The 64,516-nt window shown below is 26.0% G+C and overlaps 3 protein-coding genes across 4 annotated transcripts in view; all 3 read right to left on the bottom strand.

Moving 5' to 3' along the window:
- Positions 1-4,861, bottom strand: part of LOC117170098 (CREB-binding protein-like) — a 14,188-nt gene extending 9,327 nt beyond the window's left edge. Inside the window, exons 1-2 of one of the 2 annotated variants that reach the window (XM_033356625.1) lie at positions 4,776-4,861; positions 3,797-3,914 (exon numbers count right to left, since the gene is read on the bottom strand). In XM_033356625.1, the coding sequence (XP_033212516.1) occupies positions 3,797-3,877 (81 nt within the window). In that variant the 5' untranslated portion in view covers positions 3,878-3,914; positions 4,776-4,861. Of the gene's footprint in view, positions 1-3,796; positions 3,915-4,325; positions 4,623-4,775 lie in introns of those variants that run through there. The other variant, XM_033356624.1, reaches the window with a different exon arrangement.
- Positions 4,862-9,803: 4,942 nt separating this feature from the next.
- On the bottom strand, positions 9,804-40,982 carry LOC117169160 (GATA zinc finger domain-containing protein 10-like). Its single transcript, XM_033355374.1, has 8 exons — positions 40,844-40,982; positions 35,969-36,311; positions 32,393-32,779; positions 27,187-27,486; positions 22,638-23,006; positions 18,007-18,315; positions 15,311-15,509; positions 9,804-10,884 (listed from the first exon to the last, which is right to left on the bottom strand). Exons 2-8 carry the CDS (start codon positions 36,281-36,283, stop codon positions 10,520-10,522), a joined length of 2,244 nt encoding a protein of 747 aa, XP_033211265.1. The 5' UTR covers positions 36,284-36,311; positions 40,844-40,982; the 3' UTR covers positions 9,804-10,519.
- A 14,405-nt stretch (positions 40,983-55,387) lies between these two features.
- On the bottom strand, positions 55,388-63,636 carry LOC117170162. Its single transcript, XM_033356725.1, has 3 exons — positions 63,392-63,636; positions 62,690-62,820; positions 55,388-57,448 (listed from the first exon to the last, which is right to left on the bottom strand). Exons 2-3 carry the CDS (start codon positions 62,768-62,770, stop codon positions 56,498-56,500), a joined length of 1,032 nt encoding a protein of 343 aa, XP_033212616.1. The 5' UTR covers positions 62,771-62,820; positions 63,392-63,636; the 3' UTR covers positions 55,388-56,497.
- Positions 63,637-64,516: the final 880 nt, after the last annotated feature.

Raw genomic sequence — 64,516 nt, forward strand, 5'->3', positions numbered from 1 at the left:
TTTTTTTGTTTGAAAATACATTATTATATTTGAGAATATTTGAAATACTGCGAAAATGTTGCATGAAAAGTTTTACTTTTTGATTGTTCATTATTTTTTATGCTGTCAAAATTTATTTGTTGATTTATCAACAAAATGCAGGCGGTTTATTAAATTTTACACATTTCTAATGCCTTCGCTGATGAGAATATAAAAAAAAACATATATAAAAATTGTTTGCTCTACCTTCGGTGAAAAATTGTCATTTATTTATTTTGGCGTAGCTTGTGCCGTGTGCCTAAAAATGGAATTTTCGTATTTTCAATGTTTTTTTATAAATAAAACGAAAACTACGTGTCCTATAAAAAAGTTATTAATAACAAATTTGTAGATATTTTTTGAGTGCACAATCTTTTCCTTATCATTTTTTTTCTATCTTGCATAGTTTAACCGCAAAATGCAATTTTTGATTTTTAATTAATGATCGTGCGGTCAAAATTTTAATTTTTCGAAAAAATTCAAAAAGTTAATATGATAATCTTGTAGGGCTACCGAGCAATAACATTTTTCTTTTCAAGTACTATGAACAACTGTAAACATAATTTGTGAATATTGAAGAAATGTGTACTCTAAAATTTAAAGAATGGGCTCACTTTTAGTATTTTTATCCAAAATGTCGGACTAACGAACTTAGCATTTAGCTTAGGACACTAAAAGAGTGTACCAAAAGCCAATCTAATAGATTAGTTTTTTTCAAAAGTTATCGTGCTCACACACATACAGAGAGACATAAAAACAGACATAACGACAGACAGATAGAGATACACATAGACAAATTCGTAAAAACCTTTTTTCTGATTCAGGAGATCTCAAAACGTGGATCTTCTGACAAAATCTAAGGAGGTCAAACTTTATACAAATATAATACCTTCTCTCATGAGAATGTAAAAATGATTTATTTGTCACGAATAATTTTGTTATAGTTCTGTTTTGAGTTTAAATCATAAAAAATAGCATCAAAAACATGAAAAGTTAACATTTTTAAAACCCCATACACGAGACGAAAAAGAAATTCAAAAACAAAAGTAGTGGTAAGAAACTGCCCACGCAGCAGGCACATTTTTTTCTGATAATGACGTTTTTCATAATTAAAGCCAAAACTACGCATCCTATCAAAAAGTGGTTATAACAAAATTTGTAGATGTTTTTCAAATGCACAATTTTTGTGTATTTATCTTCTACCGTATTTTTCACAGTTTGACTGAAAAATGTATTTTTTGGATTTTTTATTATTTCGAATGCTCTCATAATTTGAATTTTTGATTTTTCAAGAAAATGCAAAAAGTTGTTATGATGATCTCGTAGGTTTTTTGGAATTTTGTAAATGATATAACTCTGGTAATTTTTGATTTTTTGAAAAAAATGTGCCCACTTTTTGAATTTTTATCCAAAATGTCTGGCTAACGAACTTGACCTTTAGTTTAGGACACTAAACGAGTGTACCAAAGGGCAATTTGATAGATTAATTTTTTCAAAAGTTATCGTGTTCACAGACAGGCATACAGACAGGCATAAAGACACATTCGTAAAAACCTGTTTTTCGGATTCAGGGGGTCTCAAAACGTGGACATTTGACAAAAATTGGGAGGGAGGGGGGGGGGTCAAATTTTACATAAATCTTCTCTGATGAGAATGTAAAAATACGAGTATTAAACCAAATAAATGGACTTTCAACTAAAAAATACGAATTTCTAAGCAGAAATGGAATAGTAACATTTTCAGCAAACAAAAATTATTTTTAACTAAGAAACAAATTCTTAACAAAAAAGTTATCTTGTAACTAAGAAAGAAGAAATTTGTAACAAAAATAACGAATCTTAAACCAAAAAATAATTTTTAAACAAATGGTTGAACCCCCAACCCAAAAAATGAATCTTCTTCAAAAAATACAAGTTTAAAAACAAAATAGATGAATTTTAAACTAAAAAAAATCAGTTTTAAAAAAAAAGCAACAAGATAGATCAAATTTCAGTAAAAAAAAATGTCAAACAAATAAAATAAAGAAGATATAAAAACCAAGAAGATTACATTTATATAAAAAGGAGAAAAAAATTATGTTCCCTCAACCAAAAAAAAAGAAAAAAAAATTTAGCCAAATACAGTTCAATTTTCAACTTAAAAGATTAACTTTCTTTCAAAAAACCCCATTTTTTTAATACATGCATTTTTAAGTGAAAATTATCAATTTTCAGTTAGCAGAATAAAATTCGAACCAAACAAATGAATTTTCAACCAAAAACATAAAGTTTTAACTAATGGAATTACTTTTCTACAAAAAATACGAATTTTTAACGAAATACTTAATAATTTTCTACGAAAACTTTAGGTTTTTAGCTTGAAATAGAATTTTTAAATTTTTAGTGAAAAAATAGATGAATTTTCAACATCATTAATTCTAATAAAATTAAGAAATTTCTTCCGAATACGATCATTTAATTTTTAAATGTTTTTAAATATCAGAAATTTGGTCATATATTGTTTAAAAATCTATTGAATTATGAACTCTTCCAATTTTATATTCTTACTTTTGAATAAAATAAAATAAAATAAATAATATTATTTTCGAGCTGAAGTTTTTCTGAATTGAGGTCAAAAAAGTATGATTAAAAAAATTATCCAATTTCGAGAATTAAAATGTTAAAGCTCACAATTTCAAAGCGACAGGAACCTAAAACTGGAAAAGGCTCGGTTGTGGATCACGATAAAAAAGTGCAACTTTCAGTTTGAACAAAAAAATCAAAACTTTCTCTCGAGATCCTGAGTGGTTAAATTGGGAGAAAAAGGGTTTTATTGAAATGAGATAACGAATTCCGAGTAAATGATTGAAGAATTTGGAGGTTTAAATTTCAGGGGTAAATTTTTATGGAAAAAATTAATAAAAGAAGAAAGGTATATGTTTCTTTATAAATAAACGATAATAATTTAAGAAATTATCGTTTCTTATTGTAAGGCAAAAAATTAGGAAAAAAAAACAATGAAGAAAATGGTTGAAAAAAGTATGAAGATAAGATATTTAAAAAAAAGACAAATATGGGTGACATGGCCGACAGAGAGTTAGTTATCTGGTTTTAAATTATCAAAGTTTTTATTGCTATATTTTTTACAAAGAATTTTGTATGCAGAAAGCCTATTTACGGCAAGAAATCCTGGTTATCTTTTTCTGTGCTACAACCCCGCATAATGTTTATGCACTTTTTAATAATCAAATTTGAATTTATTCGATTTAGGACCTTTTTAAGTCTAGAATGTTCACCCAATGTGTGTTGAAAATAAAAATTATACAATTTTGAAATAAATTTCTTTAAAAAGTCGAAGATGCCATATAATTCGAAGCTTACGAAACGAAGAATGTATGAATTTAAAGTATTAAAAATAATTTTTTCAATATATAATAGCTTATAAGACTACTTTCTGGTGTAAATTTTAGTACTTGAGATGTAAGACATTTTTTTGTCAAACAGCGAAAAAGTTTTAAAATATTTTTTAAAGGAAACTGGAAGAATAGTATTTTTCCAAAATAGTGGCATCACTAAAAAAGTGTAAAAACCCTGCTATTGCATTTAAACGAAATACAAAGTTAAGCTTTTTTTTTCATTTTTAGAACAATATTTAAAATTATATATTGATATGGAAATTATATTCCAATTAATGTGTTGAAAAAATAAATTTAATAAATTCCTTAAATAGAATATTTTACAACGAAGGCTTTTATTCATAAGTACGCCAAATTTTGGAAATGAAAATATTTATTATTTACCTTTTGTATCGATTTCGAATAATTTCCTTGAAATTTGCCGTCCTTATCTTGACCCTTCAATCTAGATTCTACTGTACCCATTTTGACTGCTTTTCTTCGATTCACTCTTTTTTGCTACCTACACACATCAAAATTTTAAAACGTGTAATTAAAGTCGATTTTTTTATTTAAGTTTATTTGTTTTCTTTAATATATATAACCAAGGCTAACAAAGCTTAGTTGTAAAAAGCATTAATTATTTCTTCATTCAAACAAAAATTCTTTAACGATATAATTTTTTCCAGTAGGGTATCAATTTTACAAAATTTCCAATTTTATATTTCTCTCTTTTAATTTTAATTTCACAAAAATACTTTTTCAGGACATTTCAAAGATATGCCACCTAAATATGTAAAATTTAGATTAGAACTCAAATCAAGATTAGTTTAATAAAATATTTTGATTTTCTAAAATCAACTTGAATCCCAATTGTATTTTCATTATGTTATTAACTGTTTTATAGTTATATTATAAATAACAGGATTCTTACCTATTTGCGAGACAAGTATTTGTATAGATTTCTTCACGCACTCTAATTAAATTATTTCTGAATTTAGATTTATTGATTAAGCACTTATGATAGAATAATTTTTAAATGAATAATCTTTTACTATCGCGAAAATTAGATTGAGCGTCTGCAGATTTATGGAGTGATTTTCGACGAGGACATACATAACAAGCACGTAACTGTAATGTTGACATTCTCCCAGAATCGAAATGCCTCAAGCAATATATGATGTCAGAAACAGTCAGGTCGAGAAAATATTGAGAAATTATAATTACTTTCTCGACCCGTTGATGAATCATCGTTTGTAAGTTACGAATATATTTTCTTAAACCATTTTTCATTTTTGCCAAAAATGTATTTTTTTTTCATTTCTTAAGAAAAATATAACATAGAAAATAAATTAGACCAGAAATTCTCGTTATGTACTCAAACCTTGAAGCAATTGACGGTATTTTTCTTTGCGATCTTCCTCAGATTTATTTCACCTACAATTTGCGAACCTCGCGCCGAATGCAGGGGCGAACATAGAAAATTTTTGGGGTTGCTATATATGTAGATTTATAGCCTAAAAAAATTACATTGATAATAAAATGTATTTCGACCTACACTTTTATGAATCTAATATATAAATTGACATAATTTTGCTGCTATTTTCAGAATCTCGAATGTGGAAAAAAAAAACAAAAAATATTTAATGAAACAAAAATATCCCAAAAAAATTAAGTCTCAAAATTTCCAATACGCAAATATTGTAAAATGTCAATTTCTTTAATACTTGCAAATTTTAATGAATTATTGAATTTGGAAACTCCAGGAAATAGTAAAATACCGGAAAATCGTGAATTAAAGAATTTACGTGCAGACACTTTCTTTAATAAATTATTTTTAAAAAGAACATTTCTAACAAAATGTGCTTAGATATCCTTTTTTATGATTTCCCAAGAAATGGAAAGTCTCGAAATTTGTAATTCCCAAAACAAAATGTTGATTCCCGAAATTTTAAAATCCCAAAATAGTAAATCACCGAAATTTAAAATAACGGAAAATAGTGAATTGAAAAATTTACTATTTGTCGCAAAAAATATTGAATAGTTTTTTTGAATACTTTTTGATTACTATTTCTAAAAAATACCATTTAGAACAAAATCTACTTTGATCTCCACTTTTATGAATCTGATGTATGGATGAATATTATTTAAAATTTATAACATTCATTAAATCTGGCGAAATTTCTTTAAAAATGTGTACCTCTTGAAACCCTCCGAAGTTCGCAAAGCAGGTCAAGTCCTTAAAAATCTCTGAAATCTTTGATATTTTTTTAATTACTTGAAATCCTTTAAAATACACTAGAAGTTTTAAAATCCCTAGAAATTGATGAAATCTTTTTAAATTCCTTAAAATTGTTTAGTCGCTTGATGTTTTCTATAATAAAATATTTTAAAAATTCGAACTCTCAAGCCTAAATAAATTTTTGCATTTAAACTAATCAAAACAAAAAAGCAAATGAAACTACTCGAGTTAAACTCTTTACATTTTAAATACTTAAATTGAAGCTTAAAACATTTTTAATTAAGAATTTTTTTAAACGCTATATAATTTACACAAATAAAATGGAACTTGTAAACAGTTTCCTGAATTGAAGAATGAATCAACACATTTTTTTTAATTGATATCATTTTAAGCAATTTCAATTTAGAGATAGAAAAGTTTCTTTAAACTGAACACTTTTAAATCAGAAGTAACATTTTTATCGTAACTAATTTTAAATTAATAATTTTTCAATTGTTATTTAGACATCAGAAATCACCCCTTTGACCCACAAGTTAAAAAATTTCAAATTGCACTAATTAAAATTATAACGTTCAAAATTTAAATTTAGCATTCTGCAATTTTAACGATTCAAGGCTTTCTTTTTCAAACACTGCAGTTACAAGTGGTTTAGTTTTGAATGTTTAATTTATAATTGCTTATTTTAAATAAAAAGCAAAACTTTTCTAAATATTAAAAAATTGACATTGTTTAAAATAAACAACTTTCCAATTCAATAAGTTGAAAATGCAATATTTTAAATTGAAACAATATTTCAATACGATTTCAAATTAAATGAAATCGTTTATTTCTTATGAATCTATTAATTTCAAGATTTATTTTATTATTAATCAATTTTTATTACTGAAACTTTGAAAAATCATTAACAATCATATTTACAGTTAGTCAACTTGAAATGTTTTTCATCACAAAATTTCAATTTCAAATTTGTTAATTTTTTATTAGCTAAGATTCTAAGTTTTCAAAACTGCGTTTTAAAATTCTCTCAATTGAAAATGTAGGCTTTAAAATGAGGACCTTAAATGTAAAATAGTTTAGAATTACGTAAAAATGTACAAAAATTCCCATTAAAATAGTAAACGAAAATACTTTAAAATTTTTAAAATCTTTTCAAATTCCTTTGAAAATCTTTAAATCTGAAATCCTATGAGGTGACGGATATGTTACTTAGCCAATCTGTGAAAAAATTTCAAAATATATTTCAAAATATGTTTCAAATTGAGCAATTTTCAAAAATAGTAGGATTAGTATCATTTTTTCAAATAATAGTAAAATAATTGCATTTGTTAAAAAATAAAAGTGTAAATAATGTCGTGCGGCCGATAATTTTAATTGCTAATATGCGATAAAAATATTTATTGGTGACACTTCACTGTCAATAACATACAGATCTAGATTATAAACCAGTTTAAAAATATAAAATTAATTATTTTACAAATTTTGAGTTTTATGTACAATAGAAATTACCATATTTTCGTGAAGATGATCATGACACCTGTGTAAAAAGTATTTTGTTATCCTACTTTCTACACTAATTAAATCACATCATTTTAACAAATAGTAATATCTACTAATAATTAATTAACTTAGGAATATGTTAATAAATCAACATAGCTATTTACAAAAGGTGAGCCTTAGGATGGGTCAAAAATTAAAATTTTTGTAATTCGAAATCGACACTACGCGAAAAAGTATCATATCGGAATAATCATTAAATTTAATTAATTTGGAATCAATAGATATGCTTTAGGTTTAGGTAAGACTCAATTTTACGTTTATACTGTTTTTTTGTTGTTGTGTTTATAGCAAGTCAAGTTGCCAATATGAATATATTATCTACGTAACCGTGTGGTGAATTATAAACTTCGATAGAAAATGAAAAATTAAAATAAAAAAGTTATTTTCAGAGTAAGTGTTGAAATGTGCCCAATTAAATTTTATGTGGCAGCTAATCCGAGTATCATTGCATTTTTAAACTGAAAGAGGTAGTTTTTTAACTAAAATTGCAATAGTTAAACTTTGAATTAAATAAATAATTTCATATTATAAAAAAACTACTTTTAACAAATAGTTGATTTGTTTACTAAATTATTGAACTTTCAAGACAAAATGACGAATTTTCTATGGAAAAAAATTGAATCATTCAATAAAAAATATGAAACTTTGATCAAAGTTAATTTTATACACATTTATACAAAAACTAACACTTTTTTTTATCGTAAACCAAAAAATTGCATTTTTAAGAAAGTTGTTCAACTTTAAAACCCGGCTGTTAAATGTTTAACTAAAAATATGTATTTTTAAACAAAAAGATGATTTTTTAAACAGAAACGTTAATTTACTATCAAAAAAGATAAATTAAAAAAAAAATGTCCGATTTCTCAACCAACAATTTGAAATTTTAAGAAATAAGAAAAGAATTTCTTCAAATTTTTTAATACATAGTTCAACTTTAAAACCTACTTCAACTTTTAACAAAAAAAGATGAATTTTTAAACAGATTAATTTTTCCTTTCAAATAATGAATTTTTAACAAATTTCGAGAATTCGCAACAGAAAATTGAAACGTCAACAAAAAAAGATGGCTTTTTGAACAAAAAATTCATTTTCTAGCAAAAAAAGCCAAAATTTTCAACAAAACAGTTCAATTTCCAACCAAAAAATGAATTTTAAACTAAAATTTAGAATGGTAAACCAAAAAATGCATTCTTAAGAAAAAAGTTTAACTTTAAAACCTAGCTGTTCAATTTTTAACTAAAAATATGTATTTTTGAAGAAAAAAATGTTTTTTTAAACAAAAACATTAATTTACTACAAAAAAAATAAATTTTCGAAAAAATGCCCGATTTCTCAACCAACAATTTGAAATTTTAAGAAAAAAGAAAAGAAATTTTTCAAATTTTTAAAAGAGTTGTTCAATTTTAAAACCTAGTTGTTAAACTTTTAACCAAAAAGATGAATTTGTAAACAAATGGATTAATTTTCTACGAAAAAATAAAATTAACAAACTTCGAGAATTCTCAACAAAAAATTAAAATATCAACGAAAAAAGATGGATTTTTGAACAAAAAAATTAATTTACTAGCACAAAGCCGAATTTTCAAAAAATTAAAAAATTCTTAACCAAAAATTTCAATTTTTATTAAAGAAATATTTTTTTTGTTTTAATTTCTAACTAAGTAATTTAACTTTAAAAACTTCTTGTTAAATTTTTAACCAAAAAGATTAACTTTTGAACAAGATTAATTTTTCCTTTAAAAAAATTAATTTAAACAAAACTCAAAAATTTTTAAACAAAAAGTTGAATTTTTAACTGAAAAAGATGAATTTTCAAACAAAAAGATTAATTAGCTAGCAAAAAACACGAATTTCCCATCTAATTCAAGAATTCTCTACCAACAAATTTAATTTATAAAAAAGAAATATTTTTTGTTTTAATTTTTAAAAAAGTAGTTCGACTTTAAAACCTAGTTTTTAGATTTGTAACAAAAAACATACATTTCTAAAGAAAAAGATTTATTTTTCAATTGAAAAAAATGAATTTTTTTAAATTTTGTAAAGAGAAGTTTGACTGTAAAACCTAATTGTTAAGCTTTTACCCAAAAAGCTGATTTTTTAAATAAAAGATATAATTTTCCATTAAAAAAAAAACGAATTTTAAACAAACTTCGAGATTTCTAAACATAAAGTTGAAGTATTAACTAAAAAATTTGGATTTTTGAACACAAAAATTGAGTTACTAGCAAAAAAGCAGAATTTTTAACCAAAAAGTTGCATTTTTGAGAAAAAATATTTTTTTGTTGTAATTTTTAAGTAAGTGATTTAACTTTCAAACCTACTTGTTAAATTTTTAACCAAAAAGATGCATTTTTAAACAGATTCATTTTTCCTATAAAAAAATTAATTTTTCAAATAAATTCAAAAATATTCAAATAAAAAGTTGAATTTTTAACTGAAAAGGATGAATTTTTTTAACAAAAAAATTAATTTACCACAAAAAATTGAATTTTCAGTAAAATTCAAGAATTCTCAACCAAAAAGTTGAATTTTTAAGAAAGAAACATTTATTTTTTATTTTTAAGAAAGTAGTTTAACTTTAAAACTTTCAGGCTCGAAAAAAATGGTAAAAAATGTTCTGTTTGCAGAGTTTTTAAATTTTCTTGTACATCAATTTTATTTACATTCCTAGAAGTCTAAAAAAGTCTTCTTAGTTTTTAATTTTAATTAATCATGTTCTACGAGATAATTCCTATTTAATTCACGCCTGATAAGAAAAAGATGTTAACTCCAGTGTAAATAAAAAAATACTTTTTTCTGATATTTGAAAACTTTTCAGTGAAAAAAAAATCACTAAGAAAAAGATCCCCAAAGCCCAGGATCTAAATTTGAAATACAGCGCATTTTTTTCTTGTATATTTCTTTGCTGGAAAAAGCTACACATGCTCTGAAAAATTGTAACTCAAGTTTTACAGATAATTTCTTTAAATATCAGAACCAGAATTTTAAAAATTCGTTGTGTTTCCAGCTTGGATTCCTGGGTCTGGGCGATTTTTTCCCTAGACTATCTTTGCCGCTAAAGTTTTCAGCTTAGCAGAAATAAAAAAATATTGCAATCGAAAAACAATTTAAAAACTTTACAATCAAGGAATATGTTAAACATTTTTCTGGAAATCGAGTAACCGCATATCTATTGATTCCAAATTAATTAAACGTTTTTAGGATTCCAATACGCTCATTTCTCGCCTTGATCCAATCTTTAAATCCAGAATTTTTTATTTTCCCTTGTGAGCCTATCTTAACCATAATTTATTTCAGCTTTCTTTCAAACTGCTGCGTAAAATATTTAATTACAACTTATTTACAAAGTCGAATAAATCCTGGGGTGTAATTTTCAGCATTTCACTTGTGTCATTGCAATTCACAGGATAAGATTCTAGAGACAGGATTCCACTAGGAACGTACAATTCGTGGTCCGGTGAATAATTCTGATCATCATGGGGTGGATGAAGAGGCTGAAAATGGGAGGAGGGTTCAGGAGCAACTTCTGAAAACGAAACCGGGCGATTAATTGGGGATAGTACTGATTGAGGAGACGGAATTGACGGCGAAGAAAAAGCAGGAGATGGTGTTTCAACCAACTGTTTCAGCTGTTGCATTGGAGATGTAGGGTTCCAACTCGCTTGACCATAATCTTGTTCGAATCCAACATAATCTGAAAAAAAAATAGATTCTTCAATATCAAATGCCGGATTTCTCGTCAAATAACAAAAAAGTTTAATTGCGCCACTACAATTTGGTACAACCAAATTTTTTGTTGATCATCTCGGTTAATTTTAATTAACACAAATAGTTTCAAAAAGGTAAGAAACCTTGAATGAATAGCTTAGGGACCGTACTTAAATTGCGATTGGCAAATTTGCAAAAATTTGTTACTAAAGATTATTTTTTTATTCAAAAATTTGATAATTTGGTTAAAAATTCAACAATTTTCTGCAAGGCATCCTTTTTGGTTGAAAATATATATATTAATATTTAATATATTTAATATATATTAATATTTTGTTGCTGATAAGTCAACTGGAATCTTCATTGGATGAAAATTCCAATAGTTTTTAACGGTTTTTTTTCTTTCAATTAAACTATTTTAAAAGAAATTTCATCTTTCTTAAATGAGAAATGCAACTTTTCGGTTGAAATTTCAAATTTGTCTCTTTGATTTTAAAATTCATCTGCTTTAGCAGAAATTGCATCTTTTTTTAGACAATTTTTTGGTTAAAAATTCAAGACTTTTGTTTTAAAATCATCCTTTTTGGTCGAATATTTAACTATTTTGTAGAAAATTTATTTTTTGTTTAAAAAAAGTAAAAATTTGCTGTTAAAAAGAAATCTGAAAACTTTTCTTGAAGGAAATTTAACAATTAATAAATGTAATTAAAAATTCATCTATTATAAGAGAAATTTCGTCTTTCTAGGATAAAAAAACAATTTTGTTGTTTCAAAAATAAATTGTTTTATTAAAAAGCAGCAAACGTTTTGGTTGAAGATTCTACTATTTTGTTCAAAATTTAACTATTTCGTGGAAAATTTGCTTTTTGTATAAAATTTATATTTTGGTGTGCAAAAATAAATTGAAATATTTTCTGGATGCAACTTCAAAAAAAAAGTTGTCGTTTAGTATTAAAAATTCCTCTGTTTTAGTAAGAATTTCATCTTTCTTGGATAAAAATTCAAATATTTGGTAGGGAATTCAACTATTTTGTTAAAAATTCTTCCTTTTTGGTTGAAAAAATCTGTTTTTTTTTTAATTGAAATTTCCATTTTTTATTGTAAAAAATTATTTTTTCTAAAAAAAATTGTATGTTGATCTTGAACAGTCAACTGGAATCTTTTTTGGATGAAAATTCAACTACTTTATTTAGAAAATTTGTTTTTTGTCAAGTAAAAATTATTCTGTTTGAGAGAAATTTCATATTTTTTAATAAAAAAGCAATTTCGTTGTTCAAAATTAAATTATTTTATTAAAAATCAGTACACTTTTTGTTTGAAGAATTGATTATTTTGTTGAAAATTTAAATATTTCGTGGAAAATTTACTTTCGTTTTAAATTTATATTTTGTCATTAAAAAATGAACTGAAATATTTTCTGGATCGAAAAGTTAATTTTTTTCGTATAAACTAAGTTTTTGTTAAAAATTCATATTTTGATCTTCAAAAGTCAACTCGACTCTTTTTTGGATGAAAATTCAATTTTTTTTTTTTAGAAAATTTATTCTTTGTTGAATAAAAATTCATCTGCTTCGAAAGAAATTTTATCTTTTTTTTTATAAGAATGCAACTGTTTGCTAGAGAATTCAACAATTTTAATAAAAAATCATCCTTTTTGGTAAAAATTCTTCTTTTTACATTGAAAATTCATAATTTTTTGTAGAAACTCATTTCTTTCTTTTAAATTTATATTTTGATCGTGAAATGCCAGCTGAAATCTTTTTGAACCGAAAATCCAACTATTGTTTTGAAAATTTATCTTTTATTATTTAAAATTTCATCTGTTTTAATAGAAACTTTCTTTTTTTCTCATTGTGAAAATGCATTGACATATATATCGATGTGAAAATGTCACTTTTTGGTTAAAAAATATTATTCTTTGCTTGAGCATTCAACTATTTTGTTTGAAAGATTTTTAACAGTTTCATTTTATTAGGATTAATCTTTTTTAATTGAAAATGCGTTGTTTTTTAAAAGTTCTTTTTTTTGTATAAATTTCCTCTTTTATTAATTAAATATAAAATATGAAACTTTTTATTGGGAATTTATATTTTTAGGTTGAAAATTCAAGTATTTTGTTAAATCCATATTTTATAGTAGAAAATACTATTTTGTCTATAATAAAATAATAAAATTTGGATATGAAATACTTTTTTATTCCGTTTATAAAAACATTTCAGAAAAATAAAAATTACGTACATTACTTAATTTAAGTACGGCCCCTCCTAGAAATAATCGATTGGACACGATTATTACCGATTAAGAGTAATCAAAAGTTGAATCGGTTTAAATTTTTGCTAATTGTGTCAATCGTTCCCAATCGGATTGAACTGAGTAAATGCCCTTGCCTGCAATACGCCCTCTGCAGTTTTCGTTTGTAACACACATGACGCGCACGTGTTTATTGGTTAGATATTAAATTTTTAGTAATTTAACTAAATTTTTAAGTACAAAAAAATATAATGTTTAGGCGGTATACCGAATAAAAAGTTAAAAGTATATGGATTAACAGCATGTAAAAATCATACCGTTTAACAATGTGACAGTGATGTAGTATGATTATAAAGTAGGTAGTTTGATTTAGCCGGTATATTATTGTAAAAAATTTATTTACTTCTTTTTAAATTCATATTCTTGAAATTTATTTGTTTGTCTGAATTAAAAAACCGCTTGTGAATAATAAATTGCAACATCAAAATGCTACAGTGAAAACTTAACCCCTAACTCAGAGTAAGGGATACCCAATTGAAAACGATTGGAAACATTATAGAAGGTAGGATGGCGCCAATATTTTGAAACTCAGACTAAATAAATTATAGGTAACTCATTGCATTTTTAGTACAAAAACTAATTCAATCCTTTTAAGTTTCTTGCAATTTAACAATTTTTAATTTATAAATAAGTTTGATTTTAAAATCTTGAAAATTCTAGTTTTAAATATTTCCAATATTAAATTTTGAATATTTCAAATAATTTGGTTTGCAAATATTTCTAATTTAAATGTTTTAAATTATTAATGTTATAGTATTAGATTCATTTAGGTTTCATTAGGATCAAAATTGAATTGAATACGTGCAGAATTCATAAAAACAAATGGTTTTCCTTGCATAAGCACATACGTTTTTTACATTCTCTCTTTCCTGAAACATTGTGATTAAGAGCCACATATTTCTGTAATTTTGGTCAAATTTTTTATGTAATAGTCTGAAAAAAAGTTTTTATGAATTGTTTTAAACTTTGAGTTTGATATGCTAAAATTAAGAAATTATTAAGTTTAAACGTAAGCAGTTTAAAATCCCGAATTTTTGAAATGCTATTTTTGAAGACTACATTTTTACTAATTTAAATCAAAACGAAACAAGATTGAAAATGTATATTATTCATACTTATATTTCACATGGCATAATTTTAAATTATACAAAGTTAAAGGCTTCTGAATCTACATTGTACAATTTCAAATGCTTTATTTATAAAAAAGTTTCTAGAAGCTTGTCATTTTTACATATATTAATGAACGTTTCAACTCGAAATCGCTGTTTGAAATGTTTTAATTAAATATTTAGAACTCTTAGTGATCAGAAAACTTCCACTTCTATTGGTTTTAATTTGCAATTTAGTCTTAAATACTTTAAGCAACAAAAATTTCAGCTACAAAAACTTTAACTTTGAATTTTATTGACTAGTGTACAAAATTTGTAATCAGGAAATTATTCCAGATTTTGTCTTCGATTTTAATGGCTACCTTGCGAATAATATAAAAAGTTGGATTTACGTCAATCATTAGTGGTAAAGGGGAAGTCATAATCTAAGGATTACCGAATATAAAATCACCGACATTAATGTAAATTCACTGTTCAATTTAAAAAGAATGTTGTTTATCATTTTGAGTACTTATATGTTAATAAACTAAAAATTTAGAAAGTTATTTAATAAAAACTTTTTTTTATTATAAGATACATTTATGTGTTAATAATTCAGAATAATTAAAAATTGAAACCTCTTTCTGAAAAAAAATATTTGATCTCTAATATTAATTTTTAATTGCTTAATTTATTCAATTAATAACAGCTTGACATTTTTAAATAATAAAATGATACTTTAATTCCGAAAAAATAAAAAAACTGCCTAAATAATTCCCGCCAGACAAAAGTGCTGCCATTACGTGGCAAATTCCAAGTACCCGATTGGGAACAATTGGAAATGCAAAATGCTCAATCGTTGCCAATCGTTTTGGCACAATTAAGAAACACGATTTGGAACGATGGAGATATTAGTTATATTGTTTCTTATCTATCTCAATTGATTATTTCTAGAAGGGGCCCTTAAAGCAAATTGAAAAAATTAAATAAATCTGAAATTTAAATATAACTTACTCATTGAAGATGAACTGTTTGGATTTTGTGGTTCGTAAGATGGCGGAGATGTTTGCGTGAGAGATTCATGTTGATATTGCGGCACAGTGGGTCCGAGCGAATACGGCGGTTGGCTTTGCTGATTTTGCGGTTGAAACAGAATTTGTTGCAGTTGCGATTGTTGCGGTGGAATAGAATGGAGTGGATGAACTTCTTCATGCTGTAGAAAAGCAAAACCCATAATTTATTAGTTACCATAAAAGAGTAATTAGTGTCAAACAATGAAAACATAAAAATTCCAATACACTTTTTAAAGAAGAGGAAATAAGGGATTATCCATAAATTAGGTTACCACATTAGGGGGGAGGGGGCCCAAAAAACATAAGGTTGGTGAAAGGTTAAGGGGGGGGGGGGGGTCCTAGTCAAATTATCCTTAAAGGTATATTACCTTTTATATTTTATATTACATTTTGATTACATTTCAAATATCCTTTTATATTTCGCATACCTTTTAAGAATTTAGCGAAATTTTGTTTCTAAATGTATATATGGTAAAGTTTTTAGTACGTTTCCACATGATGCATGCTTTTGGTAGAAAATTGATCTTTTTGTTTACAATTTAATGTTTTTAGTTGAAAATTCTGCTTTTTGGATGAGAATTCTGTAAATTTTTTTTAAATTCTTGTTTGGTAGTAAATTCATCTTTTTGTTTAAAAATGCATCTTCTTTAGTTGAAAAATCTCCTTTTTGATTGAGAATTCTTGACTTTTTTGAAAATGTGTCTTTTTTAGTAGTAAAATGATCTTTTTGTTCAAAAATCGATCTGGTTTAGTTTAAAATTCCATTTTTTTGTTGAGAATTCTTGAATTTTGTTATAAAATTAATTTTTTCGTTAAAAAATTAGTTTTTTATTTAAAAATTATTTTTCCTTTAATTTAAAATTCAACTTTATGGTTCAAAATTCTTGAATTTTATTGAAAATACGTCTTTTTGGTAGTAAATTAAACTTTTTTTTTTAAATTCCTTTTTTTAGTTGAAAATTCTACTTTTTAGTTAAGAATTCTTGATTTTTTTAGAAACTCGTATTTTTTAGTAGTAAATCAATCTTTTTGTTTGAAAATCAATCTGTTTTAGTTTAAATTTCCATTTTTTGTTGAGAATTCTTGAATTTTGTTATAAAAGTAATTTTGTTCGGGAAAAAATTAGTACTTTGTTTTAAAATTAACCTTTTTTATTAGTAAATTAAGCGTTTTTTTTTAAAAGTAATCTTTTTTAGTTAAAAATTCAACTTTTTATTTGAGAATTCTTGAATTTTCTTGAAAAATTCGTTTTTTTTAGAAAAAGTCTTTTCGCATACAAATTTAAGTAATAGATTTTAAAGTTGAACAGCTTTCTTAAATATAAACAAAAATTTCTTGAATATTCCACATTTTGGTTAAGAATTCTTGAATTTTATTGCAAAAATAGTCTTTGCTAGTAGTAAACTAATCTTTCTGTTTAAAAATCCACTGTTTTTTTTCAATTGAAAATTGAACCTTTTGGTTTAGAATTATTGAATTTTGTTAAACAATTTGTTTTGTTTGTATTCTTGAATTTTGTTAAAAATTCGTTTTTTTTCGTTAGAAAATTAATAGTTTGATTTAAAATTTCATCTTTTTGGTTAGAAATTTAACAAGCAAGTTTTAAAGTTGAATTACTTTCTTTAAAATTAAAAAGAACGGTTTCTTTCTTTTTTAGAAATTCAACTGTCTAGTTGAGAATTTTTTAATTATATTGAAAATTCCTCTCTTTTGGTAATAAATTAATCTTTTTGTTTAAAAAATACTTTTTTTTAGTTTAAAATTAAACTTTTTTGTTGAGAATTTTTTAATTTCGTTAAAAAATTCGTTTTTATTTTGGTAAAAAATTAATATTTTTGTTTAAAAATTCATCTTTTCGTTTAAAAATTTAAAAACTAGATTTTTATGTTAAACTGCTTTATTAAAGATGAATTTTTTGGTTAACGATTCAAAATTTCAGTTAAAAATTCATCTCTTTTCTTTGAAATTAAACTGTTTTGTTAATAATTAATCTATTTGAGGTTGACATTCAACTTTTGGATTAAAAGTTCTTGAATTTTGTTAGAATATCTTTTTTTTTTGTATAAAATGAACTATTTTAAATAAAAATTCCATATATTTGATATGATAATTCAACTGTTTTGCATATAAAATTCGTCAATTCAGTGACTATTTCGTAAAAAAGCGCTGTTTTTTTTTTAATTCTAAATTATATATTTTTTCATTAAGAGCTTAACTATTCCATTTTTGGTTTAAAATGCACCTTTCTTAGTTTAAAAATTCAATAACACCCGGATTAACTGTCACATCAAATTGAATTAGGCACATTTAAACACTTACTCTGAAAATCACTTTTTTATTTCAATTCTTGATTTATTGCCGAAGTTTTTCATTCACCATTTTTTAATTTTTAATTTTTTAATTCAAGTCGGTCATATAGACAATATAGGCATATTGGTAACTTGACTCGCTATAAAATAAAAAAAAATCAGTATAAACGAAAAATCGCATTTTACATAAAGCCTACATTACCTGAGGTGAGGGGGGGGGGGGTCATAACCATTTTAATGATTTAAACAAGGTGAGGGGGGTGTCGAAAATTGCCCTAATTTGGCAAGGTAATTAATGGATGATCTCTCTCATTTCGTGGACAAATACCTGACGTTGTTCGGCGAAGTCAGATATCAATCCGGGTTTGCCCTGTAGATCACGAATTATTTGGTTTATCTTCTCAGGAGAAGTAGTATGCTTCAAAGCTGCCATATTGCCATATTGTTGTTCCTGTGGATGTTGCTGCTGTGTGTACCAGTGCAGCGGATTTTGCTGTAGACTGGGTCCTTGCGCAGATTGTTGCTGCAGCTGTTGATTTATTTTATATTGTTCTTGCGGAGGTAATACATGCTGCACGCCCGGTTGATGCAGTGGTTTATTTTGTGCTACTGAGATACCACTCTGCTGCTCAATTAGCTAAAGCATATTAATTTTCTCAATAGTTATTTATAGAACCATTCTGATACCACAGAATGTCTACTCAAATCCCGTGAGAAAAATCCCTGACAATTCCAGGTTTTTTGAGGTATCTCAAGTTTTTTCCATTTATAATTTTTTGCGAGATTATTATAAATTATGTTTTCTTTTAGTTTCTAGGAATTAAATTAATATTACGAGATATTCCTCAATATTTTAGCACCATATATTCACTACAGAGATAAATAATACTAAAAACATAATTATTCATTTCTTAAATTTGTCTCTTAAAAGTCCATGCATTTGAATCTCTATTTGAAATTGAATTGAAGCTGAATTTTGAACTAAAAAGATCAGTTATCTTTCAAAAATGAAAATTGAATTATTAGTAACAAGACAAAAATAATTTTCCTCGAAAAAAAGCAAGGGATTATTCTTAAAGCAAAATTAATTTAACGAAAAACTGAATTTTTATAAAAGATTAATTTTCCACCAAAAAAAGATTTTTCAAAAAAATATATGAATTTTTAATAAGAAAGTTGAATTTTCAATAAAAAAAAAAAAAAACAATTTTCAACCTATAATGAATTTCCAACTAAACTTATAAACTTTGATTTGGAATAGATGAATTTTAAAACAAAAGGTGAATTCTCGGCCACAAAGACGATATTTCAACAACAACAAAAAACATGAATTATAAACGAAATATTTGCATTATCAAATACGAAAAGATCAATTTTCTACAAAATGGTTGAATTTTAAGCTAAAAAAGTTCAAGTTAAAACAAAAAATGGAATTGCAGATTCATTTTTACCAATCAAGGTAATTTTCTAGAAAATATATAAAATTTAAATTAAAAAGATAAATTTTCAAACAACACTTTAATTGTTACATTTTCAGTTAAACAATTCATTTTCAATCAGTGTCGAATTTTCAACTAAAATGATGAATCTTCAACTGAAATAATTGAATTTGCAACCAAATACATGAATTTTCAACCAAAATGATGAGTCTTACTAGAATCATTCAATTTTCAACAAAAAGATTCATTTTCAACCCAGAAGATTAATTTCCTAAAAGACGAATTTTCAATAAAATTCAAGAATTTGCAACCAAAAAGTTGAATTTATAAGAAAGAAACAATTTTGTTGGAATTTTTAAGAAAGTAGTTCGACTTTAAAACACAGTTGTTAAATTTAAAAAAATTCATTTTTTAAACAAAGATTAATTTTTCACTGAAAAAAAAACAAACATTTTTCCAGCAAAATTCATGAATTTTCAAACAACAAGTTGAATTTTAAACTAAAAAAAATGAATTTTTAAATAAAAAGTTTAATTTGCTGCCAAAAAAGACAAATTTTCAATAAAATTTCAGAATTCTTCACCAAAAAGTTGAATTTTTAGGAAATAAATTTTTTTAAGTCGTTCAATTTTAAAACCTAGTGGTTAAATTTTTGAACCAAAAAAACTAATTTTTTAACAAAATTCGAGAATTCTCAACCAAATAGATGAAGTTTTTTAACTTTAAACGTGTGTTAATTCTGGTATGATACACCAAATGATCTTCAAGAAGTGGCGCGAAATAAAATTCAAGGACTTTCAACCAGTTTATTATTTAACTAAAGAAGATACATTTTTAAACAAAATGATTGATTTGCTACCAACACTTACGAATTTTCAATAAAATTCAAGAATTCTCAATCAGAAGCTGAATTTTTAAGAAACCTACTTGTTAAATTTGTAACCAAAAAGGTGAATTTTTAAACCAAGAAACTTCTTCAAGAAGAATTTAAAATCAAATTCAATGTATAAACCGATGCAAATTCCTAACTTTTCAAGTAGAAATTTGTATTTTCAAAAAGACAGATAAATTTTTAACGAAGCTGACGAATTTTCAGACAGAAAGATTAATTTTCTAACAAAAAAACGATTTGAAAAAAATACATCATTTTTCAATCAAGCAGTTTAATTTTTAATTGAAAAAGATAAATTATAAACAAATAGCTGATTTTAAACGAAAAATATCAGTTATCATTCAAAAATGAAATAGTTGATTTTTCAGTTGAAAAAAATTAATTTTCCTAGAAAAAAAAAACAGATTTATTCTTAAAGCAAATTTAATTTTTAACCAAGTTGTTTCAATTTTAACTAAGAAGATGAATTATTTACTAAAATTATTAATATTCAATTTCAATACTGGAATTTTCGAGCGAAAGCAATGCATTTTAAAACAAGATTAATTTTCTTCCAAAAAATATGATTTTTTAAAAAAAGATATGAATTTTTAACCAGCAACTTGAATTTTCAACTAAGAAACCAATTTTCAACCGAATAATGAATTTCCAACTAAACTTATAAATCTTGATCTGGAATAGATGAATTTTAAACAAAAAGATGAATTCTCGACCACAAAGACGATTGTTCAACAACAAAAACATGAATTTTAAACGAGAATTATGAATCTTTCACTAGAGTCATTAAATTTTCAACAAAAACATTCATTTTCACCCCAGAAGATTAATTTCTAGCAAAAAGTCATGAATTTTAACTAAAAAAGTTAATTTTCCAACTAAATATTGAATAGCTATATTTTCAATAAAAAAATAGTATTCAACTACATAAAAAACAAATTTACAACAAAATAATTAAATATGCAACTGGAATAGTTATATTTTCAGTGAAAAAATTAATTTTCAGCTAACGAGAAAACGAATTTTCAACAAAATAGCTCATTTTTCAAGCAAGAAGATGAATTTCAAATTAAAATGATTAATATTTTATAACAAAAAATTTCTTTTTTCAATTTCGGTTCCCAGCTTTCTCCCGGAAAACGTTCGCGATTTCTTTTGGTATATAAAAAAATTAACTCTTTTTGCGAAAACCACAATTTTTACATATATATTATCAATTGCGGAAGTCGATTAATATCAGCAAACCTTTTTACAAGAAATTGATTTACTTTAAATCACATAATAAGAAGGATAAGGAAATTTTTGGGACTAATAAAGGAAAATACATACATGCGTTTTATTGCACATTAGCAGTAAATGCACGCGTGCAAATTACGCGTTCATTTCTCTGAATTTCAATTTACTAAAATAAAAATATTCAAATTTAAAAATCAATAATTAAACCATTTTTTGAAAATAAAGTGTCAAATATTTTTTTTAAAATTAATAATTTCGAATTGCAATGGAATATTTTACGATTCAAATTTTGGAAATTGTGTCATTTAAAATTTTGAGGATTTGAAATTGTATTCATTATTATTAAAAACGTTCAAAAATAAAGATTGCAAAATTTTTAATTTGAATAATTTAAAATTTAAAGCGCTTAAAATTTGACAATTCAATATTGAAAACTAAATTTAATCTTTTAAAGGCAAAGCTTCGGAAATTTTAGAATTCTGAACTCTGAAATTGTAATCCCTTAAAATTACCGAAATTGTCCATTTACTGACGTATCAATTTCAGATAGTTTCATTTTCATCTTTTTTTCTTAATTTTAAACTAAACTTTTAATTTTTTAGTTTCATATCTTCATTTAGAATAATTATTCATTCTGGAAATTTTCGAATAAAATATTTTTCAATTTGAAATTACTCATTTGTTTAAATCTTCAACTAAAAAGCGGACAATTTTAAAATCTTACCTTAAAAATTAAGATAAAGAATACAAAACAATATTGCTATATGATTTTTTCAAATTGTACAATTTTAAGCTTTTCAATTCGAAATTGGTTTATATTTACGTCTAAAATTATGAAATATTTGAATATAAATAAATATACATAATATATAAAAATTAAATATTTGAATTTCAATCTACAATATTGTGAAATTTAAAATCTGAAACGTTCAAAAATAATTCTAAAAATTAATTTAAGAAACAACTTTAGTTTCAAGGCCTCAACGATTAAACTGTTTCAGAATTGCCCATTCAAAATATAATTGTAAATTAAAATGATATAGATTTTAAGGACAAAAGATATATTATTAATAAGTATCGTATCATTTGGTATCAAGCAAGAAATATTGTGAACCTTTTGAAGTTAAATTATTCTAAACACTTTGAAAATTACATACTTTCTGGTTGGAAACTTTCAAGAATTACAAAATGCGCAAATTATGAAATACGGGAAATCTCCCGATTCTCCCGGGTGGTGGTCACCCTAAAAATGAAGCGTACTCTCGAAAAAATACACAAAAAATTCCCTGACATTGCTCGGTTTTTTTTCAGATGTATACAAATTCCCTGACAATTTATGTTTTCTAGGTAGGGTAGACACCCTGTTCTAAGAAAATATGATTGTGAATTACTAACCTGGCGTTTTTTGGCGAAAGCAGACCTGAGTAGAGGATTGCACTTGACTAAGTGGAGGATATGGTTTTGCCGCTCAGGAGTATTGGGTCTTTTTAAAATTTCTATAAGTTTTTCGTATGCTGCACTTTGTTTCAATATTGCGTTTTCAGAATCAATTGGATTGATTGGCTCAATCTTAAGAGGAAGTTCTTGATTTATCGGACATGGGAGATGTTGCGGCAGCTGTGGCGGTTGTTGATAGACCTGATTTCTGTATTGTTCCTGTTGTACTGGTTGTTGTGGAACTATGAGATGCAAAGCAGAGTCTTGATTTTGGGATTGACTAGGAACCAGTGTACCAGCTCCTCCACTATTCTGTCCAGCCTGCTTCTGCAAATAAAGCACATTTATCAATAATCCCTTCAATGCCAGTGACACATATATGGGCAAAAATGTGTACCACTTTTGTAGCATGACGCATTGACGCGTGTAAACTTGCCGCCCGGGAAGAGCGAGGGCGGCAGTCACACAAGACAAAATAACGTTACGCCCTTGACACACACCAGGGTTGCCGTTTTAATGAAAGAAACAAAATCCCGCTCATTTCCCGGTATGCAAGCATTTTTTACGATCAATCAAATTTCAAAAATCTAACTCTAAAGCCAATATCTTTTCCCCTTTGAAGAAATAATACCAAAGCTGCAACTTAAAGCACTAAAAGTGGAATTAAAACTTTTGTAAATTTAGATTCAGTTCCAAAAATATATATCCGCGTTATGATTTTCATTGTTCTAAATTTAAGAATCAATCAATGCATTTAAAAAACTAAAAAATTATATAATTTTAAGCAATTTTAAACTAGAAAAATTAAAAATATAACCAACACATTTTTGAAATTAACTGGAAACTTCTTAAATTTAAAATTAAATTATTTACTTCAAAATCTATAAACATTTACATGTCCTTTTACATTTCTTCAAATTTTAAATGATTTTTTAATTTTTCAGAACTCCTAAACATCTTTTAAAATGATTTGATCTTCTTCTAAAATGTTTCCTAAATTTTGTTTATAATATCCTGCCAAACAATAAATTTTCCATAAAACCTTCCACACTGATTTTTGATTATATTTCAAATTTTTCTAAATATTTTAAAATATTTTCTTTATATTAATTTTTCAAAATAAAAAATCATTTTCAATTTTCCTATGATGTATTTCTTATTCTTCTTAAGCCTTTCAAAATTCTTAAAAAGCTTCTGAACTTTTTGTTCGAAATTTGCCGAATCTATATTTGATTTCAAATTAAGTCGTGGACTATTTGCATGGAAATTTTGGTACGGATAGTTGGATTTTTTCGGTACATTTACACACTTCATTTAAATTATTTAAAATCATTTCAATGTTGTAATTAATTTACAGTTTTTTATATTTCTAAATATCTCTTCAACTTACTCGAATTTTGTAAAAGATTAGTGGATGTTCAATTGTTATTTAAACATCAAAATTTAACAATTTAATTTACAAGTTGAATTTTTTACATAAAACAATTAAAATTGTAACGTTCAAAGTTTATTTTTTAATATTTAATGTACAATTACCGATTTTGAAAGAACAGTCAGATATTTATAAATATTAAGTTTTTTTTCTTAATTACAAAATTTCAAAATAAATGGTTTAAAAATGGAATATTTTAGACTAAGATAATATTTGGAATTTAATAAAAGCCTTTTATTATCAATACATTATTTTGCAATTTTTTTAAAATTGAAAAAAGTTTGTAAATTTTAAATGGGACGTTTAAATTTGTTTAACAATAAGACTTTCCAATTGAAACAATTCACAAATTTTTAAAGTTAAAATGTGTACATTCTAAAATTGTTAAATGTTTCCGAATCATCTTGTAAAATCAATTATTATTCAGTTTTTAAATCTCAGTGTACATTTTAGTGTTAAAAATAATTAATGAAATTATATGTAACGTTGATCAACTAAAATTTTTTTTTTAATCAAAAATCTTCATTTTAAGTGCTTCTAATTTTTAATTATTGAAGTATTTAAAACTACATTTTAAAATTCTTTAAATTAAATTGTACGCTTACAAATTAAAAACCTAAAACGGAAAATCTTTGAAGTAAAAGATTTTTGAATTACGCAATTCTAAACTAAATGATATCATCATTGAAAAAGATCCCAATTTTAATAATTTTTTTTTTAATATTTACAATCAAAGTTGAATCTTTGTGAAATTTTTGGAAAATCAATTAAATCTTTATAAAATATTTAGAATATTTTTATTATATTTTTTAAATTGTTGAAATCTTGGGGAAATTATTGAAGTCTTTAGAAAATGATAAAAATATTTGTCAAATATTGAAAATATTTTATAAATCTTTGCGAAATATTCAAAATATTAAAAATATTTTTGACATGTTTGCGAAATATTTAATGAATGAATTCTCAAACACAAAGATGAATTTTCAACTAAAGATATGTGTTATTAAACAAAAAGATGAATTTGCTACCAAAAAAGACGAATTTTCAATAAAATTTAAGAATTCTTAAACAAAAAGTTGAATTTTGAAGGAAGAATTTTTTTTAATTTTTAAGAAAGACGTTCAACTTTAAAACCTAGTAGTTAAACTTTTAACCAAAATGATGAATTTTTAATTGATTAATTTCCCCTGAAAAAAAATGTCAATAAAATTCAAGAATTCTCAAACAGAAAGTGGAATTTTTAAGAATGAATTTTTTTAAATGTTTAAGAAAGCAGTTCTACTTTGAAACCTAGTTGTTAAACTTTTAACTAAAATAATAATTTTGAAAAAAAATCCTTTAAAAGAACGAATTTTTCAACAAAATTCAAAATTTAGTTTTCAACTAAAGAAGATCAATTTTTCAATAAAAAGATTAATGTACTACCCAAAAAGATGAATTTTCAAGAAAATTCAAGAATTCCCGACCAAAAGTTGAATTTTTAAACAACTATATTATTTTTCAAACAAAAAAGACGAATTTTTCATAAAATTCATGATTTTTAACAAAAACTGGAATTTTTTAGAAAGAAAGAACTTTTTTTAATTTTTAAGACAGTTCAACCTTAAAACCTAGTTTTTAAACTTTGAACCAAAAAGATTACTTTTTAATCAAAAATATTAATTTGCTAACAAAAAAGACGAATGTTCAATCAAATTCAAAAATCTCGCACAAAACGTTTAACTTTTAACTAATAAGATGAATTTTTCAATAAAAATATTAATCTTCTGCCAAAAAAGACGAATTTTCAATAAACTTCAAGAATTCTCAACCAAAAAGTAGAATTTTTAAGAAGGAATTTTTTTTAACTTTTTAAGAAAGTAGTTCAACTTTAAAACCTAGTTGTTAAACTTTTAACGAAAAAGATGAATTTTGAAAGAACAAAAAATATTAATTTTAAACAAAAATGATTAATTTGCTACCGAAAAAGTCGAATTTTCAATATAATTTAAGAACTCTGAACCAAAAAGTGAAATATTTGTGAAATTAATAAATTTTTTTAACTTTTTAAGAAACTAGTTCAACTTTAAAACTTACTTGTTAAATTTTTCACTAACAAAGTGCATTTTTAAACCAAAAAACTAATTTTTCAACAAATTCAATTATTCTCAACAAAAAAATTTAGTTTTCAACTACAAAAAATCAATTTTTAAATAAAAAGTTTACTTTACGAGCAAAAAGATGAATTTTCAAGAAAATTCAAGAATCAAAAAGTTGATCTTTTAAACAAAAAGATTAATTTGCAAACAAAGAAGACGAATTTTCAATCAAATTCGAGATTTCTCAACCAAAAACTGAAATTAAAAAAAAAACTTTTTTTTTAATTTTTAAGAAAGTTCAACTTTATCAAGTAGTTGTTAAACTTTGAACGGAAAAGATTAATTTTTAAACAAAAAGATTAATTTCCTACCCAAAAATAAAATTTTTTCAAAACAAAATTTAAGAATTCTCAACCAAAAAACTAAATTTTCAACTAAAAAAGATGAATTTTTATACAACAAGATTAATGTACTACCAAAAAAGACAAATTTTCAATAAAATTCAAGAATTCTCCACCAAAAAGTTGAATTTTGAAGAGACATTTTTTTTAATATATAAGAAAGTATTTCAATTTGAAAACCTAGTTTTTACATTTTTAACCAAGATGAATTTTTAAACATAAATATTAATTTCCTAAAAAAAAAAAAAAGAATTTCAACCAAAAAGTTGAATTTTCCACTAAAAAATTAATTTTAAATGAATATTACTACCAAAAAAGACAAATTTTCAATCAAATTCAAGAATTCTCAATGAAACAGTTGGATTTTTAACTAAAAAGGTTAATTTGTTAACAAAAGGATTAATTTACAATCAAAAAAGATAACTTTTCAATAAAATTTAAGAATTTGGAATCAAACAGTTGAATTTTCAACTAAAAACATAAATTTGTAAACAAAAGGATTAATTTTCTATCAAAAACATGGATCATCTGGAAACGTACTAAAAACGTTATCATATGTTATGTTTAGAATGTCGAGTATAAGCTCAATAACTCACTTGGCGATGTTTTCGTAGTGCAGCCATAGTTGCAGGATTGCTCTTGATATTGCGGAGTACTTGCTGCTTCTGATTAGGAGAATGTGGACTTTTCAGAGTGGGTGCAAGTTGCTGATAGGCTTCATCGTGCAACGTCGATATGTTTTCCTTGCAAATTAAACCGACTGGAGGCATCCGGTCATTAATTCCCATTCCGGGTTGGCATTGCTGGTATTGATGTTGTTGTGAAAGCACATGTTGCATGGATTGCTGTTGATTATGATCGAGTGTGTCAACTCTTTCATCATGCTCTTCGTTTTGCTACGAAATCGTAACAATCACAATTTATTAGATGCCTTTTAATTTTTGGTGATAACGCAGGGTGGCCGCTGGACCCGGAAACCGGAAAATGACAGTAAATTTATTTCTTGACCGGAAATTTTACAAATTTTCAGAAGAAAAATCTGTCCAAATTCGATTTCATCAGTTTTTAAAATAATTAGTTAAATTGATATCTTTTTTAAATTATAATGTCATTCAGTTTATAATGCGTAATTCGAAAATCTTTTACCTGAAAAATTCTCTACTTTAGATTTTTATTTTTAAGCTTATATTTTGAATTTAAAGAATTTTAACGTGGAGTCTTTAAGACTTTAACAAATAAAAATTAAAAACGTTTAAAGTTTCTAATTTTTAATAAAAAACAGTTTTATTTTATCAACTATAAATAGAAATAATTACTTTTTTAAATGGATCAGAATTTCAAGTATTAAAAAGGGTAAAATCGTTGATTTGATAAAACGATTCTAAATCCATTGAAGGTTAAAGAATTTCCAGATTCGTAATTAATTCGTAATTAAAGGCTTTTATAAAATTAAAAATATTGTTTCAGTCTAAATTATTCCATTTTTAAACCACTTAATTAAAACCATTTTCATTAACAAAAAGGATAATTATTTAATACTTAGCAAAGTTTTACTTTTAATTTAAGACGACTAAATTGAAGCCAAATATTTTAAAGTAAACAATTCGAAACTTACATGTTTGACATAGAAAACTTTGAATTGTTAAAATTCCGAAAAGCTTTTAACATTTTAACGTTACAATTCAGATTGTTCTACTTAATACAATGTTTAATTTATAAGCGAAATTGTTGAATTTTGATGCATAAATAATAATTGAACACCTATTATTTTTAGAAAAATTTGAGTAATTTTAAGAGATATTTAGAAGTATTGAAAAGATTCAAAATTAATTTAAAACTTAAAATGATATCAAGTACTTTAAACGAAGTTTTTGAAAAAAATCAGAACTTCTAAACATATTTTAAACTGGATAAAACTTTTCTTACAATTTTTAGAAAATCTTAAAAATTAAAAAACAATCCTTAAATTCTTCCTGCGTCATTTTTAATAATACTGGAATTCTCTTAAAATCCTTTTGAATATTCTGTTAAAAAGAATTTTTCAAAATAAAGAATCATTTTCAATTTTCCTAGGAATTTTAAGAAAACGTTTTAAATTAGGTTGTTAGTATTTGCACGAAAATTTCATCACGTAAAACCAAATTTTGTTGGTAAATACGCTTCGTTAAAATTATTTGGAATCATTTCAAGTTCTAAATTAATTTTTAATCTTTTTGAAACTTTTAAATATCTCTTAAAATTACTCTATTGTTTCTAAAAATAATAAGTGTTCAATTGTTATTTAGAAATCCAAATTTTAAGGACATTTTTGTTAATTCGCAAGATTTTCTAAAATCTGTAGGACAAATTCAATTAATTTTTTAAGTTGTTGAGAAGTTTTGAAAATTTTTTGAAAATAAAGCTAAATTTAAGAAAATTTCAAACAACTTCTAGATTTCTCAAGATTTTGAAATACAATTTTAAAGTTTTTCAATGATGCTTAAACTATTTAAAATAAAAATAATTTCAATTCTAATTTCAGAATTTTTAAGTTGGAAAAAATGTAAATTTTAAAATATTTATTGGCCTAAAATAACTAAATAATATAATTTTGACCATTTTTAAAGTTCATTGATTTATTCTTCAATTTAGAGTATTGAAAATGTTAACCTGGATTTATATTTTTGGAACTAAATCTAAAACTTTGAACTCTATAATTTATGAATGTTAAACATTCTGCATTTTTCAGTTTAAATTCATTAAACTTGAAATTATTCAGTTGAAAAGTGTAAGTACCTTCCAGTTTATACATGTAAATTATTGAAAAATTCAATAGAAAATTTTTGAATTTGAAAACTTTTAAACTTGAATTTTAAAAGTTAAACATTCAAGAGTTCCACTTTGAATGCTTTGGTTTGTTATTTATTTTGTATTACTTATACTTTTACTGTTTAGTTTTATATTTCGATTTTTTACATTTTATTGACTGGGAAAAATATATGCGAACCGGGAAAAAACCAGGAATTTTGTTCTTTGATTAAAACGATCACCCTGAAAAGGGTGTCTACTTAAACCCTGGAAAAAATGCCCTAACAATTGCAGGATATTTCCAGGTATAATTTTTCATAGTTTGGAACCATTCGAGTACTAAACTTTTTTTTAAAAAAGTTTATTATAAATAATGTAATAAATAATTACTATTCATATGTAATAATCAATATCTAGTTTTTCATTTGGTAAAGTAAATTTATTAAAGAATAAGTTTCAACAATTTGTTGATCGCACAAGTTTCTAGGGATTCAACAGGGTGTCGATTCGGCGGACGATTCCAAATTCCTAGTTTTTCCTGGTCATGACGTTTATTTTAAATAAAATTATGAATCTTCAACTGAGACAGTTGATTTTTTTAACCAAAAAGATAAATAATCAAATAAAATGATGAATGTTTAACTGGAATACTTGAATTCTCAAGCAGAAAGATGAATTTTTAAAAAATAAGTATAATTTTCAAATTAAAAAAATTAATTTGCTACCAAAAAATAAAATTTTTCAACAAAATACATGGATTATTAACGAAATAGTTGAATTATCAATCGAAGAAGAAAAATATTGAACAAAAGGATGAGTTTTCAACTAAAACAATTAATCTTCAACTGAAATAGTTAAATTTTCAATGAAACCATTAATTTTTATTAAAAAAAGATAAATTGTTAACGAAAATTGAAAAAATTCAGTTTTGAATTTAAAAAATAAATTATCAACCAAAAAAAGATAAATTTTCAAACCAAAATAAAATAGAGGAAATTTTCGTTAAAAAACTAAATTAAAAAAAAAAAATAATAAATGAAACGGATTTTCAAGCGAATAGTTAAATTTTCTACTTAAATAGCTACAATTTTCAAAAAAAAATATTTTTACAAAGTATTTACATTTTCTTTTAAATCCAAATTATAATTTTTTTTTAAAATTACCGTTCAATTAAAAAAATTCCCTGTTCCAAGCGAAATTAGGTTTATTTACGGAAACTATCCGTCGTAAAATAAAAACGAGAATTATATCCTGAAAGCAGAAATCATTTTCTGACATCAGTCAAGAATGATTAAACCAATGAAAACTTGAATTTTACTGCGTTATTTCTCTGTGTTATTTCTCGGTTAATAAAATGTCCGGTAATTTTCCGGTTTTTCCTGTTAAAGTCGCCAACCTGATTCAATTCAATTCAATTTTATCATGACTTTAATTATTTATTTAATAATGCGCCAAGAAAGATGAAAACAATCTATACTTAATTTAAAGGAAATAAAAAAATTGTATAAACAATAACGTAAGGCTTTAGCAGAATTTACTACAATTCGCAATAATTTAATATTATATTTGATTAAGAAAATACGATTTGAAAAATATTGTTAGAAAAAGAATTATTTAAACAAATTATATTTGTTTAGACAATTAAAAAATTGTTAATATATTTTTTCTGTGCTCTATGCAGAGAGAAAAATAATTGTATGTATTATATTTCATTTCATTTTTTTTTCAAGTTATCGAAAAAATACTGCTTGAGCAAATAAAAATTGTTTTAAGCAATTAGAGATTTGTCAAAAATTGGAAGAAATGTATCAAAATTATGTAATTATTCAACAAAAAGTAGCAGAGGATGCCTATTTAAGACAAAATTGGACATCTCTGGATCCATTTTTAGACATTTTGTAAATAAACATTAAATAATTGTTTTAATAATTGTCGAAATAAGTTACGGTTATTTAAACAATTAAAAGTTGTTGAAAAAGTTGTGGTAAATATTAAAATTGTCTGTTCGTAATTATTTGTATGAAACAGACGGAAATCCCTCAAAATTAAAAATACATAAAAATGTAGTTTTTTTTCATTATTTTTGGGCCATATTTGAGGTCTGTAGGGGGGGGGGGGGGAAGAGTGAGTTAACAATAAAAATCGATTAGTATGGTTTTATTTCGTAGATACTCTTCTTCAATCCCTAAACATTTTGGCCCAACCAAAAAAAATGATTTTTTTAACCAAGAAAGATGAATTTTTGAACGAAAATATTAATTACTGCAAAAAAAAAACGAATTTAAAATCAAATTCAAGAATTGTCAAACAAAAAGTGGAATTTTCAATTAAAAAAAAAAGAATTTTAAACAAGAAGATTAATTTGCCACCAAAAAAGACGAATTTTCAATATAATTTAAAAATTCTGAACAAAGTGAAATTTTTATGAAAGCCAACTAATTTTTCTAAAAATTCAAGAATTCTCAACGAAAAAAATGCATTTTTAACTAAGAAAGATGAATTTTAAAACAAAAAAATTTAATTACTACAAAAAAGGCGAATTTTCATTAAAATTCAAGAATTCTAAAACAAAAAGTGGAATTTTTATCAAAGAAACATACATTTTCATCTTTTTGAGAAAGTTAGTCAACTTTAAAACCGAGTTGTTGATTTTTTACCCAAAAAGATTAATTTTCTACCGAAAAAAAACCGAATTTTCAACAAAATTCAAGAATTCATTAAAGTTCAAAAAGCAGTTTAACTTTCAAATCGAGTTGTCAATTTTGTATCCATTAAGATGAAATTATAAAAAGTTTAATTTATTCCTGAAAAAATGAAGTTTTCAACCACATTCAAAATAATTTTTTCTAAACAAAAAGATTAATTTACTACCAAAGAAGACGAATATTCAATAAAATTCAAGAATTCTCAACCAAAAATTTTAACTTATAAAAAAGAAATTTTGTTTTTTTAATTTTCAAGAAGGTAGTTCAACTTTAAAACCTAGTTGTTAAATTTTTAATTAATTCTCAATACCTTGCATTTGTTTAAATATACAGCCATCAGTGAAGGGTTGCTCCTGAGCGTCTGAAGTATTTTTTTTTGCTGTGCAACAGTCGTGGCTCTTTTCAAAGAGTCTATGAGTTGATCATAGGCTCTATTATGTACCGATGAAGTATTTTCTGCACCAACTTGACCTGCCCGTCCACCCGGAACTCCATATTGTTGAGGAAACTGTACACCAGGTGTCACTCTCGAGTGACCTTGAAATTGATGTTCCTGCACCCTAGGATCCTCTGCAGATTGTGGTTGCTGCGGTTGGTGATGTTGCGGTTGTTGAGGATACATATGCTGCAAATTAGGTAGCTGTTGTACTTGGCTAGGACCCATAGGGTTTATAACACCATTCATCCTAGATTGTTGCTGAAAAAAATTAATAAAGTAAAAAATAATTAAAATATAAAAATTGAAGAAATTTAAATAAGACTAAAATCAAATTTATAATCCTATTTAGCGTCCAATAATCCAATTAATGTGCAGAATTCCTGAAAACAAAATTAAGAATGCAACAACCAAATTTGGACAACTATAAAACGTTTCTATTGGAATTTGAAAAAAAAATCAAAAACATTTCCTAAATAAGAAAAGAAAAATATTTCTTGTTTGGATAATAATAAAATAGAGGAAAGAAAAATGAGAAGGCAACCGACCAAATCCCCTTCCTTCTCTTTTTTTATTTCTTTTGTCTTTTTTATTTTAACTATTATCAAAACACAAAAAAAACAGTTGTAAAAAATAATCACCCACTTTTTGTCACTCATACGACACCCTTATCAAGGCAAAAAAATTTAAATACAAAAATACCCGAGCAAGTAGGAAAAGCAAAAAACCACGACGCTCTCTTCCTGATACCCGAGAATAAAAACAAAATTGATGTTCGGGTGTCAGGAAGAGAGCATCGTGGGTATTTTTTTATTTTAAATTTTGTTTGCCTTGATAAAAATGCTGTATGAGTGCCGAAAAGTTGGTGACTATTTTTCACAACTGTTTATTTTATTGTGATTTCATAATAGTAAAAATATAAAAGACAAAAAAAATAAAAAGAGAAGAAAGTGAATTTGGTTAGTTGCTTTCTCATTTTTCTTTCCTCTTTTTTATTTTTGTCCAAAAAAAGTAAAATGTTTTTCTTTTCTTTTTAAGGAAAAAATATTTATCTTTTTTCGAATTTCAATAGAAACATTTTATGGCGACAACCGTTGATTTCGTTATCCCCCCCCCCCCCCTATCCCGAAAGTAACGTATTATTTAAGTAAACCCCGATTTTACGTTTATACTATTTTTTTGTATTTATAGCGATTCAAGTTGCTAATATGCCCATATTGTCTACGGGACTGTGTGGTGAATGATAAAATTCGTTTATAAATTAACGATTAAAATTAAAAAAGTGGTATTAGGAGTATGTGTTGAAATGTACCTAATTTAATTCTATGTGACAGTTAATCCAGATATTATTGAATTTTGAAACTATGAAAGGAACATTTTCAACAAAAAATGGAATAGTTAAACTTTTAATAGAAAATAATAATGTTGAAACATTAAAAGGTAACGAATTTTGTTGAATTATCAAATGAAAAATATGAAATTTTTATGATAAAAGTTAATATTATACCCAAGAACACGAATTTTCCATCAAATTCAAGAATTCTCAACCAAAAAGTTGAATTTTTAGAAAATACATTTTTTAAAATTTTTAAGTAATTAGTTCAACTTTAAAACCTAGCTGTTGAATTTAAAAAAAAAAGAAAAATATTTTCATGAAAACAGTGAATTTAAAAAAAAATTCAAAAATTCTCAACCAAAAAAATGAATTTTTAACTAAGATGAAATTTTCAACAAAAAGATTAATTACTGCAAAAAAACGAATTTTCAATAAAAGACAGAAATTTTATAAAAGACAGAAATTTTTCTCAATTTTTTGAGAAAGTAGTTCAACTTTAAAACCTAGTTGTTAAATTTTTAACAAAAAATACGAATTTTTTAACCAAAAAGATAATGTTTCAAAAAAATTCAAAAATTCTCACCCAAAAAGTTGAATTTTAAACTAAAAAAAAGAATTTTTAAATAAAAAGTTTAATTAGCTGCCAGAAAAGACGAATTATCAAGAAAATTCAAGAATTCGCAACCAAAAAGTTGAATTTTTAGAAAATAATTTTCTTTTTTATTTTTCAAGAAAGTAGTTCTACTTTAATACCTAGCTGTTATTTTTAACAAAAAATATACATGTTTAAACCAAACGATTAATTTTTTTCTAAAAAAAGAACATTTTTTAACAAAATTTAAAAGTTCTTAACCAAAAAGTAGAGTTTTCAAATAAAAAAAAAAGATTTTAAACAAAAAGATTAATTCGCTACCAAAAAATACAAATTTTCCATATAATTAAGGAATTCTGACCAAAAAAATGGAATTTTTATGAGACAGAATTTTTTTCAACTTTTTAAGAAAGTAGTTCAACTTTAAAACTTAGTTGTTAAATTTTTAACCAAAAAGATAAAGTTTTAAACCAAAAAACTAATTTTTCAACAAAATTCAAGAATTTTCAACCAAAAAAATAAATTTTTAACTAAGAAAAATAAATTTTGGAACCAAAAAATTAATTTACTATAAAAAAGACGAATTTTCATTAAAATTCAAGAATTCCCAACAAAAAAGTGGAATTTTTATGATAGAAAGAACATTTTTCAACTTTTTGAGAAATTAGTTCAACTTTAAAACCGAGTTGTTAAATTTTTACATAAGAAGATGCATTTTTAAACAAAAAGATTAATTTTCTACCGAAAAAAACGAATTTTCAACAAAAATTAAGAATGTTAAACCAAAAGTTGAATTTAAAAAAAAAAGAGTTTTTTTAATTTTTAAGAAAGCAGTTCAGCTTTCAAACCGAGTTGTCAATTTTTTATCCATAAAGATGAAATTAAAAAAAAAAGTTTAATTTCCAACTCAAAAAATATTTTTAAACAAAACGCTTCATTTACTACCAAAAAAGACGAAGTTTCAATAAAATTCAAGAATTTTAAACCAAAAACTAGAATTTTTAAGAACATTTTTTTAATTTTTAAGAAAGTAGTTCAATATTAAAATGTAGTTGTAAAATTCTTAACCAAAAAGTTGAATTTTCAACTAAAAAGGATTAATTTATAAATAGAAAGATTAATTTACTACAAAAAAAGACGAATTTTAAATAAAACTTAAGAATTCTGAACCAAAAAGTTGAATTTTATACTAAAAACATAAATTTGTAAACAATTCATTACCAAACAAAGAAGAATTTCCAGTCAAATTTAAGAATTCTTAACCAAAAAGTTGAATTTTTAAGAAAGAATTTTTTTTAATTTTTAATGAAATTCAAGAATTCTCAACAAAAAGAAAAGTGAATTTTCAACTAAAAGCATAAATTTTCAAACAAAAATATTAATTTTCTACCAAAAACATTCATCATCTGGAAACGTACAAAAAACTTTACCATACGTACTTTTAGAGAGAGAGAAAACTTTACTTTGACTGCCCCCCCCCCCCAGAGAAAAGTGATAACGTACTTTATGGACGATCCCATACCTGTTTTTGTTTTTTAAACGTAGACATCAGTGAAGGATTGTTCTTGAGTAGGTGAATTATTTGGTTTTGCTGATCAACAGTACTGGGACCCTTCAGAGTGTGCATAAGTTGTTGATAAGGTATGCTGTTTTGCAGTTGTTGCTGTTCTTCAAATGCTGGCATCGGAGTAACAGATTCTTTCATTAGATACGTTGGTTCTTTTTTTAAAGGCGAGTCACACCAGTTCCCATCTATGAATTCGGTTGCGATACTATCACTCCAACTGACACCATCTCCACCGTGATTTTCAATTTCGATTTTATGATTAACTTCCATCTTGATGCAAACTACACCTTCATAGAAACTGAAAAAATGACAAATTCTCGTACATAAATTTTTTATAATCTGATCTAATTTTTCACTCCTGAACTTAATAGGAATTTCATAATGATCTAAAATTGAGATGTGAACCTTATATTATAATTTGTTATTAAAAATTAAGTTCTGTTTTTTGAGATTTAAAAATTTAAAGCCTTAAATGATGCTAGATGTAGCCTTATTCAAAAATGCTATGAAGCTTTTGTTATTTTTCACAAAATAGAGAATAAAATTAGAAAATTTGGTACGGTATACAGCATTTAATCAGTCTTTGAAAAATGACCAGTCAAAAGTAATGCATCAACGTTACCGTCAATTTTTTAAAATTTGCAACGCGTTACCGTTACTTAAAAAAAAGAACGCGTAACCGCAGCGTTAATTTTTGTAATAACATTTTTTATACGTCATTTTGAATTCCCAAAAACTTTAGATAGATTTTAATTTGTTTATTTGAAAAATTTTTCGAACACAAAAATGATATTTCAACATATGTAATTTAATAAATAATTTCAGATTTATAATGTTTAAACTTTTTTTATTTTACACTATTATTAATTCCAAATTACAAAGTTTGCAAATTTAAAATAATAAAACTAGTTTTAAAAAAGTTCATACACTCAAAAAGTTCTGCACTTAAAGTCGCAGAATCTTTCATCGACGAAATATGCTGTTTGCAAGAGAAAATTGGAAAACACGTATATTTCTGATTTGAGAAAAAAAATTGCTGCAAAAAGTTACGGATATTTAAATCCTGATATCCATTTTTTTTTTTAATTCCACGATTTGTTCATTAAAACTCGTGGTAGCCGCTTTAATCAAAGAAAAAGATTACCGGTTATTTCCCGGTTCGTAAACATTTGCCAAATTCAATGAATTTAAACAATTCGAACTGTAAAGCTAAGTATGTTTTCATTTCAAGTAATAAAAACTAAGCTGATAATCATTTTAAGCCATTTTAACCTAGAAAAATAAAAAATGTAACGATTACATTTTTTGTATAAACCAACACTTCTTAAATTAGAAGTTGAATTACTTTAACTTTAAATAGTTTAAAAATATTTTTAAAAAAACTTCAAAATTGTATTTCGAAATATTAAAAAATCTACATCTTGTTTTACATTTTTTAAAATTTTAAATTAGTTTTGTTATTTTTTCAGGACTTTTAAACTTCTTTGAAGATAATTCGAATTTTTCCTCAAATTTTGTTTAAAAATCCGGAAAAGTTAGAAAAATTTGATTACAATCACTCAGATTCATTTTTGACAATTTTGGAAATCATTTTAAATATTCTCTTAAAATTAATGATTCAAAATAAAAAATCATTTTCAAGTTTCTTAGGTTCTCAACAAAATATTGTGTATTGTTTTGAAGACTTTCATAATCCATATATAAAATCCATATATTCTGTTTCAAATTATTTCAAATTTTTCATTAATTTTAAACCTTTTCAAAACTTCTAAATATCTCTTCAACTTACTCGAATTTTTCCTAGGAATAATAGGTCTTCAATATTTATTTATACAAGAAAATTCAACAATTACACTTAACAATTAAAATTCTTTAAATAGAACATTTAAAAATAGTAAAGTTTAAAATTTAAAACTGTTCTTTTTCTTAATTGAAAAATTTCAAATTTTCAAATTATAGATTAAACAAATATTTTTAAAATGAATATTTAAATATTTTATAAAGTTTCAATCAGGCGTTTACATTGGTTTAAATACTAAGCTTTCAAATTCAAACAGTGTAGTTTTTAAAGTTATAAACTTAATGATATCAGAATGGAAAAAGATAAAAATTTAACTATTTTTTTAAACTGTTGAAATCAAACTTGGACAGATTTTTTGTCTAGAAATTTGTCAAATTTCCGGCCAAAAAATAAATTCAGTCATTTTTTGGGTTTTCTCGGCCACATAAATTTCCAGGTCCAACGGCTACCTGAGATTCTAGTTTTTGACCTCATTTAGATATTTTAATTTTGTTTCAGCTTTCCGGTAAGCTTTACTAATCGGAAGTCTTCCTTATATTAACATAATTTTTCATCTGCATTGAAAAAAATATATAAAAAAGTTGGTTTTCGCAGAAAATCTTGTTTATTTTTTTTTTAATTCTGAGAATATTGCACCTTTTTTATTTTTGGCAATTTTTTTCAACTTTCTGCTCAAGGAAGACATCTTTATTATAGAAGATCAAATTTATATAAAAAATGGCAAAAAATATAAGTGTAATTTTGTTGTGAAAAGAAAATTTATGTATCTAAATTAGGTCGAAAATAATAGAATTGTAATCTCAAAATACGATTTGATGTATTTTTTCAGTTAAAATAAAACGATCCAAAATCTTCATAGGTCTGGAAACCATTTTTTAAATAGTTATTTCATTTCATTATTTTTTCCATCTGGCCATTTTTTGATTTGCACGTACTAAGCTTCGCAAATATACTTTTTAATTGCATCAAGAAAAATGCAAATTAAATTAAATTGATGCCATTAATGAAATTTTATAACACAAATAATTTTTTTCAGTTTCTAAATGTAAAAAATGTAAAAAGTTCTCTGAAATTAAAATATTTTGAGTCATTTTCTTCTTGTCTAAAATAACATTTCCACACTATTAGAAAGTTTTTAGTGGAAGATTTACCATTTTATTTTTCTTCACTTCACGTCAATTTTCATGTGTTTCATTTGTTTTTGGTTTCAAATAAAAAAAATGTTGTGGTAGAATATTAAACTTCTTAGAGAAAAATTCACCGTTTTATTTGACAAATCATTTCCTTTATTATAAATCTAATTATTTCGTATTTCTTGGCAGAAAAGTCATGTATTTTGTTGGAAATTTATACTTTTTGTTAGAAAAATAATCTTTATGATCGAAAATAAAAATATTTGGTTTAAGTTTCATTTTTTTTTTAATTGAAGATATATATATATATATATATATATATATATATATACATACATATTTTTTTGTTGTAAATTAAACAATTTTGTTGAAAAGTTGCCTTTTCTGGTAGTATTTTAATCTTCTTGGTGAAAAATTCATCTGTTTGTTTGAGAATTAATTTCCTCAATTGAAAATGCATGTAGTTTGTTTAAAATTGGTCTTTTTCAGTAAAAAAATAATCTTCTTGGTTGAAAATTTATCTTTTTCGAAAGAAAAATAATCTTTATGGTCGAAAATTAAACTATTTGGTTGAACATCAATTTTTTTGAATTGGAAATATAACCATTTGATTTTGGTTTCCAAATTGATTTCTTTCATGGATTAAAATTCATGTATTTTGTTTAAAATCTGATTTTTGGTAAAATTAATTTTCTTGGTTGAAATTGAAGTCTTGTTGAAAATTCGTAATTTTTGGTAGAAAAATAATATTGATGGTCAAAAAATCAACTATTTGATCCTAAATTTATTTCTTTTATTGAAGATTCATTATTACAATTGTAACTTAATTTCTTTATGTAAAAGTTGAACTATTCGGTTAAAAATTCACGCATTTTGCAGAACATTTGTCTTTTGCGATAGAATAATAAACTTCTTCTTGAAAAATTCACCTTTTTTTGACAATGTAGTCCTTTGTACAAAAATGTATTTGTTTCTTTAAAGATACGTTTTTTTTTTATAAAAATTAATTTATGTTTGAAAAACCATTTTTTTCACTGTAAATATAAAACTTAACTATTTAGTTTTAATTCACTTTTTTTTATTCAAGATTCATCAATATAATTGAAAATTAATTTCTTTGGTTACAAATTTAACTATTCGGTTGAAAATTCATGCATTTTGTTGAAAATTCGTCTTTTTCTTTGAACATTAATTTCTTTGGCTGAAAGTTTAACCTACATGGAAAGTTTAGAACAGTCGTGGAAAATTATAAATTGCTTCATGAAAAGTCAAGGAAAGTTAGGGAATATCAAAAATTGGTATTTTGTAGAAATCCTGATTTTTAAATTACGCGCCTTAAGTTAAATTGTATTAGTGATACAGGGGAAATTAGGGGTTGAAAACTGGGATAATTTTTTCTTATTTTTCTATTAAACCTAAGTCACCCTAATTATAATGAAAATATTATCCCTAATTGATTATCATGACACATAATTTAGTATAAATAAAATTTTAAAAAATCATAAAATATCCTAGAGTAACGTAAATTACTTTGCATCACACCTTACTCAAAAAATGTAAGGCGTTAACGTTGAAGGCATCAACAAAACAAACAACTCTATTTTTACATTTACCATTGATCTTTAGATTTTTCAAAAACATTTTCTTCTCCTTGAACACTACACTCTACTATATTGTTAATAAGCATAAATAAATAATAAATCAACTTAAAACTATACCCTTAAAACTGAAAATTTGTCTAGAGTCTTCTTCAGTAGAAAGGAAAATAATCACTGACGAAATGACGTTCACTTTCTAATAAATGTCTTTATCTTAAAATATCAGCGGTGTTTGCATTGTCAGGAAATTCAAAATTTCAGGGTTTAATTAACATTAGAGCAAAAATGTGTACTTTACCTTTCGAGGATTGTTTGTTAGAGTGCAGGATTGTTTATTAAGCTTCGTTACATAATTGTTCCATAACATCTGTTGCACTGGCAAAACTTTCGCTGTGCGTGCGTCGTTCGTCTTAGAACAAAGTTTGCTGATGCTGCAGTACTGCAGTGGGGGTGGGCGGGGAGCGTATTCTTTGGAAGGACCTCTGATGAGTGTGTCAAGAGATTCTGAAATTTGTAGTGGGGCTCCAGCTCCAGGGCCGTCCGAAGTCGAAAATTGTCGAAAATCCAAGACCTCTCTTTTCATCTCCACACGTTAGAAAAGAAGGTCCGTTCGATTTTCCACTTTCCACGCGACCCCGCAGTCCCTCCCTCTTCAGTCCCACTGCAGAAGGGTGGCACACTCCTGTGATTGGATTGAGGAAACTAAAACCGGATGAGCCATTTCCTAATTCCATCCTTTCCTAATGCCTTCCTTTCTTCAAATTATCTCAACTCGCTACTTTTCGTCGACAGATTGTAAACTCTGACGTCATGAACTACCATCTTTTCCTTGAATATTTTTTTTCGAATGTCTTATTCTATGTTAGGGGTTGAAAATGAGGGTGTTCCGGATGAGATAGGGGGTTGAAACTTTTGCGGGTAACTTTTATCATCAAATAGACCTATTTGAAACTTTTAAATTTTAGGTCTCGCACAAAAAAATTTTTTTGTAAATTCGTTTTTTTTAAAACGTTGCAAACTTCAGCGAGGTTATTCTTCAGGTGAAGATATCTCGCTATAATTTTCGGAAACGATAAAACGTATATCAGATACTTCATAGTCCAAAATGATAGCTTTTGCCATATCCCTGGGATATCTCAGCAGGATATAGGATACCATGAAACATTTCCAAAAAAACTTTCAGCATATCCTTAGAATATCCAAGGATATCGTTTCCGCCCTGTAATGAATATTAATAAAAATATGCAGAATGCCTCAAAATTATAATGATTCACAAACATCCGTTTGAAAAAAAACCCCGCTTTATATACAAATGTCGAATATTCGCTTTCTTTCAAATCACATCTCAGTATAATTATTATAAAAAAACATTAGTGCGAATTATTTTTATAACCAATAACAGTCCACTTACAATCAAAAAGAAGCCACTTTCTGAAAATGTAAAATTTGGCTGTTATTGCATGTAGCTGTAACCTCTAAATTTAGAGGTTTTCAGTATATAGAGATCGCACTTTTCACTATCAGTTTTGATGATAAAAAACAATCAAATTAATATGTACCGCCTTGGTTTACATAATATAAATGAAAATAGATTATAATCTGGCACGAATATTCGAGACATTGTTGACTTTTGTTAAAGCGTCACTCATTATTGCGCGACAGTCTTCTTACACTGACAGCCATGATGAAATTTACCTGGAAGTTACCTTAGATGGGACTACTATTATTGTACTCTATAATATTGTACTTTGTGCCAAAGCGTTGAATTCACAAAAATTAAGAATTCGTATTCCCACGAATACGCGATTTTTCCTCCGTCTAAAAATCCCCCAAAGGGCACAGAAAAAGTGAAAATCCTATTCCTCTCAATCTACTTAACAAAATTTAACGAAAACATTTCTTTAACCTATGTTATATTATTAAACCTTTCTATAACTTATAAATTCGAAAAATATTCAAATTTATATTTATTTACATTTTAATAATTTATTTAAATGTCTTAAAAAATGCATCAAAGAAATCCATTTAAATGCGTCAATTAAAAAAATTTTAACTCTAGAGAGGGGAAGTTGAATTGATTAAAATTAAATTTTCAAAACTTATATTCCACATGAGGGAATTAAAACAATTGATTACACATATTTTGTGAACTTATCAGGAGGAATTAAATAATCTTGAAATATGAACACTTTTGGGGAATAGAAGACATCTCTGAGATTGTCTGTCGGTACAATCAGAAGGAATTAATATATTGAAAACCCGTTTTCTTTTGGGGAATAGGAACCTATGTGGCGGCCGCTATGGAAATAGAAATAAATTAGCTTCTGAGGTGTCCTATTCTTATATGACATTTTAGGCAGTTGGAAAAATCGCGCATTCGAAATAATAGAATAATCTTCACTTTTGCGCTGAAATCTAAAAATATTATTTTTTTTTCTACGCTTTCTAGGAATTTGCAGGAATTTACTTGATATCTTGCGGACATCGTATATACATATACTATACATTATTTTTTGTATATATTTCACTTTTCATTTATTATTATGTATCATTACATAAAGCTTAAGGTAGGAGAGGTACCACCACCAGAACCTCGGTAAAGGCACATAGAAAAAAATCGAGAGGTACCGGGTCAGGGATCGAACCACGGAACTCTAACGTGAAGTTTGAGCGTTTAACCACCTGAGCCACTGAGGCTCTCTTATTTTTTATTATTATTTTGTACATAGTATTTTTTATATTTCATTTTTATAATATTATTATATAGTATTATAGGATAATAGGAATATTAGAATTTAAATCAAATTAATGTTGATAAGCTATTGAAAATCGTTTCGAAAATCGAAACTCAGACAGATGATTTTTAACCAAATAGTTGAATTATCCACAGTAGCAACAATTAATTTTGGATGAAACAATTGAATTTATAACAAATAATTCAGTTTGCATGTAAGAGAGAGGAGTTTTCAACCAAAATAGTTGCATTTTTAACCAACAAGTTAAATTTTTCTACCTAATGGTCGAATTTTCGATTTAAAATAAATAAAATTTAGCCACAAATGGATGCACTTTAAAACCAATAATTGTATCTTTAAGCCAAGAAGAAGAATGTCCAACAAAAGCAACAGTTATTAATAAATCTTTAACAACAATAAAAATTAATTTTCAACAGGGAAGTTCAACTTTTAAGCAGGTATTTGAATTTTCAATAAACAAAATTAATTCTCTATGAAAAACATAATAGCTTATATTTTAATGAAAAAAGTTCTTAATTTAAAAAAAAAACAGTAGTGAACGATAAAACATATACCGCTAACTTCACACCCCAAAATACTCTTAAAACAGGGAAAATAGGGAAATTTTTCACGAAAAGAGGGGAGTCATAGGGGGAAGTTAACAAACAACAAATTCAAGAAGGTACCATGTTTCTAAATAAAAATTATGAAATTTAAACAAAAGAAAAAGAATTTTTAACAAGTTACTTCAATATTAAGCAATGTAGTGGAATTTTCAACCAAAAAGATTAATTTTCTACCAAAAACGCGAACTTTTAACATTAAACATAAATTTATAATCACAAAAGGTCCATTTTTAACCGAGTATGAAATGGTTCAATTTTCTGTTGTGAAATTAATTTTCAACCAAAAGAAATAGAATCTTCAACAAAATAGTCAAATTTTCAACCAGAGATGAATTTTCAACAAAAAAATTAATTTTGAAGAAATAAGTTCAATTTTCAACTAAATAGTGGAATTCTTAACCAAACAGTTGCATTTTTTAACAAAAAAGTTTACATTTCTACAAAAAGGGATGAATTATTAAAGAGAAATTTCTTTTTAAACAATTGTTGAAATTTGTAAACCGTAAACCGACAAGGTGAATTTCAACAAAAATTTTAATTTTTAAGCAAATAGTTGATTTTTCAACTAAGAGGGATAAATCTGAAAATGAATTTTCAACCAAGAAAATGATTTTTTTTAACAAAATGTATGAATTATCAACAAAAAAATCTATTTTTACCAAAAATAGAATAGTTAAATACAGGTGAAAAAATTAATTTTCCAGCGAAAAATATGGTTTTCAACTAAATACAGGGTGGACACGCTGGGGCTTACATACATGGCGAGTTGAATGCTACCTGAATTGCACAACAGCCGAGGAGAAGCTATTATACAGGGGTATTTTCATATTTCGCGCCTTTAAAGTTGCATTCGGATCAGCCATTCGGCCAAGTCCGTGCATCTTCAGATCAAGTTTATGCTAGTTTCCATGGTTGCGTTCGAAACTTCAAACCGTTATGTTCAGATTCACCTGTTTGCCCTAATCGCTCTCAGTAAATGTAGGCAATGTTAATTTAAAGTTTACGCATGTAATATTTCATTCACTTTATTTGAAACATATCCTGCCTATTCATAACATACCTTTTTTATGCAGTAAAAATAAGCGTTTAACACAATCAGGGTGACCAGATGACTGGGTAGGAAAAGCAGGACACCCCACTCCTTACCACCTCCCACCATTCATTCTTTTCCTCCCCTAGCCCAATTTGGCGCGTTATTTGAAAATTAAAAGTGATTATCCTGTGATTATAACCTGTGAATAATAAATATAGAAAATGAAACTCAGAGCGACAGATTATTATTTACGAGACTAAGAAACTCAAAATAAAACTTTAAAAATTTAATTAAACATAACCTTGCAATGGTACTTACTTTAGATTTGTACAGTGACAGAGACATAGGAACACTTTTCCCTTTGCAGTCATTGGAATAGTAAAGTAAATAACGGGAACGGGAAACACAAACCGAATATATATCAGGTTATGGCTCTTTATACGATCAGTAGTAGGACTCCGGGCCGTTTCGCAGTCGAAAATCTAACGGACTTCTTTTTCCTTCGACGAATGTTAAAAAAAGAGGTCTATTCGTTTTTCAGCTTTCGACACGGTCTCGGACTCCCATCGCAGTTTCAACAAGCACAATTCCTAGAGAGAAGTGCTGCGCGAACACAAACGTAGTGAACAATGAGGTTAATCTAAGTAAATTTGTCATTGGACAAGCGACGAATTTTATTCCTCTCGAGCTAAGGCTTCGCTGGTAGAAGTTGTGAAGAAAATTTAGGTCCGCGCAATAAAAAATGCAAATATCGTGAATATCTTGAAAAAGAAGGACATCAGACAAAAAAGAAGGACAGAAGGACAAACATAAAAAAAGACGGACATGTCCTTCCAAAGAAGGACGTTTGGTCACCCTGAACACAATTCACTCTTCGCCCACTAGAAGCACAGAATATTATTACTATTTTATGGTATTTGTCACTTAGCAGCTATTCTATAATGTTATTGGCACAAACAAAAATTATGTTTGCTTCTCAGTTCACATGTCTCACTTCATTATTAATCAAAAACTTTTATTATTTGTAATTACTATATAACATAACCTATATTGTTTTGACACTTGTATCCGTTTGAAGTTTCGAACGCAACCATGGAAACTATCATAAACTTGATCCGAAGATGCACGGACTTGACCGAATGGCCGATCCCAATGAAACTTTAAAGGGGCAAAATATTAAAATACCCCTGTATAATGGCTTCTCCTCTGCTGTTGTGCAATTCGGGTAGCATTCAACTCGCCATGTATGTAAGCCCCAGCGTGTCCACCCTGTATATGAATTATCAATACAAAAAGAATAATTTTTTATCTAAAAATGTAATACTTACATAAATAATTCCTGAAAAAAATAACTTTCAGCCAACAAAGAATAAATTTTCAAACAAAAACTTAAATTTTAAACTAAAGAGATGAATCTTCAGTAACAAACAAATTAATTTTCAACACGGTAGTTCAACTTGCAATCAAAAAGTAAATCATTTTGAACAAAATAGTTGAATGTTAATAATAAAGAGATGAATATTGAACCAAACAACATTAATTTTTAACAAAGAAGTTTAACTTTGAAGCAAGTAGTTTCAGTTCCAACCAAAAAGGTGAATTTTCAACCAAGAAAATTGAGTTTCTACAAAAAAATAGAATAGTTCGATTTTCGGGCTAAAAAGATAATTTAAACAAAGAAAAGATGAATTTTTAACCAAACTGTTAAATTAAAAAAAAAATTAATTGTTAACAATATTGTTGAACTTTCAAATAACAGAAATGAATTTTCAACCAAATAGTTGAATTTTTAAGCCAAGAAGAAGAATTTTCCATCTAAAAAGACGAATGTTCAACCAAAATAGAATAGCAAACTTTTCAACTATAAAGAATTAACTCTCAACCAATAATAGTAGGATTTTTCTATTAGGCTGTACTTGAAAAGGATGATTTTTTTTAAACAAGGGAAAAAAGGTATTTTTAAAAACGGGACAAGCGAGAGGACTAGGGGAAAGAGTTTGAAGTCTGAAATCAGCACACCGCTTTTAGAACCATTTAGGTTAATCTTTTGTTTAAAAAGTGCAATTATATTAATTTTTTAATTATTCTGTAATAATTGAGAATTGGGTTTTAAAAATTGATAATAAAAAATAACAATATATAATCTATATTCAATTAGTAATATTTGCAAGACTCTAAAGTAATCCTGTAATTGCGATCTATGCCCTGTTGAATTTAATAATAAACTAAATGAAAATTAATTTGTTATGAGTAACGATATAGTAAGCTCTAGATATTGATTGCAGTTTACCTTAAGCTAAATTTTGGAAACTTATTCTTTTAAATAATTTTTTACCAAATTTGTGAAACAAAGCGATATCGAAATTTCTATATACAGCCAGATATAGATGCACATACATACGTAAACAAATAAATAGCCGCAAAAAGTAACGCACAAAATCTTATCATATTGAGACTTTTTATGTGATAAAACTTGAAGATGCTATAAAACTCAAAGCCATTGAAATATTTTTTACCCTGTCTGAAGACCTTGAAAATTTAAAAATTCTTTAAGCATTGACTTCCAAATATTCTAAATATAATTTAAAAAGATTACAATGTTTCCTTATATTTTTTTTTTAATTAATAAAATTGCCTTTAAAGCTTCCAGATCATTTTTTGAAAATTTTGCAAATGTTTTTAAATTCTTTAAAATAATCTCCTAAAATTAGTTTTATAAAGAGGAAAAATAAGAATACAAAATTTCCGTAGGAATCTCAAGAAAGCTTGTTTAGGTTATTATAACCTATGAAAATTCTTGACAAGTTTCAAGATTTTTTCTGACATTTTGTAATCTTGAAAATTAGCAAATTTAGCTTTCAAATCGTCTACATTTTTTAAATAGTTTAGGAAATCATTTCAAATCATTTTAAATTTCTCCTAAAATTCATTTTTAAACCAAAAATTACTTATAAATCATCCCAGAAATCTTAAAAATATTTTTTTACCATCTTGAAACATTTAAGAATCCTTAAAAAAGCTTCAAAATTGGACAACAAATATACATTTCGTTTTACATTCTTTGAAATGTTTTAAATTATTTTGGAAATTATTTTAAAAATTCTAAAATTGTATGAAATTTCATTATACATATTTCTTCGTTTTTAACGATACGTTTTCAATTAAAAATTCTTTTTCGAAGACTAGAACAATTACAAATTAATAGCGTTTGAAATTGGAATATGTTGACAAAAAACGTGTTAGGTTGATCAATTGTAAAAGTAAAATATTCAATTATTTTTAAAATTGTACAGATTCAATTCGAAAGACTTCGTGGTTAATCAAATATAAAATTCCGATTGAAACTTTATGAACTATTTTCAGTTTATAAATAATGTAAAATCAATGTATTTATAATTAAACGCTTTGATTGAATTGAAGATCCTATTCAAATGTTGTTTCAGTCTAAAATATTTTTAACCGATTCAGTCCTAAAATTCTTAATTAATAAAAAAAAGTTAGTGATGTTTGATTGCTTATTTAAAGCGAGCAAGTATAAATAAATATAGAGCTTTGAATTTTTCGAAAAGAAGTATTTTAGCCTTTTAAGGATTTCACAAGGTTTCAAGATAATAAAATAATTCTTTTAACATCCACATGAAAAATTTAAATGATTTTACTTTAAAGCATTTAATTTTAACAGAATATCTAAAACAATTTTTAAAACTAAATAAAGTTTTAATGAATAAGCAACAATTAAATAAACATTAATTTAGAAAAATAGAGTAAGTTTAAGAGATATTTTAAATTGTTGAAAAGATTTTAAAATAATGGAAAAAGTAAAAAGATTTAAAGAATATGTAAATTTTTGTTGATTTCGAACAAAAAATTGAGTAGATTTTTAAGAATTTCGAAAACATGACAAACAAACAAAAATATCTATTAAGATTCCTAGAAAAACTGAAAATGATTTCTCATTTCGAAAAATTAATTTTAAGCGAATAAGGTACAGCAGACTCTACGACACTTCTTGTTTCCCGATTTCTCCTTCGTTCGCTTTCCCTCACTCCTTGTCGCAACTCACGCACACGCGTACGTGGCCGGCTACGACTACTGTGCAGTGATCCCAACTTTGGCATGTTGAGCTACTGCGCTTGCCCGGCACAGCGACTCTCAATGGTCGCTGTTGGCGCGTGATTCAAACTGCAATAATTAACAATTATTGAAATTAAAATAGATTATGATTGTAAATCGTCTATTAATATCAGAAATAATGTAATTTGTGGTGTAACGTTAGAAAAAGATACTAATGCGCATATTTGGTAAACAATATCACATTTTGTTTCAATTCAAAAGATGAATTTATATTTCATTGACAAAGGTTTTTGAAGAACAAAAATGTTTATTAAACGAGCCATGTGTATAGCAAAATATTGATACAAAAAGCCACATTTTTAGTACCAATAGACACTGGCTGGACTTTTTATTATCAGCAATGATGATTTTTGTTCCTTTTTTCTCATTATGAACGCCATTATTTGGCTTTTCTGAATTAAACATAACTGTTCTGAGCTGCGAACGTTAGTTTCATGTATTTAACTAGGATTAGTGTTTTTTACACTAACAATTTTTACATGAAATTATGTGAATATTTATACATATTATATCAAATGTTAGAAATATATTTATTTAAAAATTCGTTGGTGAAATAAAAGTTAGTCTTCTGAACTAAAACAAAACTATTGATCATAAATTGTTCATTTTCTTTGATTTGAATTGCGCGCCAAAAGCGACCAATGACGTTCGCTGCACCAGGCAAGCGCACTAGCTAAACATGCCAAATTTGTGATCACTGATACTGCACCGAACGCAGCTTAACGCAGGAGAGAGGGTTATCTGACACTTCTTTTTTTCTTCCACTACAGCCCCGAAAACGATAAATGTCGTAGAGTCTACTGTGTTGTTAAGGATGTAAAAAGATTTCCAATATTCTAAAAAAATAATCTGGAAAATTTTGAGGCAGTTGCTTAAATTTGGCATGACTTATTACCATACAAAATTAAAAAATATTCTCTTAAAATTAATTTTTCTAATTGAAAAATAATTTTCAATTTTCCTAAGAATCTTAATAAATCGTTTTATTTATTTATTTTAACTTTTCAAATTTCTTAAAAAGCTACTAAATTTCTTATTCGAAATCAACAAAAATCTAAATTTCTACATTTTGTTTAAATATTTTGAATTTTTCCATTATTTTTTAATCTTTTCAAAAAATGTAAATATCTCTTAAATTTACTCGACTTTTTCTAAATTAATAATTATACAACTGTTATTTATTCATTAAAATTTTACTTATTTTTGAAAATCGTTTAAGACATTGTGTTAAAATAAATTTTTTAAAAATAAAAATCATTAAAATTTTTCACGTGGATATTATAAAAATTATTTTATTATCTTAAAACCTTATAAAATCCTTAAAAAGCTAAAAAATTTCATTTCAAAGTCTTCAAAGCTCTATGTATTTTTGAAAATGTTTTGAACAATAGTCTCATCCACAGGACTGATAACCCAAGCGAAAAAACTATATATAGTTTATATACAGTGTGAAGTTTTATGTATAAAATTCCTTTGCTTTATACCAAAAATGTATAAAACAAATGAATATTGTATATAATATTTCACACTATATATATATATAATATTTTCGCCTGGGAATGCTCCAATGCAACAACTCTGGGATCATTCGTTGCAGGTAATAAATACGCTCTATCCAAGATTCCTGCTCTCTGGCAAAGAGTAGGATCCATAGCAGAAAGTGTAGTAAGTGTACGAACCTGTTTTTGTTCACATTCAGAAAGTTGAACACTGTCTAACTGCTATTTTTTGGTAAACAAATGTGTGCAATATTCGAGCCACTACCTACGAAATATTCATGCCTGAAAAGCAAAACTTTAAAAAACTCCATTCACAAGGTTAAGAATGGACATTTAAGGCTCATCTAAATTTAACTCGAGGAAGACTGATTAAATATTGTTTGTATCTCGTGTTTAATAATACAAGTCGAACAATGAAACTTACACTTTTTTCTACCATACTAAAGAACATGTACTATTCAAAGTTTAAATTTAGTTTTCAGAAATTTGAACAATTCAAGGCTTTTTGTTTCAAAAAATAAAATTTTAAATTCAGTTCTAAGTATTTTATATACACTTGCGCACTTTAAATAAACAATCAAACATTAATAAATTCCAAAAATTTAATTAATAATTTTAAAACTGAATCGGTTAAAAATATTTTATATTGAAACAACATTTGAATAGGATCTTTATTATCACAACTGATCAACCTAAAAATTTTTTTGTCAATATATTCCAATTTCAAACGCTATTAATTTTTAATTATTCAAATCTTCAAAAAAATTCTTCAAATTGAAAACGTTCCGTTAAAATGAAGATATATGTATAATGAAAAATGTTGATTGTAAAACATTCTATTGATACACAACTGATAACTTGTGATATTTTAAATAATTGGGTACATTTTTCATGGGAAAAATTGTAAGATCCTGGTTCAAAAAATAAACTCACATTCATATTCCAGATTCACAAAATTGCCAGTTTCCCCGTCCAGCGGCGAACCTGCTATTAGAAATACAAAGGAAAAAGTTAATTTTGTTGAAAAACCTATAGCGTATACGCTAGGCCGTAGCAGACCTCGTGAAAGGAATGATTACGAAATTTCATTGCTGTAAGCCTTCACAGCAGGGGTAGACTGTGCCACCGGTTAAATGCCCGGTGGGACCCCCGACAAAAATTTTCTGAACACGAGACAATCTTTTTTATTTAAAACTCGCACGTTATCAATGTTCCAAAAGTCTACTTCGTTACACTCGCGTACGAATTTCAAATATACTGCATTCTCGCGCACTCAGTTATCCAATATGGCTGGCTGTGGTTGCAATTTCGGGGCCCTTTTTCTTAAACGCCCGGGGGGCCCTTTGACCCCCAGCCCGCCCCTGATTTACAGTGACCGTTCCGTTTACTGGGCCGCTAAGGTTTGTTCTCATCCTTTTTTTCTATTGATTCACAATTTCACATAAAACCGAACACTCTTTTATCTTCTCACACATTTATATTAATTTATGTGCTTATTCATTTATGCAGTAAAAAATTGTTTTAAAAAATGTACTTCAATCCCAGCGTTCAGCAGACCGCTAGGGCATATTTTGATCCTTTTTCGAATTATAAACAAAAAAATCATATAGAACGCAACCTTCTTTTTATCTTTTTAAAAATTAATACTTATTTACTTGTATTTATAATTATGTCGAAAATTACTTTGTGTCAAACTTTAGCTTTGTGAGGCAACCTGACGTACAAAGTTGTATGGCGCGTTGCCACATACAGCTTTAAAATATAGCACCTTTATCCAAATTTTTAACAGTCATATGAAATATGAGATAATATCCCCAGGAGAAATTAAAAACAAAGAAAAAATTATCGAAAAAATTACTAAGATCATGTGGGATTTTATATCCGAATGAGATGTTCTTAAAAGACATTCTGGAATTTCGAGTCCATTCTCGACACTGATCCATTTTGTAGATTCTTACAATTAAAAATTCGCCAACATGTGCATTGTTGAATATTCATATGATTTAAAATCATAAAATGCTAATGATCTTATTAGAATTTTTGAACTAATTTTTTAATGTTTTGTTAATAGTTAAATTCTCCAGATTTACAATTGAAAGCTCTTCCATTTCAAGAATGTATAACTAAAAATTTCTAAAATTTAATTATTTTGAAGATTAAAAGTCAAACTCTCAATTCTAAATCTTCCAAATTGAAGAAATATCGCATGTAAATAACCAAACATTGCAGAAATTTTTAATTGTGAAACTAATAAGTTTCATAATTTTTTATTCTAAATTTTGAAGATAAAACTCTTCAGTTTCAAAGATTCACAACTGAAAGTTCTACAATTTTAAAAAGTTACCATTGAATACTTGAATTTTAGAGATGTTTACATGAAAATTCTTAAATTTGTCTGATTTTGAATATAAAAATTCAAGTTTTCTATTCTCAATCTACCAAATTGAAAATATTTCGAGAGCAATTCTTCATCATTGCATATAATTTTTAATTGTACAACTTCAAACTTATATAATTTTTAATTGTAGAAACTCTTCAATTTTAGATATTTCTAATTTTAAGATCTACAATTTTGATAGGTTACAATTGAAAATTATTGAATTTTGAAAATATTTGGAAAATTTAAATTTGAAAACCTGACTTTTGGTTTCCGAAATTATAAAAAACTAACAAAATTTAAGAATTTTTATTCATACATCTTGCAAATTGAACAGTTTTAAATCTTTAATCTTCAAAATTAAACTATTACAAAAAATATTCAACGCTGAAGAATTTTTTATTGTAAATCTTCAAAATTGAAATATTAAAAAACGTACAACATTACTTACATTTCAAATATAAACCTGGAAAATGGAATAATTTACAATTCTATATTTTCAAAATTCAAGAATTCTCCATTAAAACATTTCAAAATCGTAGAACTTTTAATCGTGAAACTTTTTTTATTTTACAATTGGAAATTATGGAATTCATAATTTTTACAATTAATATTTCTGCAAATTGAAACAATTTTTTATTTAAAATTGTTAAATTTAAAAGATTTACCTTTGAAAACTATTTGATTTCAAAGATTTATAAATGAAATATTTTAACATGTGATGATTTTGATGATTATCCGCGAAGATTTTTCAATTTTAAATCTTCCAATGTAAATCATTAAAATTACGAATTTTTAATTGTATAATTTTTTTATTAAAACAGCTTGAATTTAAAAGATTTACAATTTGAAGTACTTCAATTTTCAAAAGTTACAATGGAAATTCTTTAAGTTATAAAATATAAAATGTCAAATATTTATATTTAACGTTATGTAATTTTGAAGATTTACAATGGAAAATTGTTTATTTTTGAATGTTGTTTTCGAAATCTTCAAAATTCTACATTTTGTCAAAAATATTTTGTAACATTTTCATGCTTTCAATTATTTTTTAACCTTTTTAAAAATTAATCTTAATAAATCTATATTTTATTTACAAAATGTTACAATCCTTTCAAGGTTTAATTTAAGTTTTTATTAAAAATTACCAATTCTTCCAAATGTAAAGAATTACAATTTTAAAGAATTATAAAACAAAATAATTGCATTTTAAAAAAGAAAAACGGTAAGAGGCTTCTTTGATGAGAATACATATCAAAAAATTTCAATTTTTTTAGGAGATATGAATTTTTCTAAATTTTCAAACCAAAAAGCTCAAACGATTCAATTAATTTTACCATTTCCACTCCACCCTGGTATAGATGTACCCACAATAACATTTTTTCCAAAATGATAATTTCCCATTTTCAAACAAAAAAATGTCAACCCTTATATTTTTGGCTCTCTGACTTGAAAACTTACTTTCTCCATCAATATTTTTGAGATTATAAGGCTCAAAATTAAGATTTGGGAGTGACAAATAACATTTAAGGTTTTATATTGGGTTTATTATAAATGTCAATTAAATGGTTCAATTTTTACATAATTATTCTTAAATTAAAATATACAGTTTAAATATTGTCGATGATACATTAAAAAGCCTTCGAACCCCTTCTTTCTAGGTACGCATTCCACTTGACTAATTTTTGAATATAATGCAGAATTATAAAAATCCATCCTCGAGATAAAAATAACTCATACATTCTTAAAAATATTTCTAATTATTTAGAATTTAAATACAAAAAGTTAATTTCATGAACATATCAATAGAGTTTATAATATAAATTTCAAATAAGTTGACCCTAAAATGATCATTTATTCATTTATTATCAATGATTAATAGTTATATATACATAATAAAATCTCCAGAAATAAATTATATAATGTGGCATATTAAATATTTGTAGAAAATATCACTTTTCTATTAAAAATTTTAAAAAATACGCAAATATAATAATTGTTCCTAAAATGACAAGATCGTTCATTTGGTTGTCGTTTCCATTAAAGATTGTTTAAAATATAGATTAATTAGAAGACAGAGCTTAAGTCTTTTTAATCGCAGTTAACATTTGAAATTTTTTGCACAGGGGGGAAAAAATTTTTTATGGACAAATCTATTTTGGGCCTACTCTATTCATTCGATTAAGAAGTGTTTTTTTAATAAAGCCCTTAAAATTTTAAAAAGGTTTGTGCTTTGATTTTTTCAAGAAAATATGCTAAATTTTGTAGTTAACAACAAAATTGAACCCTTCTTGCACTTTTTATAAATAACATTCTTGTAATGTTTTCAACTATATCAATCAAGGTCTAATATATATGCTAAACTAATCTATAAACAATCTCTAGTGTGTACGAATAATGTAAAAAAATGTATAACGTCATCAACAAATTAATGAAAATTTTTTTTTTCGGGATTGACACTTTTTAACTCATTAAAGTTCGGGATGTTTTTATATAAAATGTTAAAGAAGTGAATGCTTTATTACGATTAATTAAAAATAGATGGTACTTGCGAATTATTTCAACAATTTTTGTTAAAAAATTCGCAGTTTGGAAACTTGTCAAGGAATAGTCTCAAATTAATTTATAATACTTTAAAAATTTACCAGAATTACTAATTATTTAAGAAACTTTCATAAACAAACTCGACATTTAGCTATTTTTTAAAGAAAAGGCTCAAATTTTGCCACGATACTTTCCAAATAGACAAGAATTGTTATTTAGAGAAAAAATATTACCTATTATTGTATTTTAAGAACATAACAATATAACCGAATAAAAATGTATATTAGGTGACTCCTCGCTAAAATAATTTTTAATTTATACACATTTTTAAAATAATTCATCATTGTTGTCAATTTGGAATTATAGCAAAGAGTTTCGGAAAAACATGCTTAGTTTATTCCGCAAACGATAATTTAGGCTTTTCGTTGAAAATAGCCAGACTTTGAATTTGTTTATGAATAATGTTTAAGTAATCAACAATCGTTCGTAAAAAAGTGACCCTGATCGTTCAAATAAAAAAACCTAAGTCTGAATTTGTTTAGTAAAATTGTTACAATAATCAATCATTCAAGTTAATTTTCAAATTATCATCGCAAAATTTATCAGTAAGAGATTCTTATTAATAATTGTCAAATAGCATCTATATTCAATTATTCGTGAAAAAACATTATTTTCTCTCACATTATATACAAAAAATCTGTATTTAAATGAGCTAAACGTTGCCAATCCAGAAAAATAACTTTTTAAATTAATTTGTTTATATCTTGATAAACAATTTATTATAATTACCCTCGCCTACTGGAAATTATTTGTAGATAGTTTCAGTACAGATACGAGATCTTGATAAATATAAAAATCATAAAAATTATTTATTTTAAATATTTAAACTTTGTTAATTAAAAAATTAACTAAATTCTGTATAAAAAATTCAAACCCTTCATTGTATAGTGTTGGCTAAAAATTTATTTGCATCGTTCCATAGTCATTTTAAATATTTGTTTACCTCATACTACTGATTTCTGTTTCAGCTCTTTTAATTCCCGCTCCACACGTTGTTTTTCTATTTGAAGTAGTCGACATTTTTCTTCATAATGTTCTTTTTCTGCTTCAAGTTGCTGCTTTCTCATCATCTGACCTCTTGCCTCCTGATGTTGTGGAATTTTAACGTGGATCATCACATAGGCGACATCTTGGTATTCCAAAAGGGAGGTTGCATTCATAAAAATCATAGATTCCAAACCATACACGTTGGATATCTGATTATAGAGCTTATTGAAAAAATCCTCATCTTTAGAATCCAGTATTGGATAAAGTGCATCTAACATTTTAAAAATAATAACGTTCCTCTGGTCTTGGCTCAGAGTCTTTTGCCACTCCTTTGTAATTGGTGTAGGGTCATCTCTAATGCACAGATGTAAAATTTGTTCTTGAATCTTGTAGAGGTGATTCATCAATTCTGCTTGGCTTTCGAGATGAATTTTTCTCTTAGACTTTTCCTCAAGTTCTTTCTTCATCCTTTCGAGCTGGTTATATACTTGCTGATAGTATTCCAATTTTGTGTTAGAATTCTGGTAACAGTAATTTTCAATCCTTTTCCCACAAGCAATAATGTCGTGAATCTGATGTTCAAGAGTCAGCATGGGTCGAGATTCAAGTTGAAGAGTATCCAGATAGGCAGCTTGGATCAACCTGTAAGCATTATAATCCCTCATTTCTTTTGAGCATAATTGATCTGATGATTTCTTCATTTCTTCTTTCGGTGTGGTTTTCTTTTCTTGAAGTTCTGAACCCAGGGGATATTTCATGCTGATCGTCACGATTTCATTATTAATATGTAATAGCTCAAAAGAGTTGATGAGAGAACTTTCGGATTCTTCGGAAGAAGAATCTCGTTCAGCCAATTTTTTCTTCTGATCTCGAGGACTCTCTAAGGCTGCTGACTCTTTCTTAGAAGACTGCAATTTAAAAAAATTGGAATCTAGATTAAATTATTTGAGTATAACCTATCCGAGAAGCTAGTCACTGAGAAATCTCAGAATGCTACACTGGAAATCTTAGGAGAAATCTTTGCGGAACTCTTAGAAATCTTTCGCACAGCGAAGCATTCACACGTTTGTGATGCATACGCTGCGTCGGTGAGTCGAACTAACGGCCGACTCTATCCGAACGCCGCCGAGCTTAGCCGAGTCTGATTTCTCCTCGAGTTGCGATCTCGAGACTTATAGACTTATATTTTTCCTACAGCATAAAATATGTTCTGCACAGAAACAAATGGTCATTATATTATTCTGAAAACATTCTCAAAACATTATAGACCAAACGGTTATGTCCAATATTTTTCCTATACAAAATACATTATACATAAATATTAGGTGTAAAACTTTTCCTATGCAATACAGAATTTACACAAATTATTCAATACAGGGGGAAAAAATTATACTACAAACTCCTTCCTATATAATAAGGTGATTTTCCTCGAAAATAGGGCAATGCATTCTTTTAAATAAAATAAATATACATAAAAAATGTTGAATATTAATATAAATAATAAATTAATCTTCAACCAAAAAGATCAATTTTTTTCTGAAAGGACCTAATTTTGAACAAGAAGCTAAATTCAAATAAATAATGTTTATTTTTCAACGACACGGTTGAATTTTAAACAAAGAATATTAATTTTTGACCCAGTAGTTGTATTAAAAAAAAATCAAACATTCAAGCAAAAAAGCAAGGACTTTCAACAAAGTGTTGAAATTTTCACCAAATATTCGATTTCTCAATCTACAATGATAAATGATCAACACAACCTTCTGATTTTCAAAAAAAAATTAGGTTGACTCAAAAACAATTGAATTTAACCAAATAGTTGAATCTTCAAGCCAAAAAGATGATTTTGTTAGCAGATAATTAAAATTTCATTCGAAAAAGGGCTAATTATTTTCTAAAAAAGACTGATGTTCAACAAAATGGTTGAATTTTCGAACAGAAAATGATGACTTTTTAACCAAACAGTTTAATTTTGAACTAAGAAATCAATTTTTGGCATAAATTATGAATCTTTGATAGCTATAGTTAAATTATTAACCAAATATTTAATTATATTTTCAATCAGATACATTTTTTACTAAAATGAAGAATCTTCAATCAAAAAGCAGTTGAATTTGCAATAAAAAATATTTTTCAGTCAAAGGAAAAAAAATTTCTGCAAAACTGTTGAATTTTAGGACTAATAAGATAAATCTTCTACAAAACAATTAAATTGGCAATCCAAAAATATTATTTTTCAGCAGAAAAGTTAATTTTTAAACAAATGCATAATTTCATTTTGAAGTAAAACCGATTGATTATTCATAAAATAGTTACGATTCTCACAACTTGAATGAATTTTCTACTAATAAAATGAATTTTTAACAAAGTAGGTCTATTTTTTACACACAAAAAACACGATTTTTCAACAAAAAAGTTACATTTCCGCACAAAAAATGCAACAATTGATTTTTTTAACTAAAAATAACAGTTTTCTTGTCAAAAAATAAATTGAAGTTGTTAAACTTTCCACAAATGGTTGGATTTTCTACAAAAGAAAACACTAACCAAATAACAAAACTAAGTATAGTAATAAGATTTTCAACCAAAAGAGATGTATTCTGTACCCAAAGTATGATAGTAGACGATCAAATTATAAAGAATTTACAGTCGGTGTAAGCAGGTGTCTGCTTTTTCATTCCCCGTGGTGAATAACTTGTGTAAATCTTTTTTGAATAAGAAAAATTTTACATCTAATATTTTTGTGCAGAATAATTCTGTTCTGAATATCTTCAACCAAAATAGTTTCAATAGAGCATGGACAATATTTAAATAAAAAGAATCATTATTTTCATTGTGTAGGACCTACTTTGCGTAGAAAGTATTTGCTGTACGGTTTTTAATATTTGGCGTAGAATATATTTTGGACCGAAAAAATGTTTAACACAAAATGAACTTCCTCTCCATTTTCTCGAAACCTAATAATGTTTTTTAGACAAACTTGGTTTGCATTAATTCAGCAATTCAATAGCTAAACATTAATTCGTACGGCATGTTACCCTTCAAATATTATTCCTTTTTTGAAAATAGATTTGATGTCTAAATCTTTAAACTTTAAATTCAAATATTATGCATGAGTTATTACCAACATATCTTAAGATTTATCAACAGAAACGTTTCCCCTGATGATTTGAATTAATTACATTTAATAAATAAGATGTTAATTTTTTTTAATACAGTTAAAGTCGTTTTTTCTTAAATAAATCAGAAATTAATATCAACAATTTTACTAAGCAAATAATATTTTTTCTATATGTTTCTGCACAAAGCTTTCACCATTTTCAAACTATTTTTCTAATTTTAAATTATCTGTCCTTCAATGCTTGAGTTTGAGGTAAGCAGCTCAGGACCAAATCCTTTAAATTACTCAGGTACTACTTAGGTCCCATTATGGTATTGTAATTCTTAAGGGTTTGGTGATCATAAACTAAATAACTGGAAAATTTCCAGCTAGCCATTCTGAGTACGGGCAGTCGTCATTTCCTCCACGGCTACCTGCGTACCCTTCCCCTTCCAGTGTACAGCGACACTACCCCTCACTGGATTCGAAGTTGCTCCAGACCCTCGATGTTACCTCCCCCGTGGAGATAATCCCTTTGTCTTCCAAAACTCAAATCTATTCCTATTTGAAGAATATCAGTATGTCCAAGAAAATCATTTAAATATATATAATAATTAGATTAATTCCAATTTAATAAAGTATAAATATGGTATATGCACATTTTATGGACGAAAAATTAAACAATTTTCCACTTTTGGCCAATTATGCATACAATACAATTATAAATAATGAATAAATAAAAACAATAAACACAATTTCCCACTTTTCAAGTTATCGTGGATTAATAATTGATTTGAGTTAACAAAAGTAAGTGTTTGAACAAGTTATTATTATTATTTATAAAAATATTCTCTTACAGTGATTCTCGTATGTTGCAGTTTTTTCTAAAAAAAATTCACTGTTGATCCACTTTTAAATTGTAGTAAAATAATCATTAATTTTAGTTAACAAAGGTAAGTTTCGGCCCACAATGGTGACTCTTATCTGTAAGTCTTAATCAATCTGCGAAAAGAACATAACGTCTTGTAGGTACGCAGTTTTACAATTGGAAGTGTTATTCTTTGGTTAATATCTCAGTTTCTAAATTATATACATTATTTAACTTAAACTTTATATTTAGATTTATTTTATTTATAACTATTGATAAATCATTCAGTGTTATTCAAACAATGTATTTTAACGAAATACAACATTGATGAAAAAATTAGAATGTTGTAGTACAATTTTTTAACAAATTTTTTAAAAGTTGTCAGAAAACATTGCAGCCCCTTTAAAAATGACCCTGTAGTAAAAAAATGAATATATAAAAAACTTTGTAGTTGAATAATTATTTAAGTATCCGTTTAATTTTACAAAAATAATTCTTATGGATAAAAGAAAATTTATTTCCTACTTTCACGGATTCTTTAGATACAATGTTTAAATTTAAAAGCAGAATTATATAATTATATAACTACAACGCTCTTTTTTACAAATTTATTTTTTACTACAGTGTAATTTTGGAAATGCTTTCTTTCACATAAATAATTTTTAAAGCAGAAAACTCAGTACATTACAATTAAAAAAATTGAAATTATGATCATTTTGAAAATTTTAAATATTTAAAGAGACACAAAACTTTGTTAAAGGAAAATTTTTGTATAAAAAATCGAGGAAACATTTATTTAAGTACAATGTTTCTCACCAATCTGTATTCCTACTACTGTGAAAAAATTGGCATCAACTTTTCGTTGATGTAAGGAAAAGAAAAGTTAAAAAAAAATTGAATAATTATTTAGCTACAAAGTTTTTTTTTTAATTTTGTATTTTCACTTCAGAGCGCGTTTCAAGAAAAAAAAATTTCACTTTCACAGATATAATTCATCATCATACCAGAAAAATGCATTAATTATCATTATTCATCTTATACATAATAAGCTGTGTTTAAGGGTTTCAATACAAAAAATTGGATTTAATATACATCGCTAAAAAATAATTTTAAAAGAGTTACTTAAAAAAAATTGTTTATAAATTTTGTTACAAGATTTTCCTACTATATTTTAATTGTTTTTTCATTAGTTGTTCTTCGTTAAGAGATTTTTTTTTAAAGAGTAGTACTTTCAATTGTAAAAGAGCATACCTGCAAGAAATTATGTAATTTTCACAGATTTAAGAAAACTCACTTATAAGGATCGCCATGACGTGCCAAAACGTTCGAAACAAGTCAATTGTGTTCGGTTCACTTGACTCTGAACTCTAAAGCCAACAATGTACATTAACCATTTCTACAAAACTAAGTTTTGAGGATCAATAACATCACCCAGCGATTATCAAGTTATCATTATTTTAAATACTATTCTCTTTTAATAATTTTCGAAAAATGCGTTTTTTTTTTAATTTTCATCAGCTCTGCCAACGAAAAAAACAATAGATAATTGATTGAAAAATGATTGATTAACTTAATGGCAAGACAATGGGTAATTTGGAAGACAAAGGCATTATCGTTATGGGGGACATCACATCGAGGGCCTGAAGCAACTTAAAATCCAGTGAGGGGTAGTGTCGTTGCGCAGTGGAAGGAGAAGGTTAGGCAGGTAGTCGTGGAGGAAAAGACGATCGCCCATGAGTACACAGCTGTCCCAGCTGAGCTTTGGGAAATGTAATTCCTCTAATCACTTACTAATTTTCTTCTTTCTTTCAAATTAATGATTTTTTCATGAAAAAACATATTCTTTGTAATTAAAAAATCTGCCGCTATTCTGCTAAATGCATATTGATTTATATATTGTTAGAAAAAATGATTCTTTAATACTTTTCGAAAAAGCGAACAAGAACCTACTGTGCTACAACGATTTGACGGTCAGAAAAGGCGATTTATTATTTCTGAGGACTTCACCGCTAAATCCAAATAAAAACTCCATGGATTTGAGAAAAATCGAAATAATATTTTCAATTTTTGTAGTCTTTGTTTTATTACAAATATCCGTTTATAAATTGAAGTTTAGACTCTTATAGTAATATTGAATTCTTTAAGCCTAAATAAAAACTTATTTGAAATTATTATATTTACCTTCTGGATTATTTGTTTATTATCACGCTTCGCAGGGACAAGTTGAGCAGCAGCTCGCTTCGCAGAATGGACTCCACCCATATTGGAATACTTATTTTTTTTACAAATTATTGCTAGCACGTCTTTGCTACCTGAAAAAATTAATAGATAATCAGTTTTTATATTTAGAATATGCCTTTATAATTAGAAAATTTTCCATACTACAGAGATACTCTGTACCATTTTCCACTCAATAATTAAACGCATCTTGGTACACAAAAACCCATTTTTTAAAATGTTCTTTTCACATTAAAAACTTGAAAATATGGATCCAAACAATTTTTTATTTTATTTTGATAGTCAATTTCTACGTAAAATATATATAAGGATACACAATTATTCACTCATAAATAATTTTAATTCAAACTTTTTTGTGCAAAAATACTGGATATTTCTGAAACGTAACTTGAACGCATTGATAAATGTTTAGAAATTAGTTATTATTCAAAATAATTGTTCCATTTCACAAAACATTTCATGTATATAATTTATATTTCGAATCTGGGCATAGACTAATAGACGCTATTTATGAATTAAAACCTTTTTTTTTAGTTGAAGTGCATTAATTTGAGTTAAAAACGCATTCTTAACAAATAGGTTTTTCAAAATTAGAGTTCATTCCTTAATTATCATATACAACAAATATGGAAATATATAGCTTACCTTTTGTGGGATACGTCTCTATAATCTTAAATGAGTTTGATCCTCTTGAATAATTTAAATGTCTAAGAAATTAACACTTTTTGATTAATAACTGTTTTCAAAATATAATTATTCTGTAACGGAGTAATAGCACTTGCACCACAACAAAAATCCTTGACCTTCTTCCGTTCCGCACTCACTGACACTGCAGAGTAAAATGCAAATGGTAATGGTTGTGGTCAGTGGTGGCAGAGGGTACATAACAGGTATGTAACATAGCGAGTACTACGAGTTTCCGCTCTATTCTTATTCTTATTATAAGTGGCGTCTCTTTGGACCAAAACCAGTAAATACTTCTTGAAACATAATTTTCGATTTACCTCACCCAGTATAATATCTGACAGATATACTTTTAAAAAAGTAACACAAGAATATTAACCTGATACTTGGCTTAGGGGTTACTTTTAGACCCTAGCTGAAAGCTCTAAGAGGATTTTTGACGCAGATCAATATAAATTAAGTTATTAATAATTTCGAATGTTTTAAAAATTAATCTTTTTAAAACTTATAGTTTATTTCATTTATTAATTTGTTCAAAAATAATAGAATGTTGTTCACAAAAATTGTAGATCTCATCGAAATAGATATTTTGCAAATTTCTACTGTTTTCTAAACTTGTTATTATTTGAGAAAAATGACAAAATTGAATTTTAAACATCTCATGTCGCCCAAAAAAACCACGCATCCTAGTAGTGGTCTTAAATATTTTGAAATGATAAAAGTTTATTCTTTGAAACTGGTTTGAACACTAATATCGCAACTTTCGAAAACGTTTTTTGTAAAAAAAATCTGAAAATTCATTGTTGTCATTTACCTCGAAAAATATTAACGTTAAAAAAAGTTTATAAAAGGAGTTTTTTATATGGGCAATATAACAGTATTGTATTTGATGCAATTGTTTGCGTTTTCGAGATGCGTGGATTAATCTGCTAACGAACCTTCGATGACCATTCTTAAATAATCATTTGCGATTAGTAAGTTTTAGAAAAATTACATTGTTTTAAAGTTGCTTGTCCATTTTTCAATAAAAATTTTTGATAGATTCAAGAATGGATCCAAAGAATGTGATTGACCCCCCCCCCCCCC

Source organism: Belonocnema kinseyi, chromosome 3 (assembly GCF_010883055.1).
Source record: "Belonocnema kinseyi isolate 2016_QV_RU_SX_M_011 chromosome 3, B_treatae_v1, whole genome shotgun sequence".
NCBI lineage: Eukaryota > Metazoa > Arthropoda > Insecta > Hymenoptera > Cynipidae > Belonocnema > Belonocnema kinseyi.

Excerpts from the sequence above, each read along its gene's own strand:
- LOC117169160 (XM_033355374.1), bottom strand. The coding sequence starts at position 36,283 with ATGGAAGTTAATCATAAAATCGAAATTGAAAATCACGGTGGAGATGGT. Across the intron at positions 23,007-27,186 it reads CACTACGAAAACATCGCCAA|AAGCAGGCTGGACAGAATAG; the intron begins GTGAGTTATTGA and ends CTTTATTTGCAG. Across the intron at positions 15,510-18,006 it reads ACTTCGCCGAACAACGTCAG|CATGAAGAAGTTCATCCACT; the intron begins GTATTTGTCCAC and ends GCTTTTCTACAG.
- LOC117170162 (XM_033356725.1), bottom strand. The coding sequence starts at position 62,770 with ATGGGTGGAGTCCATTCTGCGAAGCGAGCTGCTGCTCAACTTGTCCCT. Across the intron at positions 57,449-62,689 it reads ATAAACAAATAATCCAGAAG|TCTTCTAAGAAAGAGTCAGC; the intron begins GTAAATATAATA and ends TTTAAATTGCAG.